Source organism: Aquarana catesbeiana, linkage group LG08 (genome assembly GCF_042186555.1).
Source record: "Aquarana catesbeiana isolate 2022-GZ linkage group LG08, ASM4218655v1, whole genome shotgun sequence".
Taxonomy (NCBI): domain Eukaryota; kingdom Metazoa; phylum Chordata; class Amphibia; order Anura; family Ranidae; genus Aquarana; species Aquarana catesbeiana.
The window spans coordinates 128,047,322-128,102,503 of NC_133331.1; the positions used below are offsets into that span (position 1 = coordinate 128,047,322).

The window sequence follows — 55,182 nt, forward strand, 5'->3', positions numbered from 1 at the left end:
TCGGGTCCTCAGGGCCCGGCACTTTACGGATCGGGGTAATGACAGCGCCCCTTATTACGTGATCGCTCCATCCAATGATAGAGCAATCAGATGTCAACAAAATGGAGACTGTCGGATTCAGCTCCTCCCCTCTCCTCTCACGTTTGGTACAGCATGCCAGGGAGGCGGTGCAGCCACGCTGTGGGCTGGATCTGAAGTGCTCACAGCGCCAATCTGTGTTCATACATGTCTCATCCATCCTTCCATGGCTCATCCATGCTCCATTAATGGCTCACCCATCCCCATTCATGGCTCATCCATCCCTCTATGCTCCATCTATGGCTCATCCATCCCCATCCATGGCTCATCTATCCCTATCCATGGCTTATTCTTGGCTCATCCATGCCACATTCGTGATCATCCGTGCCACACCCGTGATCATCTGTGCCACATCAGTACTCATCCGTGACACATCCATGCCACATCAGTACTCATCCGTGCTACATCCATGCCACACTAGTGCTCATCCGTGCCACATCCATGCCACATTAGTGCTCATCTGTGCCACATCCATGCCACATCAGTACTCATCCGTGTCATATCTGTGATCATCCATGCCACATCCATGATCATCTGTGCCACATCAGTGATCATCCGTGCCACATCCATGCCACATTAGTGCTCATCCGTGCCACATCAGTACTCATCCATGCCACACCAGTACTCTTCCTTACTACATCCATTCCACATCAATACTCATCCACGCCACATCAGTGCTCATCCGTGCCACATCCATGCTACATTTGTACTCATCCATGCCACATCAGTACTTATCCGTGCCACATTGGTGATCATCCATGCCACATCTGTGATCATCCGTACCACATCAGTGATCATCCATGCCACATCTGTGCCACATCCATTCCACATCAGTGCTCATTGGTGTCACATCAGTACTCATCTGTGCCACATCCACACCACATCAGTACTCATCCGTGCCACATCCATGCCACATCAGTACTCATCCATGCCACATCCATGCCACATCAGTAATCATCCATGCCACATCAGTACTCATCCGTGATCATCCATGCCATATCCATGATCATCCGTGCCACATCAGTGATCATCCTTACCACGTCCTTGCCACATCAGTGCTCATCCATGTCACATCCATGCCACACCAATGCCACATTAGTACTCATCTGTGCCACATCCATGCCACATCAGTACTCATCCGTGCCACATCCATGCCACATCAGTACTCAACAGTGCCACATCAGTACTCATCCGTGCCACATCCATGCCACTTCAGTGCTCATCAGTGTCTCATGAAAGTGTAATATGTAGTCAAATTAGATTTGAAATTTATGTCCCTAGAACACCTGATGGTGCTCCTTGCAAGACTCATTATGCCTCTTGGAATATACGTTTGCTTTCCAAAATGGGGTCATTTTTTGGGCGTTGCCACTGTCCTGGTGCTCCAGGGCCTTCAAAAGTGTTGGAGGTAGTCTAGAAATTATATGTGTAGTTTATGTCCCTAGAACGCCTGAGGGTGCTCTTTGCATGTTGGGCCTCTTTATGTGGCCAGTCTGTGTAAAAGTCTCACACATGTGGTATCTCCATACTCAGGAGGTGTAGCAGAATGTATTTTTCGGTGTAATTTGTCGTATCCATAAGCGGTTTGTGAGAAATAACTTGTTATTATGACAATTTTGTTGAGATAAAAAAAAAGCGAAAAAAAATCTTCATTTTTCAAAATATTGTGGGAAAAAATTACAACTTCAAAAAACTCACCATGCCTTTTACTAAATACCTTGAAATGTCTACTTCCAAAAAAGGGGTTATTTGGGGGTTATTTGTACTTTCCTGACATTTCAGGGCCTCAAGAAATGAGATATGATACCAGTACATCAGGTGTGATCAATTTTCAGTGATTGGCACCATAGGTTGTGGACTCTATAACTTTCACAAAGACCAAATAATATACACCAATTTGGGTTATTTTAACCAAAGATATGTAGCAATATAAATTTTGGGCAAATTTGACGAAAAAATTACTAATTTTCAAAATTGTATAACCGAAACAAAGAAAAACACATTTTACAAAATTTTCGTTCTTTTTTAAATTATAGCGCAAAAATAAAAAAACGCAGTGGTGATTAAATACCACCAAACGAAAGCTCTATTTGTGTGAAATAAAGGACAAAAATTTCATATGGATACAGTGTTGCATGACTGAGTAATTGTCATTCAAAATGTGAGAGCACTGAAAGCTGAAAATTGGTCTGGTTAGGAAGGGGGTTTAAGTGCCCAGTGGGCAAGTGGTTAAGTAAATCAACCCCAACAATTTCCATATTTCGGTTTCCATGCATTTTGGTTTTGAGAAATTATCTAAAAAGGCAGAAACTACTCAAAATTGCCTATTATATTTTTGCATTCCTTAAATACCACATGTCTGGACCACTACTTAATTACGGCATGCATTTAACTGTTTATTTCCTTCTGTGAATTGAGTTTAACACCTTTTCATGGGGTACTTACTGAGCATTTTGAGCGTTTTGGGGTAAATACCCCAAAATGGTCTAGTGAATTGACAGTTTCAGGATCGCATGCGATAGTTAGGCAAATATGTCCTGACAACTAAATATCTCATGTGAGTTCATTCTGTGAATGGAGCTCACTGTCTTTTTAAATTATACCTAAAACCAAAACTTTTTGGGAAAGGGTTAAAATCTATGTCAGGGCTTTTTGAGTTGTGTTACAAACATATCCTGTCCCAACCTAGAAACATATGCAGAGAAAAATCCAAACTCCAAAGTGAAACAAATTCTCTTTTAGACATTTGTTCCTAGAATAGATATCCCAACTGGAAGATTTTACTGCTATTCCTGGTCCAGTAACTAATAAGATTTTGGATTTCCCATCACTTTATGTCCTGTTGACAACGGTTATTGTGGCAAATCCTTTAGCAACAAAAACGGACAGAGGTTTTAGCACTGGATAGATAGATAGATTAGATAGATAGATAGATTAGATAGATAGATAGATTAGATAGATAGATTAGATAGATAGATTAGATAGATAGAAGGCCTATAAGAAGCTACATTTGTTTCAGTCCTCCAAGCTTGGCTTCCCTTATAATTACTGTAAATACATAATATTGGCAGATTGATTTTTTAACAGTGCACAATGAAGGTCTAGTATTGATTTGGGGGGGGGGGGGGCACATGCTTTTTTTTCTTATATTTTTGCATGAGGTACCATAAAATCCATACCAATTCATATCAGTGTCTGGTATGGAGTTTGTGGGGGACCCTATGTCTTTTTTCATTGGGTCCCCCTTAAAATCTATTCCAGACCTAAAGGACCTAGTTTGAATTTTGGGAGGGACCTCACACTGTTTTTTTGCGGGGGTGGGTGGGGAAGAGTCACTGGTTGTTAGGATGCTGGTGGGTGCAGGCTCTCTAACAACGAGAAGGAAGCCGTCACATTTAGCAGTGATAATAATCCCATTCCCACTGCTAAATGTTTTGCTTCACTCTGTAGCTGGCAGTGCATTCAACCATTTGCACAAGATTCTCTATAGACTGCCCACAGCAAAAAAGCCTCCCTCATAGTGTTTTCTCTGCTGAACAAATGTTCTTAGATTATTAACTCTCATGGTCGAATGTTCTTAAACTATTTTTCTCTTAGGATCAAAGCCAGCTGTAAAATATTGTTGTTAGGCAACGAATGAGACATGAGAGATTCAAAACACAATTTTTTTATAAATAGACCCCTAAGTGATATTGCCTGGCTTGGCTAACCTGTACATGCTAGTAAAAGCCATGTGTGTGGTCTGCAAAAGCCTGTACGCAATTCTGCTTGAGCATACAGTGTACTGACTGGGTCAAGGGGAGGTGTCTCAAAAGCCTGTAATATAGTGTGTGCATATGTTTCAGTTGTTTTCTGTGTCAAGATCGGGATACTTTGGGTTCTCATGATAATTTGCTTACATCGAGAAAAAAAGAAAAGAGGGCGCACCAGCCATGTGCATTACCTTTTTACAAAAGATAATGCACATGGCTGGTGCGCCCTCTTTTTCTTTTTTTCTCGTTGTCTAATAGGATTCCCCATCCTTGAGGGCAGCAAGGCCTGTGTTGTTGCATTCCCTGTCTGGTCATCCACTTGTGCGCAGGAGCTATTTCTTCCTAATGTGCTTACATGCTGGTCGATTTCCAAAGACAAGCGATGGGCGGCAAAACATTTTGCATTGCCCAGCTTCCCTCATCCCTGTACCTGCTGTACCCCTGTCCATGATACCTCTTTTTCAGACAGTGGTGACAGAATCCTGCCAGAACAAAACACACAAGTAGCAACTTTCTGAAAGTCGCTATTTGCATTGGCATAGGTACACCCCCTTCAGCTCTGCAAATGTCAAGTGGAAAAACTTAAAGCGGAGTTCCACCCAAAAACTGAACTTCCGCTTTTCTGGTTCCTCACCCCTCTGGTGTCACATTTGGCACCTTTCAGGGGGGGGAGCAGATACCTGTCTAATAGGTATTTGCTCCTATTTCCGGCGATAGATCAGATTCCACGGCGATCAACGCCATGTCCGGCCCCTCCTCCGTTTCCCCCACCACCACACCGCTGTCTTTTGGGAGACACACAGGTCCCAGAAGACAGCAGGGACCAGTCAGGACGTGCGGCACAACTCGCGCATGCGCAGTAGAGAACCAGGCTGTGAAGCCGCAAGGTTTCACTTCCTGATTCCCTTACTGAAGATGCCAGCGCCTCCACCCAGAGCCGAGGGACAGATCGGCTTCAGGTGAGGACATTTTGGGTGTCCTAATATTAAAAGTCAGCAGCAGCAGTATTTGTAGCTGCTGACATTTATTTTATTTTTTTTCGGTGGAACTCCACTTTAACTGGAGTGTTAGGAGCTGATACTCAATGAATAGTGAAAAAAAAATAAACGTCACGTTTACTTTATTCTTTCACTCGTGTCTTTGACAAAGAACCAGCTGCACAGGAAGGAATGTGGACCAAGAAACATGAGCTAGAACGGAGAAACATAACTAAAACATAACTGGAGAATGGAAAGTGAAACTAACTTGGAAAGTAATCACAAATGATAGAGATAGCATAATCAATGTATCATTTGTATTGTCAATGCAGTTGATGACAATGTCAGCTATGAAAAGGTTTCACCAATTGTATAAAATGTAGCCTTGCTTTATATAGGTGTTTAAAGTGAACCTGTCAGGATAGAAATATATTCAGGCCAATCACAAACTTGTGGATGAGTTAGCAATCTGCCCAGGTGCAGCTCAATAAATATCCTTCACAGAATTCACATTTTGAACAGACTGTTGCATACCCTAAGGCCCCATACACTATTAGATTTTCTGCAGATTTTTGTCTTCAGATTTACCAAAACGATATAATATGAGGTCAAACCTTAAGCGTTTCAAATTGTATGCAATCAGGCAGGCCCTTGCACTACATGATTTTGGTAAATCTGAAGACAAAAATCTGCAGAAAATCTAATAGTGTGTATGGGGCTTTAGACAGCCAAACTCAACAAGGGTTCCTTCAGAGGTTGCTAGGGGTTCCTTGAGCTTATTTACCTTGCATTTGATGGCATCTTCCTGATTCCAGGGTCAACGCCAATAGGCAAAGCCAGCAGTATAACACAGATAACAAAATAAGTGTAGTGCTAATATAAAAAATCAAATAACCACATGTTATGTAGCATGAAGACCATTGCGTTCCTCAAATCAGGAGATCCAAATTGAAAAAAGGGGGACATAAAAAGGTATATCCAAAAATAATAAAAGTCCTCAAAAGGTATATCATACAGAATAATGGGATAATAGTCCGCAGTATATGTGTGACTTCATACATAAAACTTGTCAGTGTGCAGAAAACATCTGTGAGGTGAGTCGGGAAGAATAGAGAGAAGACATTGCTGGAAGTTTCAGCAGAGGAGATCATCCCAGGATCTTCTTTTATCTTCCACGGAACTACATCAGCCGTTTATCACTCAAACTTGTTTGACCCAATTGAACGTAGGTTTTTTTGGGTTCAAACGTTCCGGCAAGCCTCCCTATTGTTGATGGTGGTGTTTTTCCATTCCAGATGTTTTCTGCACACTGACAAGTTTTATGTATGAAGTCACACATATACTGTGGACTATTATCCCATTATTCTGTAGGATATACTTTTTGAGGACTTTTATTATTTTTGGATATACCTTTTTATGTCCCCCTTTTTTCAATTTGGATTTGCTGATTTGAGGAACGTAATGGTCTTCATGCTACATAACATGTGTTTATTTGATTTTTTATATTAGAGCTACACTTATTTTGTTATCGGTTTTATGCACATATCCTGCTGGCCGTGTTAGCTGCTTGTCTTTCTGGGTAGCACAGAATTATTTGTTATACTCAGCAGTATAACACCAATCATCTTTTTAGCTATCTGTAAGGGTAGCATTCTGACCACCACTGTAAGGGTTTTATTCTTCCTACTGACTAGCAATTGAAGGAGGAATTTTTCACATTGCCCCAGATGAATTGATTTATTTGGCTATATCTGGTCCCCACAGTACACAGAGCATAAAAATGCAATCATTTTAGTAAATATACACTGTTAAATACCTTTTCACATAAGCAGTATACAGTGAAACCTCGGATTACAAGCATAATCCATTCCAGGAAAATGAGTAAGCGCTCCGCAAGAGCGTGAAACGCGTTAGCAGCTAAGTTGTATTGCTCCAGCGGTTTCATGTACTAATTTTATGCCACGTTTTGAATAAAGATTTTATTTGCTCATTCCGGAGTGCGGCTGTCCAGAGCTTTTCCTGCACGTATACAATTCCAGGAGAAAGCTGGTAATCCAAAGTACTTCCATATCAAAGCGAGTTTCCCCATTGAAGTCAATGGAAACGAAAATAATTTGTTCTGCACTGACTTCAATGGCATGCAATACCGCATGCGGCCAGAGGTGGGGGGGGCGCCGGAAAGCATCGGAAACGGGCGGAAAGGCCCGAGGACACCTCGGCAAACCTCGGAAAGACTCCGTTCCCGAGGTCAGCCAAGCTGTACTCGGGCCTTTCCGTGCATTTCCGAATGGCGTTGATCGGCTGCACGAGGCTCCGGCGCCCCCCACCTCAGGCCAAATGCGGTACTGCACACGCTTTGGCCTGAATCATGCTCGTTTTGCGAGAAAACACTCGCAAACAGAGTTACGATTTTTAAAAATACAGTGCTCGTATTGCGAAGAGCTCGTTAACCGTGTTACTCGCAATCCGAGGTTCCACTGCATAGCAGTCTTATGACTTCTATCAGTGTCTGGTTAAAGCTTGTAGGAGGAGTTTTGATACTGCACTGGCTGTCCTATCAGGATGCAGGACCCCTGACCCTCTGCCTGGACAGTGCTGATTGGCCCTGTGCTGATCACATGCACTCTCCCAAGAAAAAAAAAACTCTTGCAATACACAACAAACTGAGCATGTGCAGTCTGACTCCATTTACATTGTCTTATCTGAACATGTTTTGGGGGCCGATGCAAGAAGGGGAGGATCAGCGAAGACAGGATCAGCCTTTTACACAATGCAAAGAATTAACCCCTTAGGTTCCACAGTGAGTATAACAAGCATGCTTAACTACATATACAAACTAATTTTACTGTTATGGGTTTAGTAACACTTTAAATAAGAGTTCCCCTTGACCTGAGAATTATTTTAGGGGTCCTGCTGGGGTAAAAAGGTTGAGAAAGGCTGCCCTGTGATGACCCCTGACATCTGTTTATTTGGCCTTCTATTACTGTTATGCATAGCCCATTAATTACTGAACCAGGCAATTAACAGAAAAAGTGTATTTCCACTTTTGCAGTTACATTTGGGAAAACCTCACTATATGTGAAAATCAGATTTCCCGAGTATGAGGGCAGAGTAGGAGGCTGAATAAGGGGTGGGGCTAATATGAGCATGCAAAGCATGCAGTGGCAAATGATGGGTGTGGCAAAATTGTGCTAACTGTGGGAGAGGCTTAAAACGTGAGCCTACATACAGAGTGCAGAAGCCAGAAGTATGTAACCTACAGAGCTGATGAGTTTTTACAGCTGATGCTGATTTTAAACCATTAATGTGCCTATAAATATATAAGCGTGATACCAGACAATAGACAATATGCCCCAGTAGAAGGACCTCTAGTCCGAAACATGTCGGGTTGCGATTAGCTATTTGTTTCTGGTACCACGCTATTTTCATTGTGATCACTTTTAACTCTGGCTGCTGTCATTTGGATCGTTACTTTGTTTGGTTTGAAATAAACCTGTTTATGTGGATTCAAGCACTATGTGGGGTCCTCTCCCCCTTTTGCATGTCCCTATGCTGGCTGAGTGAAGGGTGTATTTTCTTACTATACACCTGCCGGGGAGGTGTCCACACCTAGACTTGGAACATCCGTCTTCTCCAGGTCGTCTACGACTGCCATAAAGGAACCAGTGGAACCTGCCGTACACGCCTTTCCATCGAGCATCCATTTGGATCGGTTGATCCACAAGCCCGTATGACACCTAGCCATATGGCAAACGTGTCCACCTGTTCCGGTAAGCACATTTGCTCCTTCTATTTCCTTCTGTGGATACCGAGTACTGGAACATCACCTTTGTGACTTACGGAAATATGGCACCCATGAGAATCTTCTCGTCAACTTAAAACACACACTGTTCACACTGTTGGACACTTACACAAGCATAATGTTCACCTAGTTGGACATTTATATGGTCATGGACGGAAACATTTTTCTATGAGAATTATTCTCTCCTTACATATGGTTATTACACTATCACGTTGCACGTTTGATAGTCACACATTTGTGAATCACTCAATCTTGATATTAATATTTAGCGCTACATCATATGATGGCGCCCCAGAACGACCACTCTCAGATGCCCACAGGGGAACACAGCGTGGCTTTCATGGCCGCACCGCGTTTCTAGGACACGATGCTACCCGATCTCTGTAATTCTACACACACTGACAGAGTGTGTGGCAAGGAGAGCCGATCAGCGGCATCTTCTCGCAGGGGAGACCAGGGCAGGTAATCAGGGCACTGATTACAGTAAAGCCCCAGCAGTGCCCATCAGTGACACCAATCAGTTCCCATCAGTGACAAATCCAGGGCCGATCCTGGGCGGGTGCGCAGGGTGCACCGCACCCAGACGCCGCAGAGGTGGGGGCGCTGAAGTGCCGGAGTGCTCCCCTCCCTCCTCCTCCTCCTTGTATGTGGGCAGTGGTGCTAATGTGGGTACACAAGCCCAGGGGCGGATTGACCAATCAGGCACTTCGGCCATGGTCCGAGGGCCCGGCCAAGGAAGGGGGCCCGCCGGCGCCTCCTGCTGGAAGTTGCGAGTCGGCAACAAACTTTAAGCCCACCCAATCTACCATCCCAGTGTGTGTCTCCGGCTGCGGCTCCTTCCCCATGGTTGCCTAACTGTACTGTCTTGCCCCCATGTTGTAAAGCACTGCATAAGCTGTTGGCGCTATATAAATCCTGAATAATAATAATATTATATCTGCAGTCTCTGACCATCTTCTGTACTATGTCTGCAGTCTCTGACCGTCTCCTGTACTATGTCTGCAGTCTCTGAACGTCTCCTGTACTATGTCTGCAGTCTCTGAACGTCTCCTGTACTATGTCTGCAGTCTCTGAACGTCTCCTGTACTATGTCTGCAGTCTCTGAACGTCTCCTGTACTATGTCTGCAGTCTCTGAACGTCTCCTGTACTATGTCTGGGTGCTCTTTCTAACAGACTCTCTAACAGAAGCCCTCCCTGTGTACATTAGAGAGACCCCTCTACAGGTCCCACTAGAATACTCTTCCTGTATTTTGTTTATTGTTAAGAGATCATCGGAGGATCCCAGGGTAATGAAGACTCCTTAGGGGAGCACCTCTGTGTTTGGGTCGTTGCCATAGAAACATTTGTAAAGGGGAGGAGTTAGTAAGATGACCACACCCAAGTGGGGGGCGCTAGACATATTTCTTCACCAAGGCGTCTGTGACCCTAGGATCGGCCCTGCACAAATCAATGCCCATTAGTGATGCCACTCAGTGCTGCCTTTCAGTGCCCATCAGTGCCTGCTCATCAGTGCCACCCATCAATGCCCATCAGTGCTGCCTATCTGTGCTGCCTGTAAGTGCCCACTAGTGCCATCTATCAGTGCCCACCAGTGCCATACATCCTTGCCCATCAGTGCAGCCTATCAGTGCCCATCAGTGCAGCCTCATCAGCGCACATCAGTGAAGGAGAAAAATTACTTATTTGCAAAATTTACTGACAGAAACTAAGAAAAACTTTCTTGTTTCACAATTTTCGGTCTTTCTTTTTTTTAGTAAAAAATAAAAAACCCAGCAGTGATTAAATACCACCAAAAGAAAGCTCTATTGCGAAAAAAATGATTAAAAATTCATTTGGGTACAGTGTTGCATGACTGCGCAATTGTCATTCAAAGGGAGACAGCACTGAAAGCTGAAAAATGGCCTGGGCAGGAAGGGGGTGAAAGTGCCCAGTATTGAAGCAGTTGAAGTCTAGGTCAAGCCAAAAATGTCTCTACTTTTAGATAGAGAGCAAAAGCCCGGAGCAAAATCAATAAAATGAGCTAGGCAGAGGGCTGGCATGACAGTGTTAACAGGGGATAGTGGATAGGTAGATGGTAGGAGTTACTGGATTGGTCAGGGCGGAGAGGGGAGGGGGCAGAGTTAATATAGGAATTGGGCCCCTCCTTCCTGGCACCAGAGCGGTGAGGGAAAGTTAACATGGAGGACGTAGAGCAGCTCCTGGCGCAGCTACGGGCGGAAGCGGTGACACGGGGTCCGGGATGGCTGGAGGAGACGCTCGGTAATGTGCTGGGGCAGCCGGCGAAAATTACAGGCACCGGGGGGAGGGAGGCTCCGCGAGCTCGGAGGTCCCAGCCTCCGGAGCACTTCTCACCCGACCCCGCCCCCAGGCCTCAGCAGCGTGCAGGTAGTCCAGTGCGGGCTCCGTCGGGCCCTCCAGCGAAACGAGCGGCGAAGCAGAGGGGAAGACAGGATAGCGCCTCCCCACTCAGACAAGGCACAAACAACGGCTGGGCTTCCGGTTCGGGGAGGGCAGCTAAGCCTGGGCGACGGAGTGAGCAGAAGAATGCGGGCCCCGCCCCTCGCGGCATGCCCGCTAGGTCGGAGCTTCAGCGTGGGAGATCCGAAGTGGCGGTGGCTGGGCCTATTACCCCCATGGCCAGGGCTACCCAGAGATCTGAGGCAGACAGAAGGAGAGGGACGCCGAGGCGGGAGACACACAGAGGGGCTGAGTTTTCCCACACCGGCCCACGAAAATTGTCACAAAAATCAGCAGGCGGGTATGCAGCAAGGAGAAATTTGTGAATGGCTGCTGGACCCTCAGGATCCAGGGCCATGTCACCTGGAGGGCTGTCTGGAAAAGAAGAGGAGTCGCTTAGTAGGAGGTCGGAAGGCGAACTGACAGGGTCGGAGGAGGAGGTTCACCTGAGACAGGCCCCAGCGAGGGAGACGGGACGGTCGGCTGGTGGGATAATCCCTGTGCAGCCCGGTATGTCTAATTTTACTTTACTTACAGCAGGGGAGGCAAGCAATAGTGTGGAGGCGGGCCATGATGGAGGAGAGGATGGGCAGACTGGGTTAGCGTTGGGGCTGGTACTAGGGATGCCGCAACCGGTCACAGGCACTGGTCACGGTACTGCAACAGGGACGGAGAACAGCCTAATGGGCTTCCTGGCGGGCATTAAGGAGCTGGTCAGCAGGTTTGAAAAGCCGGACAGGGTCGCTGCTGGTCCGGCGGCGGGTTGGGTCCCTCCAAGGGGGTGGCCCTGGGGAGGCAAATTCCCCAACAACGGCGGCCGTGCCAGCGGCGGTAGGGAATGTGGTCTCGGAACAGCAGGCAACTACTAAGGTCGCGGGGGCGGGAGAGGTGGTGACCAAACAAGACGTCATCAGGTTGGCGGATTCCGCCAAATGTGAGGTTATGCTTGTTTCTAAGGGCCGCTGGGTGCACACTTGAAAACGGAGGTCTGGGATAAAATATGGAAGGGGAGTATGTGGAAATATTTTCGCTACTGCCGCTAGAAAAATTTAACCTGGACAGGGTAAAGCCAGATGATTCCAAAAAAGAAGATGAAGAGAAGAGGTGGCATAGGCTGATCCCTCGGACGTTTGCCAATTGGCTGCAAGCTTTCGCCATAATGGCCAGTGTGATAGGAGAAAAGAATGCCGAACATTGTTCGGCTCTCTTGTGTTACTTGGATTTCCTGGGCAAAGCGTACCGAGTGTATGGTAGGGGTGCGCATCTTCACTGGCCTCACAATTCGATTTGATTACGATTATCCGGTCCACCATTCGATTCGATTACGCAATGCATCACGATTACTGTGCACAGTTTTCATCCAAAAAATTTAAGTAGTCAGAAGAACTCCATTTTTAAAATTTTATCTGTTCTTAAAAAAACACAACACTTCCTGCATGTAGCAAAGTGTAAACACAGCAGAAGAGGAGCTCCAGACTGCCCCAAATGACTACAGAAGATGGTAAGTGACTGCAGACATGATACAGGAGATGCTCAGAGACTGCAGACATGGTACAGGAGATGGTCAGAGACTACAGACATGGTACAGGAGATGGTCAGAGACTACAGACATGGTACAGGAGATGGTCAGAGACTGCAGACATGGTACAGGAGATGGTCAGAGACTGCAGACATGGTACAGGAGATGGTCAGAGACTGCAGACATGGTACAGGAGATGGTCAGGGACTGCAGTCATGGTACAGGAGATGGTCAGGGACTGAGGACATGATACAGGAGATGGTCAGAGACTGAGGACATGATACAGGAGATGGTCAGAGACTGCAAACATGGTACAGGAGATGGTCAGAGACTGCAGACATGGTACAGGAGATGGTCAGAGACTGCAGACATGGTACAGGAGATGGTCAGAGACTGCAGACATGGTACAGGAGATGGTCAGAGACTGAGGACATAGTACAGGAGATGGTCAGAGACTGCAGACATGATACAGGATATGGTCAGAGACTGCAGATATGGTACAGGAGATGGTCAGAGACTGCAGACATGGTACAGGAGATGGTCAGAGACTGCAGACATGGTACAGGAGATGGTCAGAGACTGCAGACATGGTACAGGAGATGGTCAGAGACTGCAGACATGGTACAGGAGATGGTCAGGGACTGCAGTCATGGTACAGGAGATGGTCAGGGACTGCAGTCATGGTACAGGAGATGGTCAGGGACTGAGGACATGATACAGGAGATGGTCAGAGACTGAGGACATGATACAGGAGATGGTCAGAGACTGCAAACATGGTACAGGAGATGGTCAGAGACTGCAGACATGGTACAGGAGATGGTCAGAGACTGCAGACATGGTACAGGTGATGGTCAGAGACTGAGGACATAGTACAGGAGATGGTCAGAGACTGCAGACCTGGTGGACGTGGTAAGGGAGGTGCCAGACTGTCATATGCAAGATTATCAATACCCCGCCACCCTCACCACTAACCTGTCACCATATAATACTATTACAATAGCGCTCCCTTGCCCAGTGTCAGCACGGACCAATTCCCATCCTTCTCGACCAGCATCTACACAGTCCTCTGCTCTTCCCCCCACCTCTACACTGAGCATGCAGATAGGGCAATAAAACAAAAAATGGTGTGCAGTGCTTTGTGGTGACAAATGCACAAAAGAGTCTTATAAAGTAGTGAAAAAATATAGCACTGAAATATATAATCTGTGATCTGATTAAAAGAAATCTTTTGTGTATTCAAAGTAATTCCAGTGCTGAGTGTTCTCTGCTGAGTTCAAATCATTCACCAGAAATCAGGAATAATTTGAACACAGCAGAGAACACTCAGCACTGGAATTACTTTGAATACACAAAAGATTTCTTTTAATCATGACACAGATTATATATTTCAGTGACACTGGGCAGGGGAGCGCTATTATAATAGTATTATATGGTGACAGGTTAGTGGTGAGGGCGGCGGGGTATTGATCATCTTGCATAGGACAGTCTGGCACCTCCCTTACCACATCCACCCCCCTCGGTGTCCTCCCCGCGGCCCCCTCACCTGGCTATGCCTCTGTCACACCTGCTTGACATGCCGCGGCTCCACTCTCCTCCTCGGATCTCCGTGCTCCAGTCCACAAGCCGGCCGCCGCCACTGTTAGCAGCAGCAGCTCCAGCCACCGGCGCTCCACTTCCCCGCAAACGTGAACACAGCGTCGCTCCTCGACGCAGGGCAGCAGGGGGATGACGTCAGTCAGGGACAGCGAGCGGGAAAAGCCGGTTTGGCTTACTCCCACTGCTCTTCGGCGGCTTTCAGCTCCGTTCGGTCGCGGCGCGAGGATGACGTCATCAAAAACATGGATTACTCCCGTCATAACATCGTTGACGCATCGTGTATGGTCGAATCGCGATGCATCAATGTTATGATTAATTTCAATAGCCCTAGTGTATGGGGGCACAGCGTGGCTGAGATATGATGAGCAGTTCTGGCAACGAAGGGCAGTACGTCCATTGCTGAGATGGGACCATAAGGACATCAGCCTGTGCATGCGGCTCATGTCATCGGCGAGGGGGGTCGTTTTTTTTTTTTAGGCGGGGGGTGGCGGTGGACCTTCTTCCCCCGGACAATTGGCCAATAAGAAAAAGGGGACATGTTGGCAGTATAATGAGGGATCCTGCAGGTTCGGGGGATCATGCTGTTACAAGCACGAGTGTTCATGTCCCACCCTCTGTCCAGATGCTTTAAGCAGGGAAAAGGCTGTTCCGCAGACTCTACGCACAAGAGGAAGGATGCCGGTGATGGTGGAAAGGATGCGGCCGTTCCTCGGTAGGTACCCTGATAAGAAAGCGGCAGGATTGTTGGAAATAGGCTTAACGGATGGTTTCAGGATACCTGGTAATTTGGAAGTGGTACCACCTTTGTCTCGCAATTTAAAAATCGGCATTGCTACATTCGGACATAGTTTCCACTAAACTGCGTAAGGAAGTAGAATTAGGGCGCATGGCGGGCCCTTTCTCATCCGCACCATTTCCCGATTTGGTGGTGTCTCCGTTGTGGGTGGTGCCGAAAAAGGAACCCAATAAATTTAGGCTCATCCACCACCTGTCCTTTCCAAAAGGGGGGTCGGTCAATTATGCCATTAGCCCGGAAGAGTGTACGATGAGTTATACATCATTTGATGCGGCGGTAGGCTGGGTTCGCTGGTATGGGCGGGGGGCATTGATGGCAAAGACCGACATTGAATCGGCTTTTCGATTGTTCACGGTTCACCCGGAAAGTTTTCGGCTCTTGGGGTGTCACTGGAACAATGAGTTCTATGTAGACCAATGCCTTCCGATGGGATGCTCCATTTCATGTGCGCTGTTTGAGACGTTCAGCTCATTCGTGGAATGGGTAGTGAGGGACGTGAATTCTATCATTCATTACCTGGACGATTTCCTCTGCGTGGGACCGCCATCTTCAAAGGTCTGTGGGGTGCTCTTGGCTACGCTGCAACACATCACGGATCGTTTCGGCATACCACTAGCACCCGAGAAGACGGAAGGGCCTAGGAAGGTCATTATTTTTCTGGGGATCATATTGGATTCGGAGGCTATGGAGTGCCATTTGCCGGAGGACAAGCTGGAGGATCTCAAACAAGCGATCAGGGGGATGTTAGGGAAGCACAAGGTACAGTTACGGGTGATACAGTCATTGTTGGGGAAGCTAAACTTTGCCTGTCAGATATTGCCGATGGGCAGAGTATTTTGTCGACGGTTGTCGGTAAGTACAGCTGGGATCATGTCGCCAAAACACTTTGTGCGCCTGTTGAAGGTGCACAGGAAGGATTTGGAGACATGGCATTCCTTTCTGGAGTCGTTCAATGGGAGAGCGCTGTGGATGGCTGGCCCGGTGAGCAATTTTGATCTAGAATTGTTCACTGACGCCACCCGCTCAGCTGGTTTTGGGGGCCTTTTTTCAGGGACGGTGGAGTGCGGGCCCGTGGCCGCAGTCGTGGATTGATGCAGGGTTTACCAAAAATTTGGTGCTGCTGGAGTTATTTCTGGTATTACTGCCTGTGGAATTGTGGGGTGCATCGTTCAGGGATCTGAAGGTATGTTTTCACGGCGACAACCTGGGGGTGGTGCAGGTGATCAACAAAGTATCTGCTTCATCTCCACTGGTTGTTCGGCTACTGCAAAACTTGGTGTTGCGCTGTTTGCAATTAAATGTGTTCATTCATGCCGTGCATCTTCCAGGTACCAAGAATGTTATAGCTGATGCATTCTCGCTTTAAGTGGGACAGGTTCCGAGAGTTGGCGCCGTCAGCGGAGCAACAAGAGGTACCCTGTCCCGACTGGTTGTGGAGGATTGCATTGGACAAGTTGTCGGATGGATCAAGCGATCAGTAAATGAGGCTACGTGGGCTGCGTATAACAAGGTATGGCAGGAATGGTCGTTCTTCGTTCACGGGACGGGGGAGGATCCTGTCAGCCCAGAGGTGATATCCAGGCTCATGGAGGAAGGGGTGTCAGGGTCTGCGCTGAGTAAGAAAATGGCAGGATTTACATTTTTGTTTAAGTGGCAAGGGTTGCCAAATTTTACTAAAGATTTCTGGGTGTGCCAGGCCCTGAAGGGATATAGGCGGACAGTGGGTCAGCGGGACGCCAGGCGACCAGTGTCGTTTGATATCCTTAGGGGTATAATTGAGCATTTGGAGGGGGTTTGTGCCTCGGCATATGAGGTTTGGTTCTTCAGGGTGTCCTTTTTGTTGGCGTTTTTTGGAGCCTTCAGAATTAGTGAGTTGGTTAGCCCCTCCAAGAAAGTGCAAGGGGGGATTTGGTATCAAGACGTGTTATGCAGGGAGGAAGAGGTATCGTTGCTGTTGCATAAATCGAAGACGGACCAAGGAGGAAAGGGCAAGAGGGTAACATTTTTCTCTTTGCCGGGCTCTCCGATGTGCCCGGTAAGGGCAGTGCGGGGATTTTTAGAGGAAAGGCCGGTTCAGTTTGTTACAATATTCAGAAAATGTGTGTGGGGGTTAGGCTTAGGATAGGAGCAGCAACGGAAGCAGCCAGGTGTGGGATTGATGATGAATCTGTCAAGCGCATTGGGCGTTGGGTGTCTCAGAGGTTTAGGTTGTACATTCGCCCACAGCTGCTGGTGGGACAAGAGTCGAAAGGATAGGGGGATGTTGTGAGTGGTTTGGTTTGAGTTGGGTTATTGAGGTCATGGTGGTGTGTTGTTTTCTTCTGTTACAGGTTCAAGGTAATGCATTTTGGGCTATTCCTATGTGTGCTGGGGGGCAAGAAGGGTAGATGTGAGGCCAAACGGACGACAATTGGGTTTCTCTAGACAGGAAGCCTGTGTCCGCTGGCTGGGATTTCCAGGAATGCTGTGGAGCAGGATGGTCTCAGAGGTACACCATTTTGTACGTTTGGACAGGCCGCCCGACGTTTTAATATTGCACGTGGGTGGCAATGACCTGGGAGTGAGATCCATGTTGGATGTCACGCGTGACATTAAGTTTGATATGGCCTTTCCTGCCATGATAATAGTATGGCAAAGGTAATGCCGCTCCACAAGCTCTGTGAACAATGGTTTAAGATAATCCACCCTTGATGAGGATCAGGTGCAGACTGTGCGCAAGTCTGTATAAACAAGAAAATCCCGGACTGCTGCACTCTGATAAACAATCATTTTTATTCCATCTTTATTCCATGTTAAAAACAACAAAAGTCATCCACACAGAAAGGAGATAGCAATAGCTAACGCGTTTCACATGCAAAGATGCTTACTCATAGCTAGAGTGTGAATAAACACAGTTACAAATATATAGGTAGAACAATTAGAAACCCACCAATAAGAAAACCAGTGGTAATTGATCAATTAAATGAATGAACAATAATAGGTTAAAAAGAAAGGACACACCTGTATGGAATCCCACAGCCCCAGATCTTTAGCTATTGTAATGTAACATGCTTTAAAGACATGAATATATATATATATATATATATATATATATATATATATATATATATATATATATATATATATATATATATATATATATATAATTTCTTGACATACATATTTGAAACAAACACAACCCATAATGCTGAAATAAACATATATAATGTAGGAGTACTAATGTTATTTACCCCAGGAAAAGCCAAGATATTACCTTTACTAAATGTATCAGCCAAAAGATAAGAGGATCCACACAATGGCCAAATTCGCATGGTTGCATGCTAAAAAACCCCATGCACGTAGCTGATAATCGATACTAAACAACTAATTAAAGTGCATCTAAATTACACAATGTTTAGACAAGAGTTGAAGAATAAACAAGCAAATGAGCCATAGGTAGACCCACTCCTCTTGCTATAACACAGTGATTATAAATAAGTTAACTAAACAGGAATAAACTAGCATTTGAAGCCATGGGCAGTCTCACTCCTCCCATTGTAGCGCTGTAACTATAGATAAACTAACTGAACAAATAGGTCCTGCCTTCTGACTTTTAACTTTATGTAGGGAAAAATGCCACGTTCAGTGTTTTACAACTATTGACATTACACACAATTATAAACCACTGCACGTCAGGCAGAAAAACTTTCCATAACGAAAAGAACAGGATTGAAACCAGAAATCTACGTATGAAAAGTAAGTTTATAGAACCTGACGTACGGTGGAAAGTCTACATATGAATCTAAATTTGTGAGACCTAACATACAGTGAGGTATCCACAAAAATCCTTATATGTATGAATAAAATTATATAAAAGATATGTGTATCGATTCATATTAAGGTCTGTGTAGCCGTCAGACTACTAAAAACAGCAAAAGTTACACTATCTAAACCCTGGACTAATATACAATATTTACTCCATTTATAATGGCCAACAAGCCTTTAGGCTAACTAACATTGCTGAAGCTAGATAATATATCTAGATTATTTAACTTTAAACGTACTGCGCCGCATTACTAATATGGCCATAATTAAACTAAGTCTCGCTCCGTCTGCTGAAAAACGTAACCCACTCCTAGTAATAACAATAGAGTGGGTGAGTATGTATAGTATATATTTCCAAGTAACACCCGATTGATTTGCAAATGCGCCGCTCTATTAATAAGGGAAAACAGGGAAGCAAAACAAAATATTAAACCAAAACGGACCCAAAACGAGCCCAAAATTGGCAAGAAAACTTTTATACATATGACAAAAAATATACATATGTCAATAACTACCCACTTCCAGATTTAACAAAATTGCACCTATTGGGATTTATCCTGGGAACCTCATATAACAACACATAACGAGAATCTAAAAGACGGGACAAGAGGCTCTCCCTAAATGGCGATTTTGACTTACAATAAATTATACAACCCTAAGTCCTGAAAAATTAAACTAATTCCCATTTTAGGCTGCCAAGGGAGTATAGTGAAAATTAAATCCCCCTATAGACATGAGCGGTATCCCAAACACCAGCAGAGTCTCACTCCGTTTGCTGAAGGGCAAAACTATTAACCCCTTTAACTTCCGGACGGCACGCAACCAATGTCAAAAGCACCTATTAATGGACTGTCAAAAGATTCCTTTAAAGTTGTTAGAGTATATATAACCACATCCTACTACATCCTAAATAGACGGATTCAATGTAGCTCTATGGCTTAATGTTGTTATGACACTAAACAGATAGAGATTGTTAATGTGTATCTAAAATGTATCTTATAACAGAATCAATAGAAATTGCAAATGAAACAAAAAATTAATAAACGAATAAATGATTTAAAGGCTACTCTTAACTGTAGCTGCACCACTAAGTGACCTTTGATTAAAGGCTGCAGTACTATAGGACCTTCCATCAAAATGATACTGAGGACATTTTTTTTTGAGGAAATATTTTTCCCGAAAATGTTTTTTTAGGCTACCAGTATAGAATGTCTCGCCATTAAACTACATAGAAGCTCCAAACATTTAGGGAAAGTAAACGTGCTTAATTTAAAAGCTAATCAAAACTGGATCAAACTAGGTTGTATGTCTCATAAAAAAAACAAAAATTCATTGATAAAAATGGGAGACGTTCCATTCAATATTAAGGCCAAAAGAGAGATGAGTATTTAAAATAAAGATCCACCGAACCTCTTTTGCATAATAGATTAAATTTATCGCCTCCTCTTGGTGGTCTCAAGATCTTATCTATAGCTTGGATGGACAAACTAGAGGTATTTTTGTTGTGGATGTCATTCCAGTGCCGTGCAACACTAGTATTGTGGTTCTTCTCTATATCGTAGAGGTGATTGTATAATCGATCTTTCAATCTACGTATAGTCCTAACCACGTACTGTATAGAGCATACAATGTATGTGATAGCATAAATCACATATCGAGTGTTGCAGTTGGCGAAAGAATGAATTTTATGTGATTTGCCTGTTGATGAGGAAATGACTGCCATGATAATAGTATGGTCGGACATGGTGGCTCGGACATCATGGAGGATGGCTAGATCTGGGGAAGGGTGAATAGGGCTTGTAGAAAAATCAACAGGGATATTAGCAGGTTCGTGGTGAGGAATGGGGGTTTGGGCATAAGGCATATGGAACTGGAGGTGGAGACATGGAGATATTTAAGGGGGGATGGAGTGAACCTTAACGAAGTAGGGATTGATATGTGGGTTCTAGGCAGTGGAGGATTAAGGTGGTCATGGGCCCCTAGGCTACTTTTTGTGTGGCCCCCTCCTAAGCATGCTTTACCAGAAAATAAATTATTTAGTGCCATGTGTAAAAGGGTAGACCTATATTACACGCCTCAAGTGCAACTCTCAGGTCTACAGCCCAAACACATTCAGACATGAGCCTACTATAAACAGCAATGCCACAGAAAAAAAGCATTCAAAATACACCTGCAAGCTGGTAACAGATTTTACCTTTCTAAACCAACAGTTAGGCCAAAAACGTCTGCAGCAGCTCCTGTTAAACTGAGGAAAAATCACAACATCCTGACAGAGACCAATCGAAACGCTGTGTAATATTCCAATAAAATAAAAGCCATACAAATACCATAAACAGCAGCAGCAGCACATAAACGCAAGCAATAATCAACAGCAGAACAATCATACGTTCCAACGGCAGGAAGTGCCAGCATCCATCGGCGCAGCCTGTCCATCAGACACCACTGCAATCCAGGAAACGGACCAGACTCACTCCCAGGATATCTGGCAGCTTTTACCAACATGCTTGTTCACTATGTACCTTTGTGAGTACCTTTTTACAGTTTTATTAAACTCCATGTTTTTTACTGCACTTAGAGTGGTGCCTTTGTTTCATTTTCAGAGTGCATATAACACGCGCCCCAACATTAAGAGGGAAGTTTCAGGAAAAAAAAAACTTCCCACAGCCCCCTGTACAGTACACAGCCCCCCTGCACAGTACACAGCCCCCCTGCACAGTACACAGCCCCCCTGCACAGTACACAGACATCTGCATAGTACACAGACCCCTTTGCCTGCATATCACACAGGCCTCTTTCATTATAAAGCCCCCCTGCACTCCCAGGAGACCCCTAGTCTCCTGGGAAAGAATACTCTAATGTTGAGAAAACATCACTGCCAGCTCCTCCTGTGTCACTCATTGTAAGTCAAAGCTTCTAAATACCTCAATTAACGCCGTTCTTCGAGACCCGGTCATGTGACTGCTCTCTCTCCTCTGCTGTTTCATTGACGGTCACATGACCGCTCTCCTCCTGCAAAGGCTACACTCGGGAGGGAGGTGGAGCGGTCGGAGGAGAGCGGTCAGACAGAGCGGCTTTAATTGAGGTATTAAGAGACTTCCATTTACATTGAGAGTGACACACGAGGAGCTGTGCATGAGAAAGGGCTGGCAGTAATGTTTTCTCAACTTTAAAGTATGCTGGCAGCGCTGTCCCAGGGCCAGGAGAGGCGGTACAGCTGGCCTGACACCCCCCCAATGGGTGGCACCCCCGCCCCCTGTTGGTAAAAAAACATTTATCGGCGTATTCATATAACACGCAGGCATGATTTTTTTACTACATATACATAAATATATATATATAAATTAATAAAAATATAATGGCCAATCGGGGGGCCCTTGCACACGTGGGGCCCTAGGCTGCAGCCTAGACCAGCCTGTGCATTAATCCGCCCCTGGTTCTAGGGCTGCAAGATGGCACCCAGAGAGCACTGAGGGTTTGGAGGGGCACCCAAGGGTAAGGTGGTTTCCCTGGGGTGCTGTGGCTGGTGTTTGGTCTTTGCGGGTGAAGGAAGATATTGTGGAAGGAAGAGTTCAGGACCTATTGGTGGAATGGGTCCTGATGGTGGTATTCCAGTTAACGGAGGTTAGCTGGAAATTGGCAATGGGTGCCCTGCGGTAAGTGGTTGTCTGAGCCAGCTTGTTGGCTTGAGGCCTAATAACACACTTGAGAGGTACCGCAGTGTAATATTTTGATACTGATGGTTATGGTGGATCCTGCAAAGACCAACGCCAGGAGGGACTAATGGTTTTCATAACACATGTTTTCAGGTTGATGTTAATTGGAATATATATATTTGTTTAATAAATTTAAGGCTGCTACGGCCTATGTTTACTCCAGAATTGTGTACGCCTTTTACTAATAAGGTTACTGGGAAAGGTTGGAGTAAAAAAAGGTTGTTAGCATAAAAGGGACATCTGTTATACAATGGTCATGGTGACGGATTAGGACTCCTGTTGGGTTTAACTGTTTTCCACGGTTCCATTTGAGAAATGTACCTTCACTTTCTGTCTCCTTGCCCTTGCTGAACCAGCCAAATTTAAATCCGTCTTTGGCCAGCTTAAGACAGCTAAACACTTTTTTTTACTGCACAGCCTGCAAAGGGAATCTGTGACCAGTGACAGTTCTGAAGTCTCCATGGGTACGTCTGATGTCAGCTCTTTTTAATTGAAATGCCACAGAGGATACAGAGTCAGTGTCAACTATAACCTCTAGTGATGAGAAATCCGGATCTTTAAAGTGAATCGGTTCATTTCTAACTCCTCAGTGAAATGACCCGATTGAGCAAGTGAACCAAAACTCTGACTCAACCATATTAAATGATTGGAATCAGAAGACTGATTAACACAGAAGGTTGGCAGGTCCTGGGGACGCTTACTTTGATTTAGTTCATTGGTGCAGAGCACAAGCCTATTGTTGTCAGACCACAATTTGTCAGATTAGCCGGTGTCATGAATTTTGGTGACACACAAACAGCTGTGTTAGGCTTGGTTCACACTTGTGCGATGCGGGAACCCTGCGATTCCACTGCGGGTTCCCGCATCACACCCGACTCGCACGGCAGTTCACACTGACATATGCAAACTGCTGGGGAGTGTCATACTATGTTAACGACGCCCCCATTTCAGCTCGCATGTCGCACTGCGAAGTGTCAGTTCGGACATGAATTCTGGTGCAGACCAAAAAAAGGTTCTGTGCGAGTTTAGCCCGAATGCGATACGATTTCAGCTGTACTATCTGTATGGCTGAAATCGCATTGCACGTACATCGCATGTGATTTGCACTGCAGTGCGGTGCAAATCACATGCAATTTTGCACCACGCAGCAGTGTGAACCGGCCCTGAGCCTAGGTTTCCACAAATCTGATGGCTAGCAATGTTAACTGTGAAGTTGGCCCATCAGAATGCAGTTCTGCAAAATCGCGGCACAAAATTGCAGCAAAATCGTGCGAACTTCAGGCTTTTCAGGCTAACGCAGCCTGAAAGTTGCACGTTTCGGCCGCAATTTTGATGCGACTTAAAGCAATGCCTGTGTATTCTGGAGGTCTATGGACCTCAAGTTGCATCAAAGTGGGACCAAAGTAGTGCAGGGACTACTTTGAAGTCGCTGTGACTTGAAGTCGCACAGCTATGAACGATACTCATTGAAAATCATCTGGTACGACTTGTCATGCAACTTTGCAGTTCCAAGTCGCAGGACAAGTTGCACAAGTGGAAACGGAGCCTAAATGAAAAGCGGGTTTTTGTGCATGTGAACTGCATTCTGATGGGCCAACTTCACAGTTACCATTGCTAGTACTGGTGGTGACTCACGATTCTTTCAGTGTACTGTGTTCTGACAACTCATATGATTCTTTGACTCGGTGTACTGGGTACTCCTGACTCAAGAACTGAATACAAACTTAACCACTTACAGACCGCCCGCCGTCGTTATACGGCGGCTGTTTGAACGAGGATATCGTTGTTATGGCAGCAGCTAGCTGCCATAACCCCGGTATCCTCGTTGTCAGCGGATGGTCCGCTACAAGATAAAAGTGGTCTCTGCGGTGGATTTGCTGCAAGATCACTTTTATCGGTGGCGAGTGAGGGGCCCCCGCCCATCTACATACAACTGCTGGGCGGAAGCGACGTCAAAACGTCACTTCCGCCCATACGTCTAAAAGGCACATTTTTGTGTTGTCATTTTTTCAAAATGACTTTTTTTTTATTGCATTTAAGTCCAAATATGAGATCTGAGGTCTTTTTGACCCCAGATCTCATATTTAAGAGGTCCTGTCATGCTTTTTTCTATTACAAGGGATGTTTTTTTTTTTTTTTTAAAACAGTGTAAAAATAAAAGGTAAAATAAATAAAAATAATTTTTAAAAAATTTGAAGCGTGCCCCGTCCTGACGAGCTCGTGTGCAGATGCGAGCGCATACGTGAGTAGCGCCCGCATATGAAAACAGTGTTCAAACCACACATGTGAGGTAATGCCGTGATCGATAGAGCAAGAGCAATAATTATAGCCCTAGACCTCCTTTGTAACTTAAAACATGCAACCTGTAGAATTTTTTAAACGTCGCCTATGGAGATTTTTAAGGGTAAAAGTTTGTCGCCATTCCACGAGCGGGCACAATTTTGAAGCGTGACATCTTGGGTATCAATTTACTCGGTGTAACATTATCTTTCACAATATAAAAAAAAATTGGGCTAACTTTACTGTTGCCTTATTCTTTAATTCAAAAAAGTGTATTTTTTCCAAAAAAAGTGCGCTTGTAAGACCGCTGTGCAAATACAGTGTGACAGAAAGTATTGCAACGATCGCCATTTTATTCTCTAGGGTGTAAGGGCTCTTTCACATGGGGCGGATCAGTGATGATCCGCCCCGTGAATATCCGCTTGTTTAGCGGGGAATCGCTCCGCCGATCCCCACTGAGCAGGAAAATGACAGGGCACAGTGTGCAGCGACGGACCTGTCAGAGCGCCGCTCTCCCCTATGGGGGATCGGGTGATGACGGACCATAGAGTCCGTTGTCACCCGATCCGATCACGGATGGAAAAGTAGGTTTTTCCTCCGTTACACTTTTTCGGATCGGAGCGGGTCGGATGTCAGCGCACATGTCACCGCTGACATCCGACGCTCCATAGATGTCTATGGAGGGTCCGTTCAGGTCCGCCTTAAAAACTGACAGGCGATCTGACAGGTGCCACTTTGGAGGAGGATCCTGGGGCGTGTCTGCTGCACCTCTCTAGACGACCAATCAAGAAATATAAAGCCTCCCTCACTATTCAGTTACTAAATGCTGCTAAGGCCTGTATCCCTCTATTTTGGAGATCGGAAACCCCACCAACGAAAATCCAGTGGTATGCCAGGGTCAACGAACTGCGTGACATGGAAGACCTTACAGCTACCTTGCACGGTAGGGAGGAGGCTTTTCGGGAGACTTGGCGTCCCTGGCAACACTTTATCTATTCCGAAGCTTACCTCCGAGAGGTAACATAGCTTGAACATACCCTGGTATAGGGGCCCCACCTGGCGGGGGGGCCGCACCACCGTTCTTCCTCTTTGCCCTTCTCCCTCCTTCCCTCCCCCCTTCCTCTCCTACCTATGTTTCTCCCCCACTTCTGCCTTTCCGCTTTTTTTCTCCCGCTCTCCCCTAGTCCCCCTCATCCCTCTGTGTTTTATCCATCTCCTTACATCCCTCTGGCTAAGGGAAGGTCTGGTCAGATATGTTGTATATCATGGTCTACATCGTATTATGGTAGTAACCCTTTGCTGGACTCCATTTATCTTCAAAGGATGTTTCTATCCCTGGTCAGTGGAGAGTTTTCCTTCTTATTTTTCTTTTTTCATTTTTATTATTCTGTTTTTTCATTTTATTATCTGTCGGGTCATGATAATTACACGATCTGATAGACCGAAAAGGGTCACTCTCAGGAAACTACTATGCATGGGTATTGAGATAGTTACTCCATAAGACTCACTCACTCTGTTAGATTCCATTTCTACCCCACAGATCATGTAATCAAGAGAAATGTTCATTTGTACGTTTATACTGACATCTGACTATGTTAAAAGCTGATCTTTACTTTTGTTTTACAATATACATAAAAGCTGTATGTGGTTTCGGTTTTGTGTACATTAAACTGTAACATGCATTTTTGAAAATAAAGGAATTATAAAAAAAAAAAACTGACAGGCAGACCTGAACGGACAGTCCGTGTGAAAGAGGCCTTAGAAAAAAAAAATGTATAATGTTTGGGGGTTCTAAGTAATTTTTGAGAAAAAAAACAAAAAAAAAAAAAAACAGTTCTTAACTTGTAAACACATCTAAAAAAGAGGCCCGGTCCTAAAGTGGTTAAAACAGTGTCAGTGTGCTGTGAGCCGGCTGATGCAGGGAGGGGCTGAGCTCTCACTCTAGGATCATATTAGCAGGCCTGCTCTGTTATGTATTGAGAGCATAGTGAAATGTTTCAAATGGATCAGTTCAGTAAGATGAATCGATTCAATCAGTTCACTGAAAAGAATCGATTCAAAAGAACGATTCATTCATGAACTGGACATCACTAATAACCTCTGCAATCCTTAATAATAGTGATATTTTTGTGTTATTCTCTCATGTACCCAGATTTTCTATATTTTCTCAGCGGCCCCTCTAATGATTCCCCCTTCTACCCAGAACTTGATATTAGCTGCATGGGCTGCTCTGGCTATTGGAGCCCTGTATATTTTCTCTGAAAACACCAAGTTTCAGTTTCCATTCTTCATTTCACTATCATAGAATGCAGTCACATGGCATGACTAACTGTATATATAGAGAATCTCATCCATCAGGTACAGCAGAAAGCTCCAGACAACAGCAAACACAGAACATCCGAAGAGAAACCATTCAGAATGAGGTAAATCAATTATTATCATTCAAACAGTGACCAGACTTTCTCCAGCTTTAAATATTCTAGCCATATCTATGTACATACTGACATCCTTTGCCAAGGGATGCATTTATTTTATTTTTTTGCATGGTTCTGCTTTATATATCAGTATAATCTTGACATTTTTTTCATTTGATTTTAAAATTTTAAGTACAATATATCGATTTTTTTTCAATTTTGCATATTACTTTTTAGAGCTGCACGATTCTGGATAAAACGAGAATCCCAATTTTTTTGCTTAGACTAAAGATCACGATTCTCGCGACGTAACATCATCTTTCACATTATACAAAAACATTGGGCTAACTTTACTGTTTAGTATATTTTAAATTCATTGAAGTGTATTTTTCCCCAAAAAAATTTCATTTGAAAGACCGCTGCGCAAATACAGTGTGACATAAAATATTGCAACGTCCGCCATTTTATTCTCTAGGGTCTCTGCTAAAAATATATATTTATTGTTGGGGGGGGGGGGTTCTAAGTAATTTTCTAGCAAAAATACAGATTTTACCTTGTAAGCAACAAGTGTCAGAAAAAGGTTTGGTCTTTAAGTGGTTAAACTGCCCTCATTTACAGACGGATGTTCATTCCTTTGATCTAAAAGAACCGAATGATACATTGGGGTTGATTTACTAAAGGCAAATCCACTTTGCATTGTAAGTGCACTTTGGAAGTGCAGTCGCTGTAGATCTGAGGGGTAGATCTGAAATGAGGGGAAGCTCTGCTGATTTCTATCATCCAATCATGTACAAACAAAAATGCTGTTTTTTTATTTTCCTTGCATGTCCCCCTCAGATCTACAGCGACTGCACTTCCAAGTTGCACTTGCAGTGCACTTGTAGTGCAAAGTGGATTTGCCTTTAGTAAATAAACCCCATTGCATGTCTTCTCTTCTCTATCTGTCAGCGATGAGGTATGTTGATAAACATTTGTTGGCTTTTTTTTTTTGACAGCTCGGCTCTGCACTGTTTACATAGAATCTGCAGAAACAGCTGATTAGGATCAGTAGGGGGGTTTAATCGAGATCGTGATCTTTTAACGATTAATCGTGCAGCTCTACTACTTTTATATTGCCACTGCATACTGTCCCCTTTATTTTATATTCTCCTGCCTTATCAGACAATGGATTGTTCTGGCTCTACTACTAAATGCATTAATAAAGAATCCACCTATATAGAAATTTCCTGCACCCAGATTCATATTTTCATGTTGTTCTGAGGACAGGTATCAGATGCCCATTTAGCTCTGCTTTACTACTGTTGTATTAGTTACTTTATGTAAGAGGTTCCTACCGAGGAACATACTCCACTTTAGCCACGGTGTCACTTGCATGGGCAAGTTTACAGTGGGGTTGATTTACTAAAACTGGAGCGTGAAAAATCTGGTGCAGCTCTGCACAGAAACCAATCAGCTTCCAGGTTTTTTGTCAAAGCTTAACGTGATACTAAAGTCTTGTTTTTTTTTCTTTAAAAATAATAAACATGTTATACTTACCTCCTCTGTGCAGTTGATTTTGCACAGAGCAGCCTGGATCCTCCTCTATCTGGATCCATACTATTTAGTCAGTAAAAGTATACCGTACTTACAAACTATAAGAGAGTTTAAAGGATAAGTTCACGTTTAAAAAAAAAAAAAGAATTCATAATTAATCAATTGATTTACATGAAACCTTCACAAATCATAAAAACCGACTGTTAAAGTGAGTGAAATTATGAAACACTATTCATATTAATGTGTCTATAAAATACTCATAAAACGTGTGAATAAATATGAAGAAATTTCTACTAGGATAGGTAAAAAAAGGAAGGTATGCAGATGGTAATTACTGCAGCTAATATTACTAGGATCATTGGTCTCTATAGTGATTTACCCAGCGATTGGTGCTATTTTTTACTAAAGTGTCATAAATGCGTGAATAAATAAATATATAACTGTAATAGTGTTAAATTTCCACTCTATTATAAACGTGAATAAAGGGCTGGGATAAAAATCAAATTGCCGTGAATAATAAATATAAAAGGTGAATTACCATGAATAAATAATAATTTCCCAAAGAATAAAATTGTGCATTCTTCTATAATCATTAAACATATGTGCAGATAATCAAAAATAATATCATATAATGATATGCATAAAAATGGTGTATATATATATCTGTGTAGTGGACGTCTACTTCAGTGCAACAATCAATAATATAAAGTGCAAGTAATTGAACAATCAAAATATGAAAGAGGTGAATGGTTGACAATATAAAAAAGTCTATGTGTATTTCTTCTATTTAATCCTGGTCTATGTAATCTGATCGGTGTGTTTTCTTGCTGCTGGTGTCTCCTAGTGCAGTCTCACAGAACCCTCACCTTCAGTTTGTAGGACTCAAGCATTCAATGGTGTGGTTTTAAGCTGTGCAGTCTCTGGGAACCTCTCCCTGGAAATCTCTCTTTCGTTGTTAGTTTTTCTCCATTATTCCTCTTAGTGACTCCGCTCTGGTAACTCAGTAATAGGGGAGATAATAAAGAGGGAAGGGGGAGAAAATAGGCTCCACTAGTGTGTTATTGTTTTAAGATCAAAGGGGGATGTTTATTTAAGTATTGCTCTTGCATTTATATTAATAAAAACAGGCAGAGTAAAAAAGAAAACGATCTGGCGTTCTCAGCGCCCTCTCACTTATGCTTCAGGATAGTATGTGCCACTCCAGCCAATCCCTACGCGTTACGACACCGTCACGTGTCTTCATCTGGGGACAGATGAAGATACGTGACGGTGTCGTAACGCGTAGGGATTGGCTCTAAGAGGAGTCACTAAGAGGAATAATGGAGAAAAACTAACAACGAAAGAGAGATTTCCAGGGAGAGGTTCCCAGAGACTGCACAGCTTAAAACCACACCATTGAATGCTTGAGTCCTACAAATTGAAGGTGAGGGTTCTGTGAGACTGCACTAGGAGACACCAGCAGCAAGAAAACACACCGATCAGATTACATAGACCAGGATTAAATAGAAGAAATACACATAGACTTTTTTATATTGTCAACCATTCACCTCTTTCATATTTTGATTGTTCAATTACTTGCACTTTATATTATTGATTGTTGCACTGAAGTAGACGTCCACTACACAGATATATATATACACCATTTTTATGCATATCATTATATGATATTATTTTTGATTATCTGCACATATGTTTAATGATTATAGAAGAACGCACAATTTTATTCTTTGGGAAATTTTTTATTCATGGTAATTCACCTTTTATATTTATTATTCACGGCAATTTGATTTTTATCCAAGCGATTTATTCACGTTTATAATAGAGTGGAAATTTAACACTATTACAGTTATATATATATATTTATTTATTTATTCACGCATTTATGACACTTTAGTAAAAAATAGCACCAATCGCTGGGTAAATCACTATAGAGATCAATGATCCTAGTAATATTAGCTGCAGTAATTACCATCTGCATACCTTCCTTTTTTTACCTATCCTAGTAGAAATGTCTTCATATTTATTCACACGTTTATTAATATTGCGCAAAATTTATTTTATTATTAAATACCTCCCAAAAAACACCACCACTGTGTGCCAGCCACCAGAGATCCACACAGACGCTTATTAGAAACGAAGGCCCGGTTCACACTAGTGCGATGCCAGACATCGCATGTGATTCGCACCACATTTCTGTGCATATCACATGCGAAGCCTGTGCAATGCGATTTCAGCCATATAAACTGTGTGGCTGAAATCGCATCGCATTCGCATCAAAATGGTGTAGGACCCTTTTTTTGGTCCGCACTGGAATCAGATCACATGGGCGTTCACACCTATGCGATCCGATTCCTGCACCATTTGACAGTTCGCACTGCGATCTGCGAACTGAACTGGGGGTGTCGTTAACTTTACATTGACACCCACAGCGGTTTGCAGATCTCGATGTTTCAGGTGTGATGCAGGAACCTCAGATGCAGGGAGGTCTATAACAGTGCTTAATGGATAAAACCCCAAAAAAAGGATGGTGACAGCAGTTAAGCCAAGGCATAGCACTCCACGCTTTCAGGCTGCCATGCTCAGGTTTCCATTAGGCCTCTTTCACACTGTTGAGACTTGAAAGTCGCGCAATTTTGGCGCGATTTTACCGTGATTTCGCTGCCACGATTATGACGCTAATTTGCCGTGCTTTTGAGGTGATTTCAGGGAATGCCTGTGTAAACTTGAGGTCTATGTACCTCAACTCACATCAAAGTAGTACACAGGGACTGATGTGCTGCGACTTGGGACTAATGTCCTGCGACTTTGGACATCAGAGTCGCATGACAAGTCGTACCCCATGATTCCCAATAAAACCATTCATATCTGTGCAACTTCAAGTCGCACTGACTTCAAAGTAGTCCCTGTACTACTTTAGGCCGACTTTGATGCGGGTTGAGGTCCATAGACCTCAAGTTTACACAGACATTCCCTGAAATCACATCTAAATCGCGGCCGCAAAATCACGTGACTTTCAAGTTGCAGCAGTGTGAAAGGGGCCTTAGATAAATAGCTCAGAACAGTACCTCGACAGTCACTCAGCCCAGGTTCACACTGAGCTGCAGGAATGAAGCTGAGCGAGTTCAGCTGAACTCGCAAAATTTCACTCTTCCGTGTCAGTCCTGATTTCGGCTGTGATTTCAGAGAGATGTCAATGTCACAGCCCAAAAACACAGAGTAGTACAGAAACTACTTTTTGAAATCGGTGCAGCGCCACAAATGCGGCGTTGCACAGATTAGGACGGTGCCATTGACGGCAATTGTCGCCGATTTGAAATGCGATTTGATAAGTTAAATCACATGTCAAAATGCTCCAGAGTGAACCAGGGCTAAGGGTCCTTTCACACGGTCTTGTCCGTGTACAGACTCCGCTTTTCTCAGCAGGGATCGATCCGCTGATCCCTGCTGAGCAGACAAATGACAGGTCCGTCTCTGCTCACTGTGCGGAGATGGACCTGTCAAAGCCCCGCTCTCCTCTATGGAGATCGGATGAAAACGGACCGCCTGTCCATTTTCATCCGATCCTATCTGATTCTCCAGACGGATGGAAAATAGAGTTTCCATCCATATGGATTTCAGGGACAGGATTGGATATCGGCAGATGTCAGCAGAAATGTCACCACTGACATCCGCAGCTCCATAGAGGTGCATGGAGCATCCGATCAGGTCCGCCTGAAAAACTGACAGGCACCTTCCACAATTGTGTGACTTTGTCCTGCGACTTGTGCCTGCAAATTCGCATGTCAAGTTGTACCCCATGATTTCCAATGAGTACCATTCATATCTGTGCGAATTCCATTTGCACCGACTTCAAAGTAGTCCCTGTACTGCTTTTGTCCGACTTTGATGCGAGTTGAGATCCATAGACCTCAAGTTTAAAGAGGCATTCCCTGAAATCGCGTCAAAATCGCGGCCACAAAATCGCAGGAAAATCACAGCAAATTTGCGCGACTTTGAAGTCGCAGCAGTGTATGAAGTCGCGATTTCAGGAAATGTAAACTTGAGGTCTATGGAACTCAACTCGTATCAAAGACCAAAGTAGTGCAGGGACTACTTTGAAGTCGGTGCGACTTGAAGTTGCACAGATATGAATAGTACTCATTGGAAATCATGGGGTACGACTTGTCATGTGATTTTGCAGTTCCAAGTCGCAGGAAAAGTCGCACAAGAGTGAAAGGGGCCTTATACAGAAGAGCAATGAGAATCCTATGGCTTCATGCACACTAGCCTATATTTACTGCAGCCATGGGAAACCACAAAACGTGGCAAAATTGCTGCGGTTTTGTCGTTTTCCGCGTTTTCCCGTGGCCGTCAGTCAAAACGTTACTATCCTGAACGTGATATATCCGTGTTTAGGAGAGGGAGGTTGAAGCTCACCCAAACTCAGCAGCTCCTAAACTCTGCTAAAACCCTATGTGTACATTGACACATAGGCTTTTATGGAGTTGAGTGTAGGAGCTTTGGCAAAAAAATGCCAAAGGCTCCTAAACTCAAGTTTAGCGAGTGTACACGAAGCCTAATGATGTAGTATGTCCAAACCACACTTTATTAACCACTTGCCAACTGAGACAATTCTGACACTTCTCTCCTACATGTAGAAATCTACATTTTTTTTGCTAGAAAATTACTTTAAACATTATGAGCGTGAGAATTATGTATGCATTTGCATTTGTGCATAAGTACGGGGGGCAGTGTGCTTTAAAAAATATATATATATTTTATGATTTATTTTATCTTAAACTTTTTTTTTTACACTGTTTCTTGAATTTTTTCTGATTTGTATTAACTCTTTTGCTATCAAAAGGGATGAACAACAGACACAAATCGGTCTGATCGGCTGCTTTCCTGGCCATTAGTGACCAGGTAAACAGAGAGGGGGAACCTGAAATCCTTGTCGCTTCTGGCTCCTGGGGCCACAGAGAGGAACAACGTCAGTTCCTCTCTCTCTGTTCTGTGCAGCTGTCGCCACCGGTTGGAGCGCTCCCGGGCTCCACCATCAGACGGAAGAGCCCAGGAGAGGCGGTAGCGGTGGAAGTAAACTTAAGCTTATCCCTAGTCATCATAAATTAGTGTGATCAGTAAGTTGTAAATATAATAATATAACAAAGCAATAATGAATGTGGCATACCTTGAGTATTTGACATCCAGAAAATATCAATTTCTTTCTCGTACATCACAGGACACAGAGCAGCCATATAGATTACTACCTGGGTTATGCACCACCTATAGGTGAATGGACACTGTTAGAATAACCAAAAACAGGAATTGATCCCCTATATAACCCCTCACATACAGGAAGTACGCCAGTTTTTTCGCCAGTGTCTAAAATGGTGGATGGTCACTTTTGATCTTTGAGCTTCCATGCTGTAATCCCGCTCAGGTTTCTAAAAATGATGGGACAGCATTTCTAGATCGGATCCATTTCAAAAAGCTACTTTGCTAAGATAAAATGGTATCCGAGCCTCGTAAAGAAGTTTAAAGGATCAACAATGAGTTTTTGCCTGTAATGCAACCTTCAGGTGTTGGACCCTGCGTAGTGGAATCCTGAGCACCACAGCGTTAAGGGATTCTTGTAGGGTGCTGTACAGGTCCAAGGGAGTGGACCCTCATGCTAAAAGGGTACCCAGTCCTTGAAGGTCCGTGTGACAGAACCCGTATGAAGGCTGGACCTCTGGCTTAGGCTATTGTCCTGCGGCTGGAGTGGTAAGTGGCCCTGTGAAAAACCAGGGTCCAATTATTATATATTCACCTGCAATGTTTAGGCTGACATGTTTTGAAAAAGAAAAAAAATGTTTTCCTTTGCTATGCTTGATTTGCCCTCTAGAGGGCATGGGTTCACTGCTCTGTGTGTCTCTTCCCAGAGCTGCAAAAGCCGTGGAAAGCTTTAAAAAAAAAAAAAAGTTTTGCTTGCAATGCTTTTTTTGGCCCACTAGAGGGCATAGATGTGCTGCTCTGTGTGTTCTCTTCCACGGGGGCGAGCACGAGCTTGTGCACGTGGCCCTGATGGCCTGAGGGAGGCTATTTTAAAGGCTAAAAGCACAGTTAGTTGCTGGCCGGCGGAGGATTCTGTTCAGGATAGAGCAGATCTGCCTCAGGCTCTTTGCTTTGCTATATAGATGCCCTTAAAGACTCCATGCAGCATATCTCCCCCATGGCTCTTTTGTCTGTGCACATGCGCAGAATTTTATGGCTAAAAAGCTGGTCAGCAGAGCTCCCTTGCAAGAGGATGCTCAATGGTTTTCCTTTTCATGGAGAACGTTTATTTGGGGATGATCTTGATAAGTACATACAAAAGATATCTAGAGGAAAGAGTTCCCTCTTTCCTGTGATAAAGGCAGCTACACGGCCCTCTTATAAGGTGCCACGTGCTAATTCCTCAGGTTTTTCAGACCTTAGGCAGTTCCGACAGCACCAGGGATCTGCTGCCAAAGGTAAACAGCAGGACCAGGGCCAAAAGAGGAAGTCGGTCCAAAAGTCCGCTAATTCTGGCACCAAACCTTCCTTGTGAAGGACGCCCCCACTCCTGTGGGTGGGGGAAAGGTTGCTGCAGTTTGCGGGATTGTGGGGAACGCTAATTAAGGACAGATGGGTCATCTCCACAGTGTCTCAGGGGTACAGGCTGGAAGTACACTGTTACCCTCCTTAAAGATTTGTGAGGTCCAGCGTTCCCACGGACCTTTTAAGAAAAGGCTTATTACTCCAAGCACTAGACCGTTTAAGGTGGCAGGGGGTGATCATGGAGGTCCCAGTTCCCGAAAGGGGAACAGGGTTTTATTCAAATCTGTTCACGGTTCAAAAGCCAAAGGGTGACCTAAGACCAATTCTGGATCGATGAGCACTGAACCTTATCTCTCAGTGCGGCCTTTTAGAATGGAATCATTCCGCTCTGTCGTGACCTCTCTCCAAGAAGAAGATTTTCTGAGAATCTTGATTGCAGGCTACTTAGACGATCAGGGATCAATCGCTGCAAGTTTTGATAAGGAAGAAGACCTTTGGATCATAAATGCCGACAAATCGGCCCTAAAACCGGTTCAATGTCTGGAATACTTAGGCCTTATCATGGACACAGTCCAGGCAAGAGTGTTCTTGCCTCCAAGAGTCAAGACCCTAAAGGATCAGGTTTAGCAGGTAAGCCAAAAGAGACACCCATCTGTCCGACTCTGTATGAGTCTTCTGGGAAGGATGGTTTCCTCATTCGAGGCAATTCCATATGCCCAGTTCCATTCCAGGGCATTGCAGCAGAACATTCTGTCTGCATGGAGCAGGAAGATGCAGGCTTTGGATTCCTGCATGATCATAACCCCCAAGGCTCGAGGAAGTCTTGTCTGGTGGTTGGTAGACCAGAATCTGATAGAGGGAAGGTCACTTCTTCCACTGTCGTGGAAGGTAGTGACCACAGATGCCAGTCTTTCCGGCTGGGGTGCAGTCATGGAAAGTTCGACCGTCCAGCGGAAATGGACTCTGAAGGAACAGGGATTGCCCATCAATGCGCTAGAGCTGTGGGCAATATGCCTCGCGCTGAATTATTGGACATCAAAAAGTTACGGGGTCACCCAGTAAGGGTGCAAACCGACAATGCCACGGCTGTGGCCTATGTAAACCATCAGGGTGGCACTAAGAGTCGTCTGTCCCACATGGAGGTCAGTCAGGTGTTATCCTGGGCAGAAAGGCATGTGCCGGTGCTGTCTGCCATCCACATTCCGGGGGGTAGAGAACTGGAAAGCGGACTAACTCAGCCGCCAACGGATACACCGAGGAGAATGGTCTCTGCACACACAGGTGTTTATGCAAATTTGCCAGCGGTGGGGTACACCGGATGTAGACCTGATTTATACATTCCCCGATTCCTCTTCGGTCACATCTTTTGCGCAGGATCCGAGAGGAGATGATATCAGTCATTCTGGTAGCTCTGGCCTGGACCAGGAGGGCCTGGTATCCAGAGGTAGTGAGATTAGCAGTAGGCAAGCCTTGGATGCTTCCGCCCTGGTTTAATCTACTGTCACAGGGGCCTATATTCCACCCAAATTTACGCTCGCTGAATTTGATGGCGTGGCTATTGAAACCAGGGTGCTAGGAGATCATGGTATCTCACGACCAGTGGTAACTACATTGGTGAATGCCAGAAAGGCGGTCACCAGGAAGGTTTATTACAGGGTTTGGAAGGCTTACATTGCGTGATGTGAAGCCAGAAGTTGGCATCCTCGCAGATATTTGGTAGAGAGAATTCTCTCTTTTCTTCAGTCAGGCTTAGATAAAAGATTAGCCTTGACAACAATTAAACGGCAGGTTTCAGCCTTATCAGTGTACTTCCAGAAGCCTTTGGCTTCACATTCCCTGGTCCAGACTTTTGTTCAGACAGTGACTCACTTATTGCCTCCCGTTAAATCACCTCTTTGCCCTTGGGATTTGAATTTGGTTTTGTCGTTGCTATAGGACCAGCTTTTTGAAGCAATACACGAAGTTCCATTAGTTCTTTTGACATGAAAGTTGGCTTTTCTTTTTGCAATTACTTCGGTTAGAAAGGTCTCCGATTTGGCGGCCCTTTCCTGTAAGGAGCCGTATTTGATTTTGCACCATGATAAAGTGGTGCTACGTCCTGTTCCGTCCTTTTTGCCTAAGGCAGTTTCTGAATTTCATTTAAATCAGGACATTGTTCTACCTTCTTTTTTCTCTCAGCCTGGCTCACCAGAAGAGAAGCAGTTGCACCTTTTGGATGTGGTGTGGGCGGTCAGAAGTTCTGATGCGTTTTTTGTTTTGCTGGAAGGCACCAAAAAGGGTCAGGGGCTTCTAAGGCGTCCATTTCACTTTGGATTCTCCAGTTAATCACTCAGGCCTATGGCCTGAAAGGTAAAGCTCCTCCCTTTGGGGTTAGAGCTCATTCTACCAGGGGTGTTGGAACCTCCTGGGCTTTTCGCCATCAGGCGTCAGTGGCACAAATTTGGTCTTCGGTACATACGTTCACAAGATTTTATCAGGTAGATGTTAAGGCAGCAGTAGACTCGGCTTTTGGCCGTAGTGTCTTGCGGGCTGCTGTATAATTCTGATGGTGTTTTCATACAGCGTGTCTCCCTCCCCTCAAGGCTATTGCTCCCAGGTAGTAATGTATATGGCTGCTCTGTGTCCCGTGATGTACGAGAAAGAAAATTTGATTTTTTCTTCATACTTACCTGTAAAATCCATTTCTCTCCCTCTCTTTTTGGGAGTTCATTGCTTGCTACAAAACTGGAGTACTTCCTGTATGTGAGGGGTTATATAGGGGATCACTTCCTGTTTTTGGTTATTCTACCAGTGTCCATTCACATATAAGTGGCGCATAACCCAGGTAGTAATGTATATGGCTGATCTGCGTCCTGTGATGTACTCAAAGAAATGGATTTTACAGGTAAGTATGAAGAAAAAAAAAATGGAATTTTTGTTAATTCCCAGCTCTATAAAACAAAACTATTTTCAGCAGTAATCATGAAATTAAATCAATATTACAAACGGCGAGAAAAGAAATAGTGGAAATTATAGTGTCCCCTAATTTTGGGATTCAGTGGAGGAATGCCCCCTTACTTAGCGGTCTGTAGATTACATTGTTGATCAGTAGGAAGACTACCTTATTCACAGACAGCTATAAAGATCATTGATGGTGAATACTGAGAGACAGAAATTGTTCATTGCTTGACCCCTAGTAAATTCAACAACACAAAACCCGGATTAAGAAAAGACGCACAAGAGATAAGTAGGCTGGAGAGTAAATGTTCTGCAATTTTTTACTCCCTTTTTGAAATGCGTGTTAGTGTATATTGCCCTGTAACCCCAAATGATAACATAGTTTTGGATTGAATGACATATAGTGCCAATTAGATATTATGGTACGTTAGACAGTCAAGTGCCCCTCATTTATCATCCTGGAGCATGTCTTCAATCAAAGACACATTGCTACTTTTAATGCATTTTTTTATTTCTAACTTTTCAGTGACATCTTAAAGAATTCCTTGATGGATCGTTTACTGAAATTTCAATGCCATTTTACTTGGGACCTGCTTGGAGAAGATGTGGACATTAATAATGTGGAGGAAAGGCTAAATGATCAGGTTGTGTTTTTGCCAGATACACTCAAACACAGGATGTATAACCTCCTAGCTTACCTAAAGCATCTTACAGGTGACCATGAGGAAGCCCTGCTCCAGCTCCAAAAAGCTGAGGCACAGATCCAAGAGTCCAGCATAACAGAAGATGCAGATGTTAGGACAACTGTCATATATGCTAACTTTGCTTGGGTCTTCTACCACCAGAACCAGTTTATCAAGTGTTTCACCTATGCTAAAAAGGTGGACACCATTTTAAAGCAATACGAGTCTCCTCCAAAGAAAAACACTCTTCTTTTAGATATATATGGTGAGCAAGGCTGGACTTACTTATCCTTTACAGGAGAATACTATCAATGGGCTGCTGAGTGTTTTGAAAAAGCTCTAGAACTTGACCCAGAAGATCCAGAATTGAATTCAGGCCTTGCCATGGCTGTGTATAGAATGGAAGGTTTCAGCTTCCGCAGCAAAAAAACAAGCAAATCTTTTCCACTCTTGGAACGAGCTGTTAAATTAAATCCCACAGATACAGTGCTGAAGGCCCTCCTTGCTTTAAAATATCTAGATATGAAGAACTATAATCAAGGAACTCTGTTAATTGAACAAGCTCTACAAGAACAACCAGAATCGCCATATGTTCTTCGATATGTGGCAACATTTTACAAAAGAAGAGGACAGATGCAAAAAGCTATTGCAATGTTTAAGAAAGTACTCAGTTTAACTCCTACATCTAGTGCTGCTCATTATCAACTTGGCATTTGTTACAAAAGCTTAATAAAAATGCCCAAAGCATTAGAGGGTCAGTCTACCCGTGACATTATGCAGCAAAATTCTGAAGCCATTGCAAATGCAATATTTCACTCGGAAAAGGCTGTTGAGCTAAATAGGTCATCTGTTGCAGGCCACATTTTATTGACTAATGTATACATGAAAGTTAATGATTACCAAAGGGCAAAAGAAGTAGTTGGCAAAACTCTGACCTTAAAGAATATCAAGTGTGATGAGAAACAAGAGTTGCATCACAAATGGGCAAATTATTTAATGAATTCTAGAAAATCTGAGTCTGAAGCAGTAAGACATTTTAAGGAAGTGATAGAGATACAAAGTCAAACATGGTTTGGAAAACATGCCATAAAAAAACTGGAGAGCCTTGCTGAGACCATGATTGTCCAAAATTCAATGGATGCCACTGGACATGCTTTGCTTGGGTACGTCCACCAGCAAAGAGGACAGGGCATCGCAGCAATGAAGTACTACAATAAAGCCCTTCTATTGGAGCCAGACAACCAGGAGTACTTAGAAGCGTGCTCTGCTTTGCAGACCACAATATCATAATATATATTATATAATATAATATTCTACAAAAGAAGATGAGAGTGTACTAACCTCATTAAGCTATAAACAGTCATTAATGGATCTGATCTTAAAGGGGAATTTCAGGCTATTGTCTATCTATGCTTAAATCTGCTCCCGCCCCTTCTAAATCCTATTCTAATTACACTGTGAAAGGAAGATGCTTATACTTTCCTATTCTGAGGGAATAGGAAAGTCTATTCCAGTCACATGATCTCCCCAGAGGCCAGCTTCAGGTGAAAGGAGAGATTGCAAACAACAAATGAAATGCCTTGGAAGTGACATCACCCATAGGCTTGCTATGGGGCATCTGTTGTCAGCTGTCTCTCCTCTCCCCGAAGCCCCCACTGGGAGCCGATCAGATCATCTGGTGATATTAACTAAAACTAAGTTACTATAAAATGGACTGATATTAATGTAACTATTTTAAAGGTATACTGATTTAATCTTTCTCTTCTGTAAATTAGATTAAATATGTATGAAATTAAATTAAAAAAAACAATACTTTTTACGTCATGCTATATTAAATATCTCCAAATTTGAAAAAAAACAAATGTCTTCATCTGTTTAGGCCAATATGTATTCTTCTACAAATTTTTGGTAAAAAAAAAAAAAAAAATCGCAATAATCGTATATTGATTGGTTTGTACAAAAGTCATAGCGTCTACAATATAGGGGATAGATTTATTTTATTTTTATTTATTTATTTTTACTAGTAATGGTGGTGATCTGCGATTTTTAGTGGGACTGCGACATTGTGGCAGACGGATTGGACACTTTTGACACTTTTTTTGGGACCATTGACATTTATATAGGGATCAGTGCTATTAAAATGCACTGATTTCTGTGTAAATGTCACTGGGAGGGAAGGGGTTAACGCTAGGGGCGATATAGGGGTTAAATGTGTTCCCTCATGTGTGTTTCTAACTGTGGGAGGATGTGACTGACTGGAGGAGGAGACATATCGCTGTTTACTACGAACAGTAGTTCAGTCTCACCACTTCATGCCCGCCGGCCACATGCATCAGGTCCCCCGCCATGCAGCGGGTGCGCGCGCCTGCTATAACTCTTAAAGGAGCCGATGTATGGGTACGGTAATTCGCGGGAATGAGCCACTTTGCTGACGTATATGTATGTGAGCTGGTCGGCAAGTGGTTAAAGAGGCACCGGGGTTGATTTACTAAAACTGGAGTGTGCAAAAGCTGGTGCAGCTGTGTGTGGTAGCAAATCAGCTTATAACTTCAGCTTGTCCAATTAAGCTTTGCCAAAAAAAAAAAAAAAAAAACTGGAAGCTGATTGATTTCTATGCAGAGTTGCACCAGATTCTGTATGCACCAGTTTTAGCAAATCTCCCCCAATAGCATACTAATCGTCATGTGACCAAAAACTCATTAGAGCAATACTATTCAACTTGCCTTTAATGATTTAGTGCATGTTGTTACCTTTTGACTGTCTTGTTTTGTTCTGGTTTTCATTATGTTGTAACATTTACTTAATATATATTAAAAAGGTTGTTACATAAAAATTGCACTGAACAAATCATTGAGATAAAATAAATATTCCTCTGAATTTGTCTGTGTTAATATAAACAATATAAACTATTGCAATTGCATTACAAGGATATCTTTTATTTGTTGTTCTACATATTCCAAACTGATGGATTTCCTACTATAGGATGATATCTTGCACTTTACTGCCAACAATCAAATAATGCATTTCATTATTATTATTTTCTGTAGCTAATCTGACATAAATAGCAGCACATAGGCTTATAAAATATTTAAAAAGAACCTGTGCTTTGTACATGAAAGGCAAAACAACAGGTTCATTTTATTGTTTCTCTCCCTAGCAGCACAAAATTACTTTTCCTTTGCTCCTCTTCCCATATATTTAGCTACTTGGAGTGAGGAAAGACAGCTGAGTGTAAGCTCTAAGTCTTAATGTACACAGGACCTTTTTACAACCTCTCTTGAACGATTTAGGCTCCATGCACAATGGAGCTCATAAACGGCCGTTCTGAATGTCGGATTGCTGGCAGGAAAACGCTGCTTTAAAAACGCGATTTTATCAGCGTTTTGCATTGCCGTCAATGCACATTTAGCGTTTAACCACGTTTCTCTGCCTCTATTCAAAATCAATGGTTCCGTATGGGAGCCCATTGATTTAAATAGAAGTCGCACCGCAAGTTGGATCATCATGATCCGACTTGCGGTGCAACTTGTGTGCTGAGGTAGAAGATGAACCCCGCCAAAATGAAAAAAAAAATTGGCATGGGGTTCCCCCCCTCGAACGATACCAGGCGCTTCCGTCTGGTATGGATTTTAAGGGGAACCCCCTTCGCCAAAAAAACGGAGTGGGGGTCCCCCCCAAGATCCATACCAAACCCTTAGCCGAGCACGCAGCCCGGCCGGTCAGGAAAGGGGGGTGGACAAGCGAGCGCCCCCCCAGAACCGTACCAGGCCGCATGCCCTCAACATGGGGAGTTGGTGCTTCGGGGCGGGGGGGGGGCTCTTCCAGGGCATGATGGGACGGTGACGTCATAAGGGGGCATGGTCACCGGATGACATCACCCGGTGACCACGCCCCATTCCAGTATAAGCTGTTGCGCACTGCTTACCCGGCATTACAGCGGGAGAGAGCGTTGTGTCAACATCGGAAGAAAAGCAGAGAGAAGAAGATGACAGACAAGACCGGGCCACCGCTAGCAAAAGAGCGTGCAAAAGAGCAGAAGATAGCGGAGGAGCCCGGCAGAAGACACTGGAGAGCGAGAGAAGAGGCCGGAGAGCGCGGAGAAGAAAGAAGAGACCCCCGAAGTCGGAAGAGACCCCTGGAGCTGACTAATAAACTACTTTAAAAACCTGTGTAGTGTGTTTTATTTTTGACACTTTTCCGAGGTGAATGGGTGGGGTACAATGTACTCATTCACATAGGGTGGGGGGCCGGGATCTGGGGGCCCCTTATTAAAGGGGGCTCCCAGATTCCGATAAGCCCCTCACCCGCAGACCCTGACAACCAAAGGCCAGGGTTTTCGGGAAGAGGCCCTTGTCCTCATCAACATGAGGACAAGGTGCTTTGGGGTGGGGGGCGCAGCCCCTACCCCCTTTCCTGACCGGCAGGGCTGCGTACTCGGGCATTTTTTCAACTGCTCCTGAACTCTCCTCTATGTTATTTTATCAGGACATGTAAACAGGGTCGTTTACAGTCATTTCTAGGCAGTTAAGTTTAGAGACTTTTTTTGGAATGCAAAAAAAGGGGTTCAGAAGCTGAGTTTAGAGGCATTTCAAGCACCAAAACACTTCTAAGCGTGGCTAAACGCAGTAACTTGCGCTTAGCAGGCGTTTTTCATTTTTGGCTATTTTGGAAAAAACAAAAATATATATATATATATATCTATATATCTATCATGTAAACGCGGTAAAACTGATGTTTTTAAAATGTGGGTTACTATCTGTCATGTTAAATCGTTCAGGAGAGGTTGTAAAAACATCCCGTGTACATGAACTGGTCAGAACTTACAAAGGGTTGTCCTCATGTGACAGAGCCAGACCTGTCACTGAGTACCAGAACTGCCACACCAAGTCTCATGTCACTGAAGCTGCAGCAAGGAGGCAGTATGGGAGAGTGACTCAGTAAGTATGAAAGCCTGAGGGGTGGACTATCTACTGACATTGTCACTTTAGCCTGATTAGGCAAAATGACAGTGGGGGGGATTTATTAAAACTGGTGCATTTAGAATCTGGTGTAGCTGTGTATGGTAGCCAATCCGCTTCTAACTTCAGCTTGTTTAACCACTTCAATACAGGGCACTTATACACCTTCCTGCCCAGACCAATTTTCAGCTTTCAGCACTGTCACAGTTTGAATGACAATTGCGCGGTCATCCATCACTGTACCCAAACTAAATTTTTATCATTTTGTTCCCACAAATAGAGCTTTCTTTTGGTGGTATTTGATCACCTCTGCGGTTTTTATTTTTTGCGAAACAGATAAAAAAAGACCGAAAATTCTGAAAAAAATAAAAGTTTTGCTTTTGTTTAAAAATTTTGTAAATAAGTAAGTTTTCTCTTTCACTGATGGGCACTGATAAGGCGGCACTGACGGGCACTGATAAGGCGGCAGCGATGAGGTGGCACCAATGAGCGGGCACTGACGATGGGCACTGAAATGCGGCACTGATGGGTGGCACTGATATGCAGCACTGATGGGCACTTATGGGTGGCACTGGGTGGCACTGATGGGCACTGTTAGGCAACACTTATGGGCACTGAAAGGCTGCACAGATGGGTTCTTATGGGTGGCACTGCTGGGCACTGATAGGCGGCACTGCCGGGCACTGATAGGCGGCACTGATGGGCACTGATACGTGGCACTGATACGCGGCACTGATAGGCATCCCTGGTGGCACTGGCAGTGGTAGGCATGAGAGTGGGCACTGATTGGCAGCTGCCTGGGCATTGATTGGCAGCTGCCTTTGTACAGATCAGTATTTCCCTGGGGGTCTAGAGGGCATACCTGGTGGTCCAGTGTGTCTGGTTTCCCTGATGGTCCTGGGCGGCTTCCCTGGTGGTCCTGGGCGGCTTCCCTGGTGGTCCTGGGTAGGATCCGAGGGGGGGTTGTGCTGATAAACAATCAGCACAGACCCCCCCTGTCAGGAGAGCAGCCGATCGGCGCTCCTCTACTCACGTCTGTCAGAAGCGAGTGAGGAAAAGCCGATCACCGGCTCTTCCTATTTACATCGTGATCAGCCGTGATTGGACACGGCTGATCACGTGGTAAAGAGTCTCCGTCAGAGACTCTTTACCTAGATCGGTGTTGCGGGGTGTCAGACTGACACCCCGCAACAACGATCGCCGCGATGCGCGCCCCCGGGGGCGCGCAGCGGCTCAATATCCTGAGGACGTCATATGACGTCCAGTCAGGTAATTGAAACCACTTTGCCGACATCATTTTGCTATATGGCGGGCGGCAAGTGGTTAATTGAGCTTTGGCAATGAACATTGGAAGCTGATTGGTTTCTATGCAGAGTTGCACCAGGTTTTGCACTCTTCAGTTTTAGTAAATAACCCCCAGTGTCTCTTTAAAGTGGTTGTAAACATTTTCAATGAAAAATGAACAAGGCATATCCTTCTATAGTGGGTACTTGCCTCAATCGAAAGCACTGAGTGTGATTTCTGTCTGCAGCCTCTGCAATTTGCATGAGTCATTTCTGACAGGATGTGCCAACTCTGAGGGATCAAGTGGGGTGTGGAAGGGGGGGCTCAAGCACACAACTAGTGATTGACAGCCTCAGCTGTGTGTGATTACCTATGGAGTTGTGTAGAGGGGTGGGGGAATATCCCTTCTCTTCACTCAGGTCTTATATTACACTCAGCTCTCCTCTCTGAGCTGTACAGTGTGTGACATCAGTTATCCACACCCTGCCTCTGGTGTGGGGAGCTCATTCTGGACTTTAAATGGATGTAGAGAAGAGAGGACTGCAGATAAATAAGTACAATTTATGTGGGAGGATTTGTTTCATCTCTGTGTATTACCTGAGGCTTGTCACTTCAGTGGGTATATGTAAGGGTTTATAACCACTTCAAAATACACCTACAATCATAACATTTTTCCTTGTTTTGGTTAAACTGGGATAGGGTTAAAATCTGACAGATTTTCTTGCATTTTGTGTCCTGTTAGAGAGATTTCTCTTCCATTCCTGACCCAAAGAACATTGAAGGGAATAATCCAAACTCCAAAGTGAAGGGAAATTCCCTTTTAGACTTTTGTCACTAGAATAGATATCCAAACTGGAAGATTTTACTTTGCATCCTGGTCCAATAACAAATAAGATTCTGGATTGCCCTGCACTTTCTAGCCTGTTGACAATGGTCATCGTTGTGAATCTCTGACTCTCTGCCTGATATAACATATAAATAAGATAGATAGAGTAGATAGATAAATAGCACCGTGACTGTGACAGATATTCCAGTTTGTTTAACCACTTGACCTCCAGAAGATTTACCACCCTTCATGACAAGGCCACTTTTTGTGATATGGCAATGCATTACTTTAACTGACAATTGCGCGGTCGTGCAACGCTGTACCCAAATAAGGCCGACAATTTTGAAAAAAAAAATATTTTTTACTTTCTGTTATAAAACATATCCAATAAACAAATTTAACAAATTAAAGTTTAGGTCAATATGTATTTTGCTACATATTTTTGTAAAAAAAAAAAAAAAAAACAATAACCTGAGTCTTGTCACTTCAGTGGGTATATGACTGACTTGCGCAAAAGTTATAGCATCTACAAACTATGGGATATTTTTATTTATCTTTATTTATTTTTATTATTAGTAATGGCGGGAGTGCGACATTGTGGTGGACATTCTGACACTTTTGACACTTTTTTTGGGGACCAGTGACACTAATAGTGATCAATGCTAAAAATATGCACTGTCACTGTACTAATGACACTGGCTGGGAAGGGCTTAACATCAAGGGCGGTCAAAGGGTTAACTGTCTGCCTAACCAGTGTTCTACTATACTGTGGGAGGTGCTTTTACTAGGATAAGAGATGGAATTTACTCCCTGCTTTGCAAGGACACAAATTCCACCCCTCCCCTCCTGTCAGAACGAAAATCTGCCTTGTTTACATAGGCAGATCGCAGTTCTGTCTCTGTCTAACAAACGGCGGGTGCCAGAGGACATCAGGTACCATGAACCCGCGATCAGCTTCTGCTGTGTGTAATTACAGCAGAAGTGAACCGCCCACCGGCATGCATTAAAATCTATTGAAATATGGGGGCGTGGCCAGTGGTGGAAGTGGATGGCCGTACTATAGGAGAGCTCAGAGAACCGAGTCTCCTTGAAGTGGCCCAATGCTATTTATAGCAAACCTGATAGCACAGCTCAGCAGGGGAGTCACCGAGGAAGCAGCTGGTGATGACAGGGAAAAGGAAAAACAAATATAAGCCCCATAAATTAAGGACATTCCTCAGCCTAGCCCGGACTCCAGAGAAGCAGCATGGTGCCGGCCCCTCCTGCTCACAGCACAGCATAGGAATGCAGGCTGATCACTGTGAAGGAGGAGAGGGCGCATTCTAATGTGCAGCCTCACAGCTCTGACCCAGGTAATGCAGATATCAACAGCCCACTGAGGCAAACAAGAATTTCTGATGCTGAAAGTTATGTAAGTGACTCTCACCCTAATCTAATACTACATTCACAAACAATCCTTATAATGAAAAGCTTAATGCATTCCCCACTTCTGGCCAGCCCATAGTTGACACAGATCTTAAGGAAATGCTACTATCCTTCAGGGGAGCTCTCCAACAAGATATGCTATCCTTTATGCAAAAATCCAAGATGGAAATGGATGCTTTGAGAGAAAGGGTAGACTATATTGAGCACAAAATGAATGATTTTACTGAAGCCCACAATGACTTACTGGATTCACAAGTAGAACATCTAAAGTTGAAGGTTTCAGATTTAGAGGACAGATCCAGATGCAACAATATAAAATTTAGAGGAATCCCTGAAAATATAAAAAATTCAGATTTGAAACAATTTTTATGCCGAATGATGTCTGATAGGGATGAGCCAAACACCCCCTGGTTCAGTTCGCAGGAGAACATGCGAACAGGCAAAAAATTTGTTCGAACACGCGAACACCCTTAAAGTCTATAGGAAATGAACGTGAAAAATCCATCCCTAATGTCTGATCTGATACCTACAATATCTCAAGAGCTAATAATAGATAAAGCGCACAGGTTGCCTAAGCCCTCTCATATACCGGAAAAGTTGCCCAGGGATGTAATTGCGAAAATACATTTTACCATATGAAAGATCATTTGATGCAACTTGCAAGACAACGTTCTTCACTATCAGATCTTTATGCGGGCATTCGGCTATACTCGGATTTGTCACAAGCAAAATTTGAATTCAATAACCACAATCCTCCGCAACCATAACATAGTGTATAATGGGGGTTTCCCACTAAATTGCTGATAGAGAGGGATACCATCTCCTACTCTATTTACTTGCTAGAAGAAGGGCTGAAGTACCTCAAATCATGGGGATTATTACCAAAAGAAGGTGATCTTAATTTGGAGAAACCCCCTCTGGGGAAAATAGCACCACAATGGCAAACTAGCCATGGATAAAGGGCACCTATACTGGCATACTCTTCTGCTCCTAACCTGACTAACTTCATAGCCAATATGGAGTACTATACCGTTATGTCCTCAGGTATACCATTTTCTCAGGGAACTAGTTAAAATTGTATCCCAAAGATTTATTTTTCCCCCGAATTGCAAGTACTAACACAATAGTACACAGAAGTTGTTCACAACTCCTCCTCGTTTTTTACAGTTTTTCTTCAGTTGTGTTAAGAAGTTGGTTTTGCTTTACCTTCATGGACTTAGCTATATGGTTCTCTCCAACATTCCGCTATATAATGCATTACCTCACTGGAATAATCTGGTTTATCCTAAGAATAGCAATGCGACTCTTCGCCATCTATTGGTTTCACATTAATGGGACTTAAACTACTATCATTAAACACAAAAGGGCTCAACAGTCCCCACAAACAGAAAGCTCTATGCACTTCCTTGTTTGGAAGTGACATAGTATGCATCCAGGAATCACATTTTGCTAAAAACAATTCACCGAAGTTCACTTACAACAAATATCCACATATTTTCCACTCAATCACAAAAAGAAACAAGAAGTAATTATTGCAGTAAGAGACACCGTAACATTCAAGATGCTGGATTTACAAACAGACGACCACAGAAGATTTCCCCACAGGGGAACCCCGAACCATAATTTAAAAAAAAAAAAAGCATGGGGGTCCCCCCAAATTCCATACCAGGCCCTTCAGGTCTGGTATGGATATTAAGGGGAACCCCGTGCCAAAATTTTTTTAAAAATGGCGTGGGGGTCCCTCTCAAAACCTGAAGGGTCTGGTATGGATTTTAAGGGGAACCCCGTGCAGAAATTTAAAAAAAAATGGCGTGGGGTCCCCCCAAAAATCCATACCAGACCGTTATCTGAGCAAGCCACCGGGCAGGCTGCAGGAAAAAAGGGGGGATGAGAGAGCGCCCCTCCCCCTCCTAAACCGTACCAGGCCACATGTCCTCAACATTGGGAGAGTGCTTTGGGGTAGCCCCCCCCAAAGCACCTTGTCCCCATGTTGATAGGGAGAAGGGCCTCATCCCCACAACCCTTGCCCGGTGGTTGTGGGGATCTGCGGGCGGGGGGCTTATCGGAATATGGAAGCCCCCTTTAACAAGGGGACCCCCAGATCCCTGCCCACCCCTGTTTGAGATGGTAACTGGTACATTGTACCCAAACCATTTCACAAACAAAGTGTGAAAATGGTAAAAAAAACACCACACCGTGGGAGAAGTCCTTTATTAAAAAAAAAAAAAAAATTAAACTGTCCCACGTAGTTCATTCACCTCCACTGACGGACCTAAAAAAAAAAAAAAATAAAGAAGATCTGCCTCCATGGGAGGTACACGCCATATGACGCGTCCTCGCAGGTGACAGCTCTTTTAAAACTGTGGGCGGGGCCACAGGGGATCGTCGCCAGGTGACCCTGCCCCCCTCTGATGCACGGGGACTTCCCTGTGACCCCTCCCCCCTCTGACGCCATGACCCCACCCCCTCTGACAAACGGGGGCATCCCTATGGCTTCCCCCGTAGCGTCAGAGGGGGTGGACCGGGTGGACCCGCCCCCTCTGAAGATACGGGGAAGCCATATGGATGTCCCTGTTTGTTAGGGGGGCGGGGTCACGGCCTCAGAGGGGGGGCAGAGAAAAGGGAGGTCCCCGTGCATCAGAGGGGGGTGGGGTCACCTGGCGATGATCCCGTGTGGCCCCGCCCACAGTTTTAAAAGAGCTCTCACCTGCGAGGACGCGTCATATGGTGTGTGCCTCCCATGGAGGCAGATCTTCTTTATTTTTTTTTTACGTCCGTCGGCGGAGGTGAATGAACTACGTGGGACAGTTTAATTTTTTTTTTTTTTTTAATAAAGAACTTCTCCCACGGTGTGTGTTTTTTTTTTTTACCATTTTCACACTTTGTGAAATGGTACGGGTACAATGTACTCGTTACTATTTCAAACAGGCAGGGCTGGGATATGGGGATCCCCTTGTTAAAGGGGGCTTCCAGATTCCGATAAGCCCCCCGCCCGCAGACCCCCACAACCACCAGGCAAGGGTTGTGGGGATGAGACCCTTCTCCCCATCAACATGGGGACAAGGTGCTTTGGGGGGCTACCCCAAAGCACCCTCCCAATGTTGAGGGCATGTGGCCTGGTACGGTTCAGGAGGGGAGCGCTCTCTCATCCCCCGCTCTTTTCCTGCGGCCTGCCAGGTTGCGTGCTCAAATAAGGGTCTGGTATGGATTTTTGGGGGGACCCTACGCCATTTTTAAAAAAAATTTTGGCGCGGAGTTCCCCTTAAAATCAAGACCTGAAGGGTCTGGTATGGATTTTTAGAGGGACCCCCACGCCATTTTTTAAAAAAATTTTGGCGCGGGGTTCCCCTTAATATCCATACCTGAAGGGCCTGGTATGGAATTTGGGGGGACCCCCACGCATTTTTTTAAAATTTTGGTTCGGGGTTCCCATGTGGGGGAATCCAATGCTGTTTTTATCATTGAACTTTTATGTGTATTGCCGGACCGACAATTCATTATAGCCGCGAGTAGTTTTAAATGACTTTTTTTCCCTTTAGAAATGTAATTTTGCTGTCAGACTGTTCTAAACACGGGAAACACGCACCACTTTACAGGCATACTATAGACACCCCCCAGGTACGAAATTTTAAGGAATATTTCACTTTTATTGTTTCACTTTAAGCATTATTAAAATCACTGCTCCCGAAAAAATGGTCATTTTTAAAACTTTTTTTGCATTGATACATGTCCCCTGGGGCAGGAACCAGGTCCCCAAACACTTTTTATGACAATAACTTATTAACCTTTCAAATTAGCACCTTTGATTTCTCCCATAGACTTTTAAAGGGTGTTCCACGGCTTTCGAATTTGCCGCGAACACCCCAAATTGTTCGCTATTTGGCGAACGGGCGAACAGCCAATGTTTGAGTCGAACTCATGTTTGACCCAAACATAAAGCCCAGCCCTAACAGGGAGCAGTAGATCAGTGTCCTGTCACAAGGCAGAACAGGGAAATGCCCTGTTTACAAAGGCATCTCCCCGTTCTGCAGCTCCATGACACGATCGCAGGACAGCGGTGGACATCGAGTCTGTGGGTCCCGCGGGCACGGTCACGGAGCTCACGACAGGTACGTCCCTTTGCGCAGCCGTGCCATTCTGCCGATGCAAATGTTTGCGTGGTGGTCAACAAGCGGTTAAATGGACTGTATAATGGTTCTGCAAACTGCAAACGCAATAAAAAATGCCTAGGTGTGAACCTAGGGTCAGGGCCAGTTCTTACTGTAGCGATGCGGGAACCCTGCGAATCCAGTGTGGGTTCCTGCATCGCATACAACTCGCAGGCAGTTCACACTGCCATATGCGAACTGCTGGGAGTGTCGGTAGAAAGCTAATGACACCCCCAAAACAGTTTGCAGATCGCAGAGCGAACTACAAATTCAGACAACACCCGATTCTGCTGTGGAACAAAAAAAGGGTCCTGTGCGAGTTTGGTCCAAAATGCAATGCAAAATCAACCATACAATCTGTATGGCTGAGTTTGCATCACACAGACATTGCATGTGATTTGCAGTGCGGGGCGAATCACATCCGATGTCGGACAGCACAGCAGTGTGAACCGGCCCTAAGACCCCTTTCCCACTTGTGTGACTTTTTCTGTGACTCCTGCATCCATAGACCTCAAGATTACACTGGCATTGCTTCAAATCACATCAAATTTGCGGCAAAGAGTGCTGCAAAATCGCTGGTCTTTTAGATCGCACAAGTGTGAAAGGGGCCTTATGGACCTCAAGTTGTAGGAAAAGTCGGCCAAGTGTGAAAGGAACCTAATGAGATTCATCAATAAAACCTTTGAATTAGGCCCCATTTGCACTTGTGTGACCAATGCCTGGGTAATCTTGCGGTATATGGACTTCAAGTCGCATCAAAGTCAAACCAAAGTAGCAGGGACACATTTAACCCACTTGCAGGATGCACAAGTGAGAATAGTGCCTAATTCAAAAGGTATTATCCATGAATCTCATTCACACTGCTGCGACCTGAAAGTCACATTATTTTGCTGCCACTTTGCTATTGCAACTTTGTCCCAACTTCTGGGAATGCCTGTGTAATATTGCGCCCTATGTACCTCAAGTCACATGAAAGTCACACCAAAGTAGTACAGGGACTACTTTGAAGTTGTTGCAACTTGAAGTAGTACAGATATGAATGGTTATCATTGAGAATCATGGGGTACAACTTATCAAGCAACTCGGAGGTCCAAAGTCACCCAACTGTGAAACAAGTCATATATATTTTAATAGAAAGGAGCTCTCATTTATATTTGCATTTACATCAGCAGAACAAATGCAGGAATGATGTGTGCACATGGGCCAGAAGCAAATGTGTGGTGATGCCAAACAAATCAATGAACCCCACCCACACCAAATCTAATTACTACATCCACCTCCACATTGATTAAGCACAAGTACATATCCTAAACTTACCCGGAAAATGAGCAGCACCTCCTCTTTGCTAAAGAGGGACCTTGCCATGTCCACCTAGATGGAGATCCTGACCAGCACAGGAACTTCCGGGTGATTACAAGGACTTATTTCTGGGTCAGAAGGCAAAACCACGCTCTTTTGATCGCTGCTGCAAATATTTGATCGCAACCATGATAAGAATTGTATTATTTTTGTTTATTTGCAGATATGCAAATTTGTATTTCTACTTATGATATTTAAAGGCGTTCGTTAAGAAATGGTCATAGTACACGGGCATCATACTACCCGACTAGTTTTGCGAGATCCAGCTCGCTCTTCAGGGGTGGATGTGTGTAACATTGTACCTAAGATAAAAAAGTATATAGTTGGCAAAATGGCACAGTATTAGTTATAAAGGCACAGGGTAGGAGGGGTTATGGGTTCCCATACTCACCACTGAGTTGACCATGGCTACAGGTGTGCGGCTCCAAGATAGCGGCAGCAGGTGCCTCACCAGGGAGCTGAGGGTGCGAAGTCAGATGGGACCCCACCAGGGGCCAAACAGCGAGCAGGCATGGCATAGGTGTAGTGATGTAACCCTAGATACCTTGTTAGTTCATAAAGAGTGTAGGCTGTAAACATAAGTATGTTTGTCAGGCATCTAAAGTAGTAAAGTAAAATCAATAAGTATTAGCATAAAGATATATATGCATGAAATGAGACGTCTGGACCCAAAGATGGTAGGGAACATGGAGATGGTAAGGAACATAGGATAACAGAGGGATACTAACAGGTGAAAAGATAGAAAAGAAAAAGAAGACTGTGATTGTGTAATAGTAGTGATGTATCCCTAGAAACCTTGTTAGTCCATAAAGATTATAGGCTATAAACATGAGTATGTTTGTCAGGCATCTAAAGTAATAAAGTAAAATCAATGAGTATTGGCATACAGATATGTATATATAAGTAAAAGGCCTGGGCCAATGAAAGAGATGGAGAGGAAAGAGGGGTGGACTGTGATAGTGTAGTGAGAAATATATATTATATTCAACATATTCACCATACTCAGGTATTTACCATTTTCACCTTTTGATACTTGTTACATTTAGGCACACTTGCATACCTCATACATAGCTTTATTTATTTTCTTTAATTATTTACTTTTATTTATTTTTTATTTATTTTTTGAGCACTTATTTTTATTTATTTTTGTTATCACACATCTCACTACACTATCACAATCCACCTCTTTCCTCTCCATCTCTTTCATCTTGTCACTTGTTAGTATCCCTCTGCCATCCTATGTTTTCCAACATCTCCATGTCCCTACCATCCTTGGCCCAGGCCTTTTACTAATATATACACATATCTGTATGCCAATACTCATTGATTTTACTTTACTACTTTAGATGCCTGGCTCATGTTTATAGCCTATACTCTTTATGGACTAACGAGGTTTCTAGGGATACATCACTACCCTACTATTACACAATCACAGTCCACCTCTTTCACATCTTTTTCTTTTCTATCTTTTCATCTGTTAGTATCCCTCTGTTATCCTATGTTTCTTACCATCTCCATGTTCCCTACCATCTTTGGGCCCAGGCCTCTCATTTCAAGCATATATATATCTTTATGCTAATACTTATTGATTCTACTTTAGATGCCTGACAAACATACTTATGTTTACAGCCTACACTCTTTATGAACTAATGAGGTCTCTAGGGTTACATTACTACACCTATGCCATGCCTGCTCGCCTTTTGGCCCCTGGTGGGGTCCCATCTGACGTCGCACCCTCAGCTCCCTGGTGAGGCACCTGCTGCCGCTATCTTGAAGCCGCACACCTGTAGCCATGGTCAAGCTCAGTGGTGAGTATGGGAACCCATAACCCCTCCTATCCTGTGCCTTTATAACTAATACTGTGCCGTTTTGCCAACTATATACTTTTTTATCTTAGGTACAATGCTACACACATCCACCCCTGAAGAGCGAGCTGGATCTCGCGAAACTAGCCCGGTAGTATGATGCCCATATACTATGACTGCTATTACATCCATGTACCAATATTTCTTGTTTATTATATAAACATCTTTTTTTTGGCAACTGTTGGTGTTATCTATGCATGTAAACAATTTTACTTGAATAAACCATATGCTGTATTTACTACGCGTTGTTTATGTTTACTGGCGGAAACGGTACCCACTTCATTTAAAGTCCCAGGGCGAATCCTTCCTTTTACTATATGTTATAGGGATGGAAGTGTGTTACTGGGGACACCAGACCTCTCTCTTTTTTTTCTCTTTGTTAAGAAATGGTGTCCCTGGGATAGCAGCAGGTGAATGACAAAAACAAAAGGCCCAGTT

At 44.0% G+C, this 55,182-nt stretch overlaps 1 protein-coding gene across 1 annotated transcript; it reads left to right on the forward strand.

Annotated features, from left to right (window-relative positions):
• The first annotated feature begins 27,046 nt into the window (after positions 1 to 27,046).
• Positions 27,047 to 41,756, forward strand: LOC141106033 (interferon-induced protein with tetratricopeptide repeats 5-like). The gene is made up of 2 exons (XM_073596378.1): positions 27,047 to 27,198; positions 38,723 to 41,756. The coding sequence occupies exons 1-2, from the start codon at positions 27,194 to 27,196 to the stop codon at positions 40,167 to 40,169; spliced, it is 1,452 nt and encodes a 483-aa protein (XP_073452479.1). The 5' UTR covers positions 27,047 to 27,193; the 3' UTR covers positions 40,170 to 41,756.
• Positions 41,757 to 55,182: the final 13,426 nt, after the last annotated feature.